Here is a 71,404-nt window from a genome sequence, read left to right on the forward strand (position 1 = left end):
CACCCAGGGCTTTGAACTTCTAATTGGGTTCTGCTTTTAAAGGGAATATGATTTGATCGGTCATCTGAGAAGACAGCTGTCTATGTTCACAAACTCAAAGCCACGAACAGCGCTCAAAGAAGTCGGGATCCAAAACACATAACCTTGTTTGTCAGTGTAATTCATTAGATTGAATCTGGACACGCGAAGAAGAGGCTAAGATGCCCACATCAGCCTAAACACGGGGGACTGGGCCAGAGGAACAAAAGGCAGTGCCATGCCTGATTTCAAATGCTGCCTGGAATCTTTCATTCCTAGAAGATTCAAAAGGCAGTCTCAGGCCTCACAGCACCACGGGACATACCCAGTTCCATCTAATGAAACGCATCGAGCAGTCACTGTTAGATCAGAGAGATCCAGCAAGTGAAAGCGCAGAGCACAAGCTTGGTGACCTGAGTTCGATCCCCAGAACTCACAGCGAGGAGGAGAGAGCTGGCTCCACAAAGCTGCCAGCTGCCATCTGGCCTCCACGTGTGCATCGTGGCACGCACACACAATACAGCACATGTGCATGCACAAATGATAAATCTCACTGCTGAAAAGCACACGTGGGGTCTGCTTGGACAAAGCACTTAGAATAGAAGGGCAAACCCAACAGTGACCCCAGGAAGCAGGAGGGGTAGGACACAATAGGATCACTAGGAACCTCATGTGAAACCCTGCAATCCAAGGCTGAAAGGGTCTCAGCTTACAGCACAGGTGGGTGAGGGCAGGTACCCAAGAGAACTAGAGAAGGAAGAGACTGTTCCACCAGGGCCTGGTGGAAATCATAAGACGTGGGCCCCAAAGGAACAGTAGCGAGTAAGCATGGAGAATTCCTCCATTAGCAGATTCTGTTAAGCAGGTAGGAAAACATCTGGCCCCAACTTGATTAACTGGGCTTTTGTTTTTAGGGTGTTTGTTTTATTTTGAGACATGGTCCCACTATATAACCTAAGCTGACCTGATACTCTTATTTTGTTTGCTTGTTTTTTTTCTGATTGTGGTTTCCATTTATTGGCTGGTGTTTTGTTTTGCTGGGGTATTTGTTCACTTGGTATTGATTTTTTTTTTTTTTTAAACAGAGTCTTCTGTAGCCCAGGAAGGCCTCCAACTTTCTATACAGCAGAGGAAGACTGGGTCCTCCTGCTTCAGCTTTCCAGGTGCTGGCCTGACAGATGTGGGCTGCCACATCTGGAGGGATGGAGAAATGCGTGATTGAACAGGAGGTTAAATGTAGCAGCCTCTCTCTCTAGACCTATCTCCAACTCCCATGCTTCAGACCAGACCTATGGTCAGTCTCCTCTCTTGCTCATTTGGGTACCATTTTAAAGTAATCTCCAAAAATGATTTTATTAATCTCTAAGAGATTGCAAGCTGTAGTCTGAAAAATGCCGAACATAATATAATTCTTACACACACGCACTCCTTCCTCGAAAGAAGGGGAAAAAAGCATAGAGATCTAAAGGTGTGGGCTGCGTTTGGGGGTAGATAGTAGCCCTCTGTGGCCAGAGAACAAGGCGTGTATAGGAATGGATAGAAGAACAGAGAAAGTCATTTAGAAAGGGCTTGCCCAGGACCACATAGACTGGGTGGATGGCTTACACCTGTGACCCCAGCACCAAGCAGGAGGGACTGGAGGATCAGTAGTGCAAGGTCACTCTCCAGTACACATCTGAGCCATCCCAGGGTACTCCAGGGTGATCCACAGCTGCTTACGACAGCATTGTTCAAGGGAGACCAGAAGCGATGAGAACCCACTGTCCAGAAGCAATGAGAACCCACTGTCCAGCCGTGGACACGTGGAGTCGTTAAGTGTAGTGGATCCATGTAGTGTGCCATCAGCATGGAGGAGGATGAAATGCTAGTTACTGCATGGACCTTAGAAACGTGCTCAGTAAAAAGTAGATTCTGTGTACCTAGAAACAGACCATAGCCCAAGGCTAGGGATGAGGCAGGAAGAACTGGGAGTTGGTGGCCTGAGGACAGTTTCTCAGGCTGTGCTGATGGCTGGCAAACTCCATGAAGTACAGAAAACTATTGAGTTGCTCAACTTCATCTGTCACCTGGTGACTCACGGTAGGTGAGTTACATCTCAATAAAGCCATAGCAGTAAAAACAAGAACAAAACAACTGCTCTCAGAGAAAAGGCGAGGACGACATACAGAGACCATCTCATCTGACTGTCCTTGTGGCCCAGAAGGAGACACTAGGGCCAGAGGCAGGGCTGATTTATGACAGAGGTCTATGCCAGTCATGGGCAGGGCAGAATTTATTCCAGGAAGACTCTGGCCTTGTCTCTGGCAGTGAAGGGGGCCCCCTGACAGCCATATCGGTGGCGCCAGGGTGGAGGTTCTCACCCAGGCACTGGAATCAGGGTGCACCAGCTTCCAGCCAAGCCTTTCACATGCCTGGGATGCTGTGTGGACCCCAGGTAGCCAGCGAGCTCCAAGTCAGCAGGTGGTGGTGGCAGGCAGTAGTGGCAGCTGTCGCAGAGGCCAGCCTCTTGGCGGACAGCCCCGGGAGAACGGGTACTCATGCTCACATGAGGCTTCTGGAATCTCTGAGGACGATCCCGAGGTCTGAAGGAAATAAATCAAGGCTCTCCTGCGAAGGTAATTCCAGCTAGGCCCAGGGCCAGGACACGATTCTGCCTGACATTCGCCCAGGGATACGCGCTGCCTGGAAGTCCCCACTGCCCAGCACCCCGCTTCTCCCCAAGCCACCAGCAGACTCCTCCACAGAAGAGGTGAGCGTGGAGGACCCCATTGTTAGTTTTTACAGACGGCTCGAAGCTGAGTGTCCTTACAGTTTTCCACATGGGAGGTTGAGTTGGGTCCTCCTCATCTCTCTCTAAGCTGCTTTCCTTCTCGGCTGTTCTTATCGAACTGGAAGGGGGAAACAGAGTTTAACTCCCAAAGGGAAATCAAGGACCACGCCCAAGCACTTCATACTTCTGAGGGAAACTGAGGCCTGAAGAGAGAGGAAGAATTGCTCGGTTTGGGAAGAGCCAAAGTGAAAACAGGAGCCAGTCCAAACCTCTTTCCAGGGGCCTCAGAAAGGCAAGAACTGGATGGGAAGATGCCAGCTCAGCTAAGAACATGGGAGAGGGAGAACACGGAGCCTAGGAGCAAGTCCCTTGACCCATACTTGCTTCATATAATGTTTCTCTAAAAACTGAAGGAACGAGACCCCGCTTTTTGAGTAACGGTATCACAGAGAGCACTCTCTGAATGCTGCCACCTTGAGCTTAGACGGGGAAGCCCAGACCCCAGAGGACAGGAGACTGATGAAGGTCACAGGGTCAAGATGAGGACAGACCAGAGTGAGCAGGAACTAGGGCCAGCACCACCCCGCACCCCAGCACTGGGTCAGACTGTCAGCAATGCCTGTCTCAGGGCTCATGGCCAGTCACAGCCTGGCTTTGTCTCAGCTTTCCCTGCAGACTCAGCTGCCCCTTCAGACCTCACGGTGCCAGGCTGAGGTGGCATTCTTCCCAAGCCAGGGTTTTACTCACTGCCTGGGCCAGTAACGGGACCTCTTCCCGCCTTCTGATGTCACCTCAGCTGCCTCATGTCTGTGCCGGGGCCCTGGAGCAGCTGGCCACGGGCTGGCAGGCAGGTTCCTCTCTGAGCCAGTCCTGGCGAGCCCATGAGGATCACCTGCCCTCCAGGAAGCTTGGGTTTTACTGCCCCCTTACCAGGTACTGCAGGAGGACACGCTGAACTCTACCAGGGCTTGGGGACACGGTCAAGCTGCCGGGGCAGATGGGAAGAGAACCTGAGAACCATCCTGGCAGCGTCCCTCTTTTGAGGGTGACTTCAGGACACAGTGAAGAGACAGGGGTCCCAGGTTCCTGCTCACGTGTGATCCAGTGAGGGTCTGAGAAACCAGACCAGCTTAGCAGGTACAAGTTCTGAGGGGCAGACTCCTCTCTCCCCCCAGCAAGAGTCAATCAATGGTACAAGAGGGTAACTCCCCCACTGAGGTGAGAGGCTGCTGGAGCCACACTTCCTTAAATTCAGACCAAATTCCCCAAGCACAGGGCAGAAAGTGAGGGCACCGAGGAGATGGAGTAAGGCCACACAGCCCTCCTAGAGCCGGGGAAGATCTGAGCCTTGCTATCCAGTCCCTTCTATTCTGCAGATGATTTGAGAGCAGGGAAGGGCAGCCGTGCCCAGCCCCAAGAAGGGTCTCGGAACAGCTCTGCCAACCACTCAGGCACCTCTCCGGGATGGGCAGTAAGAACTGATGTCTTTCCTTAGTCATCTCATAGAGCCAGAAAGCTGAACCTCATCAAGACCGCGTGGAAATAAACTCAGGAGACTCCATGAACCCTCGCCGGCCGTTTCTCACTCTCGTGTCTCTTCGTCAAGACTAACAGTGGGCAGTAGAGCCAGCTGTCTCCAGAGGACCCAAAATAGGAGAGAAGGGGGTTGCTGCCTATGCCAGACTCTGTGGGGCCTCACTGCCTGCCATCTCTGGTCAACAGCGACAGGTGCCTCAGACTCACGGGAAGGTCCTCGTGGCACAAAAGAGAGGCTCAGCCTCACCCACAAAAGAGACCGTGACCCCTGCCAAGGCAGCCACAGAAAACAGTATACTAAGAGAGTGGGTATAGAGAGAAAGGGCCCTAGCCAAAAGCCTTAGTTCAAGGACCAGCTGTGCCTTGACACTGAGAAAGACATTGAGCCCACAGGTCTCGGTGTTCCCACCCATGCTGTGGAGCTAGGGTGTTCTGAGGATCAGATGAGGGAGACGGATACTCAAGGAAGACAGACTTCTAGACAGAAAGGAGAATGGTGGTTTCCAGCTGCTGAGGAGGGATGGGGGTTGACTGGAGAGCTGAAAGACGAGACAGCATCAACTCAGATGTCAACACCGCTGAATGCCTTCCGGAGACTAAGCTTCTCTATAGACCATGGTCACTGCCCAGGCCAGGGGAGAGAATGAGAAAGCAGAGGGGGAGATGTCCAAAGAGCAATATAGCCCTAGGCCAACAAGAAATGGAAGCTGCCTCCCCCACAGGCCCAGTACCCAGCCTGCGATCACCCCTGCAGTCACCACTCAGTGCTGCAGAGAGTGTCTCAAGGCACTTGTCTCGCGGAACCGCTGCTGAAGAGAAGAGAGACCCCTGAGACTCAGCTGCTAAGAGAGAATCCAAGTGAGAATTGCACAACGCACCAGTCCCCATGTGTCCCCCACATCACACAGCAGGCGACCCGACCAGCCTCGGCCTTGGTGCAGCCATGTCTGAGGCAGGCACGCCCTGAGTTTCCATCAGCTGCAGGGAGCAAATCCTACTGCACCTGTGTGCACTTGGCACAGGTTGTCTCTGAGTCACATACACAAGGGGACCCCAGCTGTGTGACATACAAACAGGTGACCTTGGGCACCTGTCCCTGTATGGAGATTAGCTTCTATGACATGAAGGCATTAGACCTTGAAGCCCCTAGGATGGTCCCCAAACCAAGAAGGGACTAAAAATGGCGACATCCATGTACTATTTAGTCATCAGGACAAGCATCACAACACACACACACCACACACACACAGAGCATGAGGACTCACACATTCTTCTCCCCTCCCCAACCCCTCCCCTTTCCCCACCCTGCATCCCTTCAATGGAGCACAGAACCGAAGTAACAGGGACAGCACTCATCACAAGGACAAGCAATGGCCCTGTGTTTTACGGTTACAGCATGGTTACAGCGTGCTTCCACACTGCTGGCCTTCGGTGTCACAGTCCCTGGGGGATCTAATGCCAGGGGATCTGGCCTCCGTGGACACCACATAACTGGGGCACACAGACACACCTGTAGACAAAACACTTGCGGGCATAAAAAGTATATAAAATAATCATTTTTAAAAATGAAATCTAGCATTATCATAAAATAAAATCTATTCATCACTAAGTGAAGTAAGGAAGTCAGCATCAGCATCGTCTAAACACACATGCAAGATGAAGAGAACTCATTACTGTGCACGCCCTGTCTGGATAGCCAACGCGAGGGCACAGTTGCTTCGTATTCGCCTCTTTAAATTAGCCCAGGACTGCTTGGGTCACTCCAGCAGCAGGCTCAAACCCCTCACACCCAGGTACACAGGGACATTCACATTAGAAAACCTGCTTTCAACCTCAAACACGGTTTCCTTTCAACCAAGATGAAATAATCCCAGTAGGGATGCCCAGCATAGCCTGAGCATGTGACAGGAAGTCACTCGTACCAGCAGGGACTGGGAGGGTTTTATTAGACAAATCGGACACTTTATTAACCACCCCAGGCCTCCTCATAAAGGCAGTCTATGGCTGAGTGACAGGGACAGAACCCCCGGGAACTCTAGTCGCTTTATTCTGGCATTACTAAGCATGAATAAGCAGGGCTGGAAGGTGAGGTTTATGATCCTCAAAAGCCTGAGAAAAGGGAGTTTCCAGAGGCCCCGCTGGTGTCTTTGGGGCCATCTGTAAAATGTGCCTGGATTAGCCTCGCCCCTCCAGGGTCTGTACACTGTCAGCTGTGCGAGACCCCACAACCCGGGGCTTCGGGAAGCTGGAGTCTGTAGCTCTGACCTGCACATCACAAAGCTTCCTGCCCAATTATCTCCAAACTGCTACACGGTTCCCTAAGTGACCGTGGCTGCACGGGGAAGGGCTGCCTGTCACCTGCCTCCTGCCCCTGGAAAGCAGTTTGACCCAACACTTGTGCAAACAGAACTGCCACGCACACCGCCACCATCTACAGAGTGACCCAAAAAGACAAGGGTTGTCCAGGGCAGGAGCTCCTGCCACGGGGTCCAATCCAGAGGCTGGAGAGAGGGTTTGCTAAAGAGGTGAGGTGAAGAGGGAAAGGGTGCGCTAAAGGACTTGAGTTTCGGTCCCTGTGAGGCAGGGATTCAGACTAAAATAGGACCAAATGCTTGTTATTGGTATCATCACTGAAGGCCAACCCTGTGGCAGGAACTGCCACACTACAGGTGGCTGGACGCTCACAAAAGTCAGCACAATAGCCCCTCCATTTAATTGTACCAATTATCCACAAACGGGAACTGGGAACTGCGGCGCGGGTCTCTGAGGCCCAGAGCAAGGCTCAGAACCTGTGTTTTCTGCCTCTCAGGATGAGGTACCTACGCAGAGGCTGGGACGTGGCAATTAGATCTGAAAGGGAACCAGCCTGGAATTCTGTCACCAGTTTCCAAGGGGCTGTGAAAAAGACAATATAACCGGATAAAAAGCAGGGCCCAGGGGTCTCTTAAAGGTGCAGGGGCTTCAGTATAGAGAGCAAGAAGAAGGGTTTGGAACCTGTTGTAAAACTCTGGCCTTTTTGCGACACTGCTGTAGCCTTCTAGAACTCAGAGCAACTATGATTAAACTCACAGGTCCCTCATAGAACAAGAGGGGTCCACAGACTCACAGATTCAAGCCACCCCCTTTCTCCTGCCCCCAGCTAGCTGCATGTAATCCTGCCCCAGCTGCATGTATGTGGTCACGGGAGTGAGGCTACGGGAGGTGGAAGACTGGCTGAAGGGGCCACTGTCCATGCTTGGGTGGGCTTCAAGAGTGACTCATACTCTTGCCAGGCGGTGGTGGTGGCGCACGCCTTTAATCCCAGCACTCGGGAGACAGGGGCAGGCGGATCTCTGTGAGTTCGAGGCCAGTTTGGTCTACAAGAGCTAGTTCCAGGACAGGCTCCAAAGCTACAAAGAAACCCTGTCTTGAAAAACAAAACAAACAAACAAACAAAAAATAATGGCTCAGACTCTCACACATTACACAAGAAATCCATCGGTTCAGCAGGCTGGATTTAGGCGAAACTGTCTCTTTGACCTGTCTTTGGTGCCCTATAGCTGGGGTGACCAGAACATTTGTTTGTGTTACATACTAATCCAGTTTCCTAAGAGGACCATTCTGGAAAAGGGAACTTCCAGCCAGTGTCTTGTTGTTCCTTTGAGCCACAGTCTGTGCTCCTGGGGACCTTGGGTGGGCAGGCCACGAGGCTGAGCCAGCCCTGTTTTCCTCTCCACCCACACTATCCCAGCAGAGTCTGGCCTCCCACGGCTGCTGTCCTAGGCCACTCCTGGCCTGAGCAGCCCTGAGAGGCCTGGGTTTCCCAGCTCTGCCTAGAAGCTGACATTCTAGTCAGTGGGAGCTTGGCTCCCTCTCTCTCAACAGTGTTTGTCCTCAGAGAAGGTCTGGGAAGAAGGATGGCCACTCTCTTTCCTTCCAAAGATAATTGGGGAGATACAGAAAGAAAGCACCTGTGTTCAAAGGCAAAATGACCACAATTAATCTCTAAGCAAAAGGCCGGCCGCGGCGTTCTTAAGAAAACAGCTTTAGGAGTTTAACGACAACTGAGAGAAGGAAAGCGAATTAAAAGAAGTAGTAATTAAATCAGAAGAGAAGTTTTTGTAAAGGGGATGGTAAAGGAAATTAAAACCAGTAATACTGAAAAATGTGGTGGACAGGGCTGGGGGGAGGGCTGGGCCTGGTGAAGGAGAAGAGGGGGCAGGGCTGGGGGAAAGCAACTGGGCTGAGGGGCACTAAGAACAGGGTCTGGAGATAAACCCCTTGAGATCACGTAGCTAGCCTGTCCAAGCCAAAAGATGCAAACGGTGCCTGATGCATCCTAAGCGTTTTAGGAGCCTCCTGGACCACCAACTTGTTCAGTAATTCATTTATTTACTTTTATTAAAATTGGAATAATTCAAGGGACAGAGTGTAGGTTAAGGCTCCTTACAACAAAAGGATACATGAACATCATCTGAGAAGACCCAGGCAGACCCAGGTGGAAGGCAGATCCTGCTCGGATCTCCTAGAGGCTACCTCTCCTAGGTAGGACCCAGCATGCTTCTTTCTCCAGTACCGGCAGATGTGATAACGTGAGTCGTGTTTTAGCTCAAGAAGTTGGCTAGGCCCTTGTGTCCCATAGTCTTTTATGGATGCTGGTCACAGAGGCCCCTTCTACCTGGCGACTGATAAAATCCTGTTTCTAGGCTACAGAGGTGGCTCGGGGCTCAAGTGTTTTAGCCTCCTGGGCACATAGCCATGATCATTAATACTAGAACCTCAAGATGTCCCATTCCCAACTGGTTTTGACACTGTCCCTAACATGGCTTCTCCAAGGACTTAGAAGGCTTAGCCTGAATCAGTGACAGCAGTTCATTTTGCTGGCGCTGCTCCCACCAAAAGCAGTTAGAATTACAGCCCATGTCAAGGATCCTGGAAGCTTCTCTGAGCCAAGGTCATCTTAACTCAAAGATCTAATGTGTTAGGATTTCAGAAGTGCTATAAATAAAACCCAGGCATGGTGGCACATGCCTGCAATACCAGCATTTGGGAGACAGAAGGGTCAAGAGTTCCAGGCTAGCCTGGGCTACAGCGGGAGCTATGGTCTAAAATACACACACACACACACAGAGAGAGAGAGAGAAAGAGAGAGAGAGAGAGAGAGAGAGAGAGAGAGAGAGAGAGAGAGAGAGAAAATAACAATTTATTTTTAAAGAAATGTGATACACAAATATCTTTCTGCCTAGAAAGGGAATTCTGAAAAACAATGTAGCATGTGAAGGACATTATGCCAATCAAAATAAGGTCACAAACAAGACAAATGCTGTAGGATTCTACCTGTAGGAAGAACAGTCACACCATGAAGACAGTGATGCCGTCAGCTGCTGGGAGAGGGTAGTTTTGCAAAGTGATGCATTTGGGAGGTGGATGGGGTGAGCATCCTACCATACATACAAATATACTGAATGCCACTGAATAATAAGTCGAAAGTGGTTAGGATGATAAATTTTATATTATGTGTGTTTTGCCACCAAAAAAAAAAATAATTCTTTTGATAAAAAAGAAAGGAACAGCTTGAACACTGTGTTTCTCAGCAACGGTATTAACATTGCACCACAGAGCCAAGGAAGCTACGGAATGAATGCTGCACATCTTTACGTCCAACTCCCAAGTTCCCTTCCTTTCCTTCTGCCAACTGAAGCATTCCCCATCCTGCCAGTGAGAGCGAGCACCTTCTAGCTCACTGGTTCAGGGAACGCAGCAGCTTTCGGCTACCGTTGTGGACCAGGCTAGACAGGACAATGAAGCAGCATCTATCTGCTCCAGAGACAGACAGACAGACAGACAGGCACGCACGCACACACACAGATAAACAAATTTCTTTTCGCCGGGCGGTGGTGGCGCACGCCTTTAATCCCAGCACTTGGGAGGCAGAGGCAGGCGGATCTCTGTGAGTTCGAGACCAGCCTGGTCTACAAGAGCTAGTTCCAGGACAGGCTCCAAAACCACAGAGAAACCCTGTCTCGAAAAACCAAAAAAAAAAAAAAAAAAACAAATTTCTTTTCCAAATTAAAGTCCTAACTTTTAGCTGTATTTGGTTCCTCTAACTGGCTATGGCAGTGTAGGGTTAGAAAGCGGAATTCTACTGTTGATATTATTGCCATTTTTTCCAAATGAATCAGACTTTCTTTTCAGTGTTTCAAAAATAAAAACACCTATTTAATGAATTAAGAAATTCACAGAATCCAAGAAAGCCAGTTTTTCTGTCCATTTTTTTTTTTCCCAAGTAAAATGTTTCTTGCTAAGATTTAAAAGTGCAAACTCCCTGATATGTCTCCCTAAGAAATCTTCCACGGAGCTGATGAGACGGCTCCAGGGTAAGGGAGCTTGCGGCCAAGCCTCATGACCTGAGTTCCATCCCCAGAACCCACGTGGTAGAAGGAACCAACGCCGGCAAGTTATCTTTTGATCTCCACGTGTGTGCCACATCATACAATAACCTCCCCTCACACACACACAAATAAATGCAATTTCTTTTAAAGAAATCCTATAAAGAGATATGCTGTGTAGCATGTGCAAGGCTCAGGGCCCGACTGCTTGTAACATAAAAGAGGCAACACTATTTGGAAAGAGGAAGGGGGCAGCCATCAGAGAGGCAGACGGCAGAGTGATGATTAACCACATTCATAGAAACAGCAGGATGAAATCCATCAGTTTGTACAATCTCTCTAAAATGTGACCTATAGTTACAGGCAGCATTGAGCCACCTGATATGGAAGCTGAGATTTGAACCCAGGACCTCTGCAAGAGCAGCAAGTGCTCCTAATCACTGAGCCATTGTGCCAGGCCAAGATTGTATTTTTACTTTTTAATTATGTGTGTATGTACCCATGGCAGCAGTGCATTTGGAGGCCAGCAGAGGGCACTGGGGCGCTGGAGCTGGAGTTGCAAGAAGGTGTGAGCCACCTACATGAGTGCTAGGAACAGATACGGGTCCTCTGCAGGAGCAGTACACTCTTAACTGCTATCATTTCTCTGGCCTCAAGATTTTGTGTTGTTTTTTTTTTAATGTTTCTTAATGTATATTTTTATTTTATTTATAAAATAAATATGGCAGACATGGAGGTCAAAGAACAACTTGTAGGGACCAGTTCTCTCCTTCCACCATGTGGGTCCCAGTTGGGCAGCAGGCACCTTTCCCCACCTGGCCATCTGGCCAGTCCCGGGTGTTCTGTGACCTATACATCTCTTCAGCACTGCAATAGCAACGGACAGTCGGCAGCTTCTTCCTCTCTCCCCTCTGGTTCCCAGAATGCACGGCTGGGACGATTCTCGCTCATGCCCAGTGGGGCAGCACAGGTGGCACGAACTTCAAAACTTACTTTTGGGCAGAATTATTCACACTTAGTGTAAAAATGCTGTCTCACTCCTATAACAAAGTCTTTAATTTTCAATAAATCCAATTCCTCAAATTAATTCTTTCAAAGCAGGTTTAGAAGCGAGATCTGTGAGTGCTGGGTGGTGGTGTACACCTTTAATCCCAGCACCTGGGAGGCAAAGGCAAGGGGATCTATGTGAGGTCGAGGCCAGTCTGGTCTACAGAGTGAGTTCCAGAACAGCCAAGGCTACACAGAGAAACCCTGTCTCGAAAAACCAAACCAAAAAAAAAAAAAAAAAAAGAAGGAAAGAAGGAAGATCTACGGATGGAAATCCCTCAGAGAAGAAAAAAAGCAAACAATTATCTAAACTTCAGACACAAAGGACTGAAGGAGCCAGGCCTGGGGGGGGGGGGCATGCCTGTTCTCCTGCTCAAGGGGTGGAGACAGGAGGATGGCAAGTTTCAAGACAGTCTGGGCTACATAGCAAGACCCCATCTCAAAAAAGTAAAAACAAAACAAAAGAACAGAATGAGCAGATATCTCAGCCAAGATTTCTGGCTTCTGATTTCTCTGACTCTTACCCTCGGCACCAGCTGCCTCCTCACACAGAGCTGCCTGATGGAGTCCAAGGCATACTTCTTGAGAACCAAGTACCCAAAATGACAATCACCAGGACAGAAATACCTTGGGGAAAACATGCCAAGGCCAATTAGAGCATCTTGGATTTGAATGACTCCATAGCTGTATGGGAACTGTCAACCCCACACAGAATGAGCCTCTAAGAAAGGCTGTCTACCTTCTCACTAGCAAACCTGAAGGCAGACACTGAGGGCCTTGCAGTGAAGCATCAGCGACCAAGCTCAATAGAAATCAACTCCAAAGTTTATTAGACATAGAAAAAAACATTTCTCAAAGTCAATTCTCATTAAGATCTCTGTAAAATAATACACGTGAACAAAAAATTACTACACTTTTGGTCCAAGATATGTTGGGTTTTTTCCTTCTTCTTCAGATGACAGATGGATGTAGCCAAATCTATGAGCGCGTGTACTTGCCCCAAATGTGCAACATAAACACAGAAGCGATGAACAGAAGACTCATCACCAACACTGGAACGGGACCACTAGAGTGAAAAGAGAAGGCATACTTCAGGAACAAGGTATGCTTAATGTAAGATGGCCTGAGGACAAGGTGGGGACATTGTTTATGCTGTACACAGGAATTCCCAAAATTGTCACTGCTGCAAACATGAGTGGTGGAGGCACTCCTTTGAAAGAGGTGCGGCCTCCTCTCCTGTGGAAACAGCAAATCATACACAAACAAACCCATCTGATGCCCTGGAGGTCACCTCTCAGATTCTCTAATTTTGTGTACTTATTATTATTAAGTTCTATAATTTAAAAAAAATTCCAAACTTTTACATACAAATGATTCATTTACAAAAATTCTCAAATTAGCATAAATTAGTAACAACCTTTTCTAACTAACTATAGTATGAGACACACAGATGAATTAACTCATTATATAATTTACAAAATGCTTTTAAATCTGTGATCCCATTCAACCTGCACAAATGAGACAGTTTAATCCATTTTACATTAAGGAAACCTGCGGCTCATATGGATTCTTGCCCAAACACAGATTGGAAAAGAGGCCTGAACTTGGCCTCACTGACTGCACCCTGCAGGCTCATTTAACCTGCGAGTTCTCCTTTTGCCTGTTGTGTTAAGACAAGGTCTCTCTCTGTAGACCTGGCTGTCCCAGGATTAAACCGAGACCAGGCTGGCCTTGAACTCAGAGATCAGCCAGCCTCTGCCTCCCTAGTGCTGGAATTAAAGGTGTGTGCCCCACACCCAGCAAATTTCTAATCTTCACACCGCGTTCTGTGCAGTGTACACTGCTGACTTATATTCATGGGCTCAGTGTAGAAAAGGAATAGATTTCCCCATCTGCCCGCCCTTCAATCAAATGCTTTTCCTACAGAGAACTGGCTTACATGTTTCTTACTGGGAGGGCCTCTGACCGTCCACAACTGTGAGCATTGCCCACACCACGTTTGAAGAATTCAATACATCTCACTTCACCTCCCAGATACAGCTGGGGAGGAGAGAGCAGAGATCTCAGAAAAGGCACCTTTAGTCATCAAGGCACTGTCAGGACCCAGGGTGAGGGAGCGGCAGTACCAGATTGGATAACAAACAACGGAGAGATCAAGGTCTCGGCTCCATCAGTCTGAAGTTTGCACAATTGAAGAATAAACAAGTTTAAGAGGATATGGAGGAAGCACCACCACACTACGCTTGAACTTCCTCCCTTACTGCCAGGCACCACTGCTAACAGCCAGCGCACAGAGCTAAGGATCCAGCCCTCAAGGGCCAGAGCCTGGATGCCTGTCCCTCACAAGCTTGCCTGTGGCCCATTCTTATCTTTAAGTCTGTCTCCCATCTGCAAGATGGTTACTATGGCACCCATCTTAAGGGTTGCAGACACAGAGGCAGACATAGTGGGATCTCAGGAAACCCTATTACCAACCTGAAAAACCTTACTAAACTCCCAGAATGAGCCAAAATAAGCTCAACCGTATTGGCTGATGGTAGATTTATAGGTAGGAATTCTCGAGTGCATTCTTTCACCAAAGTATATTTCTCTAATATTACTGGGAAACTACTTATGAAACTTGAAGGGACAACTTCTACTAGTTCCTGAGAAGACCTAAGCAGCACCCCGAAGGACTCGCAGGGCAGGTGTGAGTCAGACTTGCCCAAACAAAGGCTTCCCGCCTTTTTGAGAGATTTAAAATGAGTTCCAGGGCCACGAGGAAGAAGATGGGAATAGAAGGCTCTTCCTCCAACACTAAGAAAATCACCTCTAACAATCATCAAAGGCTGTCAGAACGCTCCCTAAATACACATTCACAAGTCACCAATACACTTGGTGGTTGAGGGGACAGGACCAGCTCGGTGTGGTCACACCCATCTGTAATCCCAGTGCTCAGGCTGAGGCAGAAAGACGGTGGTTTCAGTTTAGCCTAGTACCCAGTAAGACCCTGTCCCAGAAAGAAAGGGAAAAAAAGAACAAAACAAAACGGTATAAGGAAAAAAATTCAATAAATGAATTAAACCAAAAATCTTCATAAACTAAATCTATAATCTAAGCCAAACTGATTAAACCAACTGCATTTTTGTCTCTTTTTACCAGATAGGCAGTAGGGGAAGGCATGGGCCTCAACAGTCCGGCCTGTTCTGCCCCCTGTCAATTGTGTCGAGTACCTCACTGCCTGAGATTCCGCATCTGCAAAATGGCGCAGCTCCTACCTCAGGGCTGCTGGTCACATCAAGACACAAAAGACACTAAGTTTTCCTCAAAACAGCAGGTGCTACACAAAGGAGATCTGCTGCTGTTACAGGAAACAGCAGGGAAGGGCACCCTGGTACTAGACACCCTGGCCTAAGAGCTGAACACAGGACAGAAATTGCCTGGATAGTCACTTCTCATCGGCTCCTGAGTCCTCCCAAGCCTAAGCTGGGAAAGGGATGCAGTCACCCTCGAAAAGGAAGCCAAGCAACTTTGGGTAATACAAAGTAATGGGAAATTTCCATTAGGCTGTAATAAAATCAGCCTCTCCCTCAGGGAAACTTTGAAAAACCACCCAATTCCCATTCAAATGGCTCCTCCCATTTCTCAGTGTGGGGCAGCAGCACCTAATGAAGAGAGATTCCCTCTGATTAAGCAGCTCCCCTCCGGTTCTCTGCAGCCATCCTTTACCCTGACACAGCCACAGGAGGCCCTTCTGTCCTCTCCATCACTCCCAGAAAGGTGTCATTCAGCGCCTAATCGGTCTAATCAGTTGATGGACAGGCAAGCCAGACCCAGCCCAGCTGGCACAGCCGCAGCTGCAGTGTACAATGTCAGGGGCAGCTCTAACACTCAGTCACCAGGACAACTTACACTTTGAGCCCTGGGGAGTCTTCTGTGTAGAATCTCCACATCCCTCCAGTTCCTGCAGAGGTGGTGCGGCCTGCACTCCGCGTCCCACAGCTGGCATTTTTTCTGAAAGGGATAAAAATACCATTAGTAGCCTTTTAATAACATATGCCTACAGTATATAGGCTTTAAAAAAATGCAACAACCTGTAAAAAGAAAAGCCTTCTTTACTAGAACAAACGCAAACCCTGCCTTAGCCAGTTGTTTTATGTTCTATGGACTGAGAACCAGCACCTGTCATGTGCCAATGTGCATAGGAACTGCCTTTGCCATCTACAAGCAAGAACAACTAGCTCAGCATGGCTAAGCTGGCATGTGCACCCAGTCCGGGCCCAGGGCCCGCCTGCTGCCTACACCATCTAGCCTTCTCAAAGTGTGCCTGTTTGTCTTCATAGTAATGTCTGTGAAACTAAGTAATAAACCCCATCTATAAATGCCCTTATTCTATAATTCCATTTTGAAATGACTACTTTAAAAATGGCTTAAAATAACTGTGTTTGCTGCAAAAATTAAGAAAAATCAATAAACTTTATGTCAAGGTCCCCAAAACGGAGAATGCACACAATAAATGATTACTTTGAAATGTACTTGAGCTATTTTATATACTGACCATAGGTCTCAGAGAGGGGCAGGGTGTGAAAAGCAGAAAATACATAATTAGAACTTTTCCTATGCAAAAGGATGGAGCTGGTGCATAGAGTCATCACGGTAGACAGAGCAAAGCAATGAGATGGACACTTAGAACCAGGGACAGGCCCACACTCTCCTGGCAACTACCCTCCTGGGGGCAGGGGGTACTGTCCAGCCCTGTGCTAGAGCGGCAAAGCAGGGCCTGGGCAGCAGGTGGCAAGAAGAGATGCCAAAAGAAACCCTTTCCAACCATTTATCGTTATGCCAAAAGTGTTCAGTGTGGGGAAAGAAAGGAGAATCCCAATATTCCCCCCTTAAAACCCCATTCCTGGAGGGGGCTGCTGATTCTTGATCAGTCCAAAAGGCTACCTCACCCCAGCATGGTCTTGGCATGACATTCTGAATGTCATGGCTATAGCCAAGGGAACTCATCCTGCCATGTGGGTGGGAGAACAGAGCCTTGGTTCCAGGCTGGCTTCAAAAATGACAAGAACTCTGAAGACAGCCAGTACCAGATTTTTTTTGGGGGGGAGGGGGGGATTGAGACAGGGTTTCTCTCCTGGATCTAGCTCTTGCAGACCAGGCTGGCCTCAAACTCACAGAGATCTCTGCCCCATCTTAATATCTCGAATTTCCATTACTTCTGCATGAACACTTCATCGTTTGTGGTCTCTAAAGTACCATCTCTCCTTTCCCTCCTTGTAGCAGCTTCCTTTTCCATTGTATTATGCGGATCAAGAACTCCAAGCCCAGCTGAAACTTAAATTCTAGACATTTCTTCTCTGAGGCGTTGTTATTATTACCGTTACTTCATTCACCAGCTGTGCAATAGTAAATTAAAGACATCATTCATATCTATATCCGTAAAAGTTGCATCCGTCACATCACCTACACACTGATTGCCTCATTTTTATTTATCATTCTTTGAAAATTTGATAAATAAGTGCCTTTCAGTTCTTTAAAAGTTCTCAGATGGGCCAGGCGGTGGTGGCTCACACCTTTAATCCCAGCACTCGGGAGGTAGAGGTAGGCGGATCTCTGTGAGTTGGAGGCCAGCCTGCTCTACTGAGTGAGTTCCGGGACTGGTTCCATAGCAACTGAGGAAACCTGTCTTGGAAAACCAAAAAATAAAATAAAATAAAAAATAATTAAATAAACGAAGTTCTCAGATAGCCAAACTTCCCTATTAATTCTTCCTGAACAAAACACAATTCCCAAGGATGGATCCACACCTACAAGACTAGCACAGTCTCTGAGACCCCAGCTAGCAACAACACAGGAGCCAGGGCCGTACAGCCTACACCGTCACTCAATACACTTCCTTTAAGTATCTTCGTGATGCAGCATTTGCAGTCTCCCAGGACCACCTTATCATTTCTGACAGTTCTATAAGAACTCCCGTCTCTGAGCTGCAATCTGTGGCACACGTGTTTAAACCACCTAGTCTAAATTCACTGCACAGACTTGGATTTTCCTACAGTACTCAACAAGAAAGGTCCCTCGTCTCTTCCTTTGTGGATGGTTTGTGTTGTGCTTTGTGTGTGGTGCTAGAGACCAAGTCCATGGCCTTACACGTGCTAGGCAAGCTCTCCACTACTGACCCTCTATATCCCCAAGGCTTCCTCTCCACCTTCTGAATGATAGTTTTAAAGTTCCCTTCGCGTTTTCATGGTCTACTCCTCTCCAGAAAAAGGCCTTTCTGGGTGTTCCAAAATCACAACAACAGGGTTGACTGATTTCTTCCGTTGACATTTATTATGGCGTTACTTAAGACAGGAACTGGGAAAGGGGACACGGCCAGATTCATTATTGAAGCGGAGGAATGAACATGTAAGCATAAAGTCTCCCACTATTAACAAAACTACAATACTAGCACCCGGGAGGTGAAGGCAAGGTGGCTATGAGTTTAAGCCTGGGCTGCGTGAGTCTAAAAAGAAACAAAGAAATAAATATAGTTGAGAAGAGGGCAGACCGAATGAGGATATGGAGCTCAGAAAATGGTAATAAATTCAAAATTGCTGGATCACAGGAGGAAGGAAAGCCCCGGGATTCCTCCACAGGCTCCCCTTTTTTAAGATGCAGCCACCAGAAACTTGCAGAGAATCTAAGTGGAAGACAAACAGCAGGCTGGAGGATGGACAGTGGTGGAAATGCAAAGCAGAAGAGGTTGAGAGCATGCAAATCAAAACAGCTCTGAGATTCCATCTTACACCTAGAAGAATGGCCAAGACCAAAAACACTGATGACAACTTATGCTGGAGAGGTTGTGGGGTAAAGGGAACACTTCTGCATTGCTGGTGGGAGTGAGAGCTGGTACAGCCCCTTTGGATATCAGTGTGGCAATTTCTCAGAAAATTAGGAAACAACCTTCCTCAAGACCCAGCAATACTATTTTTGGGTATATATACAAAGGATGCTCAATAATGCCACAAGGACATGTGCTCAACTACGTTCATAGCAGCTTTGTTTGTCATAGCCAAAACCTGGATACAACCTAAATGTTCCTTGACTAAAGAATGAATAAGGAAAAGGTGGTACATTTACACAATGGAGTACTACAAAGCAGAAAAAAATAATAACATCTTCAAATATGCAGGCAAATATTGAGTGAGGTAACCCAGACCCAGAAAGACAATTATTATATGTACTCACTCATAAATGGCTTTTAGACATAAAGCAAAGAAAGCCAGCCTACAATTCACAACCCCAGAGAACCTAGAAAACAAAGAGGACCCTAAGAGAGACATACGTGGATCTAATCTACATGGGAAGTAGAAAAAGACAAGCTCTCCTGAGTAAATTGGGAGCATGGGGACCATGGGAGAGAGCAGAAGGGAAGGGCGGGGAAGGGAGGGAAGCAGAGAAAAATATATAGCTCAATAAAAAAGGAAAGAAAGAAAAAATTTGAGGGCTAAACTGGATTGACAGAAATGGAGGAAGAGAAGTAATAAGAACGTCTTCCAGTGAAGCCTGGCATATGACTGGACAGAAAAGAAGAAGAAACTAAAAAAAGAAAGAAAGAAATGACTGGAGTTTCTGGATTTCTGTAAATAAGCATATAGCAAGGTCATTTAAAAAATAAGGAAGAGCCAGGTGGTGATGGTGCATGCCTTTAATCCCAGCACTGGGGAGGCAGAGAGACAGGAGGAATTCTGTGAGTTGAAGGCCAGCCTGGTCTACAGAAAATTCCAAGACAGGCTCCAAAGTTACACAGAGAAACCTTGTCTCGAAGAATCAAAAAAAAAAAAAAAAAAAAAAAACAACAACAAACAAAAAAAGGAGACACCGAAGCTGGAGAAATGGCTCAGAGTACTTGCCGCTCCTGTAAAGGACCCCAAATCAGTCCCCAGCACTCACACTGTAGCTCACAATCATTCCTAACTGCAGTTCCAGCTGATGTGATGTGTTCTTCTGACCTCCGTGAGCACCAGGCAGGGACATGATGCACATACACACACATGAGCACACAACACACACACTAAAACTAGATCCAAGACACACGAGCAGCTGGGGGTGGGGAACTAGGGTGCCAGACTGTTGTGTAACGCAAGTTTTGTTAAACTGAGTGTGTACTGGACCTCTCGATGAAAGTCTGAAAGATAAAGCCCCAGAGACACCAGCCTTATGCCATCGCCTTTCCCAAAGTTGTTACTGACCCTAGTCTAATTCAACTTCCCTTTAACTAAAGTGGTGCGTGCAACTGATCAAGGACAGGAAAGGCCTTTAACTACTGGATGGCCACGTCAGCTCGGGCTCACCCGGGCCCTATGAATCTTCTTCCCATCCTGGACTTCACCTCGCAGTGCGAATTCCTGCCCTTACCTCTGCCGGACTGTGGATCCCGCCGCCCGTGCGGCCACCGCTTTGCTGGGAGAGCGCCCTGAGGAGCCCACGTTGGTGCCACTGGGGGTCGGACCCGGCTGCAGAGAGAAGCAGACAGACTGTGAGCATCGCCGGCCCGCTTCAGATCCCCGACCCGCCCCCACCCGGGAAGCTGGGACAAGGAGGGAGACCAAGGCCAGGACGAGCCAGAAACGGGGAGACGCGCACCATGCTGATGCCGAAGAAAAGCGGGCACGGGGGGCGCAGGAGAGGAAAGTCGGGAAGTTGCCGAGCACTCGGAGCACCAGCGGAGACAGGCTCTGGCACCGCCCCCAGCCGGCTGGCAGGGTCCTCGCTGACTCTAGGACGTCTGAGCTGTCCTAGGATATGCCTGTATAAATTACACTGAAAACAACTGGACCGAGTGAAATACAACAAACCTTTAACGTCTTTAATTTGATCTTAGAGCCTTTCATGGGGACTAATATCACCAAATGAGCCACTTTAGTTGTATCATGCGGGCGATTTAGTCAGGCATTTTCTTAGCGCCCACAAGTTTGCCGCTGATGTGGCCTAAACCGACGCACGCGTCCCAGGGCCCGGTCGGCTTTCAGTGGCTAGCGGGGCCAGGGGCGGAGATTGCCGGAGCTCGCGCGCAGGGAGCGCGGCTGCTCGGCCATGGCTGAAAACCTGTGCCGAGCCCGGGCCCGGGTCTACCCCCCGTCCGTACTGTTCCTGCACCCGGACCTGGGCGTGGGCGGTGCCGAGCGGCTAGTGCTGGACGCGGCGCTGGCGCTGCAGGAGTACGGCTGTGACGTGAAGATATGGACCGCGCACTACAACCCGAACCACTGCTTCCTGGAGACCCGCGAGCTCCCGGTGCACTGCGCCGGGGACTGGCTGCCCCGCAGCCTGGGCTGGGGCGGCCGCGGCGCCGCCATCTGCGCCTACGTGCGCATGATCTTTCTGGCTCTCTACGTGCTGTTTCTCTCTGGCGAGGAATTTGACGTGGTCGTGTGCGACCAGGTGAGGGGGGCGGGACCCCTGGTCTGGGATTTTTGGTACTGTCCCCAGCGTGAGTCCCCAGGGAGAGGACTGTCTCCAGTTTTAGTATGGATCCTTCAAAGTGGCAGATCTCAGGAATCCCACCCCCACCCCTATTCGTTAAAGGCATTGAGATAGGGCTCACATGCCTGCATTTTAAATGCTTCGTCCTGAGACTAAAGTAGTTGGGTCGGGGTTGGGGGGTAGGGGGTCGCTCCAAGGAACACGAGCATTAAAAGTCACCTTCTGTCCTTGTGTCTCTAACTCCATTTATTCTTTTCCGTTATTCCTATTATTGTTTCTGCTTCCCATCCTCTCCAATCTTCCTAGTCCCGCCCACTCCAGGATTTATCAAGCTAAATATCATATTCCCATTAAAACTTTAGTATTGTCCCCACTGGTCTTGGAGAAAAGTCCCAATTGTATGTTTTACTAAGTGGTCCCAGACTGTCCTCCCAGTTGGACACCTCCTTGCCTCTGCCTCCCAGATACTGGGTTTACAATGTAAGCCACCTTGCTGATTTGAAGTCCCAAGTTTTTGGTAAATAGCATTCAGCCCTATCTGCCCCATAGCCATACCAGACTTGTTTCTTAGGTGTTTTTTACAGTTCAGTTTGGGGGTTGGCCAAAGATTGGTGGGTATATTTACGTCTGTACAGCTTATGGAAACCGCCAATGTCAGGTATATTTCTCCGTCAGTCGCCACCTGAACGTTTGAACCAGGATTTCTCATTGAACCAGAAACTGAAAGATTTGGCTAGACTTTTCGGCAGGTATGCACTGCCATAGCCTGGGTTTATGTGGGCAGTTGAAATCAAACTTAGATCCCCACTCTACCACCTGGAGCCAAGGCCCCAGCCCTTCATTTTTTTTTTTTTAAATTGGGAAGTAACATGTACTCTGGAGTAAAAATTCAAATAGGAAGTATAACATAAAAGTTCCCAGTTCCCTCCTTGAGAGAGCCACTGTCAGCACTTCCAGAAGTGACGTTGGCTACGGTAGCATATATGTGTCTGTTCCTGGCTACATCTTACTTGTACATAATTGGGATTCAGTTTACCAGCTGTTGGACGCTGCAGAAATTTGAGATATCCATGCTTATTGACACTCAAGGTCCACATCTGTCTTTCGGTGGCTGGAAAGTCCCCTTTATTCAAATGTACCATAAATGTTTCCATCTTCCTTAGGAACACTAACATTGCAACCAGGTGTGTGTGTGTGTGAGAGAGAGAGAGAGAGAGAGAGAGAGAGAGAGAGAGAGAGAGAGAGAGACTAGGTATGGCATTCTCGTACTGCACGAGATGGCATAGCCTCACACTAATCTCACTTCTTACACATGTCCTCTGAGGAAACTCCTTAGGGATGCTGGGAAAGTTGTGGGTAATAGAGTAGTTCATTGTAAATATCAGTAGCCATTTCCAAATTTGTCTTCCAAAGGTGTGTCTATACTACATTACCCCATGTTCTTTTCCACAGTGGACGCTACCGGCCATTGTGCTCTAACTAAACCAACAGGTACAAGTAACCACAATTGCTCTGGGGTTGCTTTATTATGATCCTGAGTTGCACTGAAGCACCCTGAGGTGGTTATCTTCATGGGTAATGTAGATGTCTGCCCAGATGAATCAGTAATACCGGGCAGCTGGACTTTGGCGGTCAGCATGGCCAGTCACTTAGCTACTGTCGGTTTTTCCTTGGTTAGGTGTCTGCCTGTATACCTGTCTTCAAACTGGCGAGACGGCGTAAGAAGGTCCTGTTTTACTGTCACTTCCCAGATCTACTGCTTACAAAGAGAAATTCTGCTCTGAAGCGGTTCTACAGGGCCCCCATTGACTGGATCGAGGAATACACCACAGGCATGGCAGATCGCATCTTGGTCAACAGCCAGTACACAGCTTCCGTCTTTAAGGAAACCTTCAAGACCCTGTCTCATGTAAACCCTGATGTCCTCTACCCGTCCCTGAACATCGGCAGCTTTGACTTGGCTGTTCCTGAGAAGATAGATGACCTAGTCCCCAAGGGGAAACAGTTCCTGTTCCTCTCTATCAACCGATTTGAAAGGAAGAAGAATCTACCTTTGGCGCTGAGCGCCCTAGTCCAGCTTCGTGGACGGTTGACTTCTCAAGACTGGGAGAGGGTTCATCTGTTCATGGGTGGTGGTTACGACGATAGGGTCCTGGAAAACGTGGAGCACTATAAGGAGTTAAAGAAAATAGTCCAGCAGTCAGACCTTGAGCGCCACGTGACCTTCCTGCCATCCTTCTCAGACAGACAGAAGATCTCGCTCCTCCACGGCTGTTTGTGTGTGCTTTACACCCCAAGCAATGAGCACTTTGGCATCGTCCCTCTGGAGGCCATGTACATGCAGTGCCCAGTCATCGCCGTCAACTCAGGGGGGCCCTTGGAGTCTGTTGTTCACAAGGTCACAGGGTTTCTGTGTGAACCTGACCCAGTGCACTTCTCAGAGGCGATGGAACAGTTCATCCACAAGCCATCCTTGAGAGCCACGATGGGCCTGGCTGGAAGAGCCAGGGTAGCAGAGAAGTTCTCCGCTGAAGTGTTTGCGGAACAGCTCTTCCAGTATGTCACCAAACTCGTGTAGCCGGGACACCTCTAGAGCTCAGGGCCAGTATGCGAGTTGCGCTGCAATCCTTATGGGTTGTGGAAGCAGCTCTGAAACCAAAAAGAAGGAGCTAGAATCTAGTGCTAGTAAGATCATTTTTTTAAGTAGACTTGAGTCTTGAATGTGAGCCACCTGTCCACCACTCCTACCTGTGATTTTCTAAAAATATCCTTAATGCTGTAATCATTCCAGATCTCGTCAGCGTTGTTGAAAGAATGGTAGAAACCTGCTGCCAGCAGGGTATTTTAATTCTGTTTTCCTGGATTATTGTTCCTTTATATATAAAGGTGTAATCGTCCACTGCCTTAATTGGCTTTAATTGTTTAGGTCTTGCCATTGTCACAGTTGATTGATTTGACTTCAGGGTGTAATGGGAACGGGCAATTGCGGGTTTCACGCTCAGTTCTGTTAAAGTGTTCTCTGTTAGCTGTTAGGAAAGTTTTGTTTGAATTTTGCCTGGATCCATAACGAGAATGCTCAGTATTATTTATTGGTGGTTTTTTTTTTTTTTGCGGGGTGGGGGGGGTGTTTGTTACTGCAACTGGACAATAAATGCTATTTGACATAGAAAGAGAATAAAACATTAGGTCTGGACCTCCATGCTCTGATTTCATCTTATTAAATAAGGAAACCCGAAGTCAGAAAACCAGGGTGAACTAGACAGTTGACTTGAAGGAATATCATCACAGACATGTCAACCTGCTGTGTCAGAGATTACACGTGTTTGACCTTATTTCTTTGAGCCTGTGGCAGACATTCATGGTAGAGGAGGCAACCAGGAAGCAAAGAGATGTAGAAAGGGGCCAGTGTCACCTCCTAGAGAATGTCCCTAATGGCCTAATCTCCTTTTACTATTCCTGCCTGCTACTAGTTCTCCCACCTCCCAGTAGCACCGTGGGCTGGGGGATGTGTTAGTCAGGGTTCTCTAGAGTAACAGTTCTCTAGAGTAACAGCACTTAGAGAATGAGTCTATATATAAAGGGGATTTATTAGAATGACTTACAGACTGCAGTCCATCTAATCTGGAAATGGCTGTCTGAAATGTGAACAGAAAGTCCAAGAAGCCAGTCCTTGCTCAGTCCTCGAGACTGGATGTCTCAGCTGGTCTTCAGTATGCACTGGAATCCCAAAGAAGTAGGCAGTGATGCCCGCGAAGAAATGGACTGGCTAGCAAGGTGAAGACAAGCGGGCAAAGCAAAAGCTCCCTTCTTTCAAGCCCTTGTATAGACTTCCAGCAGAAGGCATGGCCCAGATTAGAGGTGTGTCTCCCCATCTCAAGAAGGAGGATCTGCCTACTTCAAATTAAGTAAAAAAATCCCTCACAGGTGTGCCCTCTGCTTTTGGATTTTAGTTAAATCCAGAAGTAGACATGTTGAGAACCAAGAATGACCCTCAGAGGGACATTCGGCATCTAAACTATACCAAGCATCATATTCACAGAGATCCGCCTGCCTCTGCCTCCCGAGTGCTGGGATTAAAGGCATGTGCCACCACCGCCCAGCTCCAGATATGTTTCGTAATATCACTGAGTCTCCAGGTCTCTTAGCGTTTGTGTCTGTATTCTCCCAGGTGCAGCATGTCAGTGTTTCCTGTCTACATCTAAATGTCTTCATGTGAAGCTTGCTTGATCCTCCACTCTCATCTTCCCTATCCTCATGACACTGCCCAGTCATAATCGTTCATTGTTTACCCTTTGCTTCTAAGTGCAAATATTAAAGCAATCTTCAATTTGCCTTTAATGTTAAATTCACTTGTAAGAATATAATAAATTCCAGTACTCAAGTGGTCCGTTTTATGGTTGAGAGCACAGAGCCAAACATTCTGCCTGACTTAGCGAGAAATAGTCTCTGTACACACCTCAACTTCTTCATCTGTGAAGTGGGCTGATTGCACTGCTGGCCTGTGGAAGGGTGGTGGTGGCTGTGGCAGATTTCAGCAATAGACACAGTGCAGAAACAATACTTGGTGTGTGCTCTATAGATGTTGGCTGCAGCCACTGCCTTTTGTGGAGGCTGGAAAGGACTAGATGTTTCATGTGGGCTCAGGCCACTGTGAGAGCACTTTGTTGGGGTTCTAAGAGGTGCAGTTTTCATTTAAATCTATCTCGGGAGCATTTTCACCAGGTGGCACAGTGCCAAAAGGAGCTTCACCAAATACGGATGTCACACCTAGTTCTGTGGAATTTGGTTTCCTTAGTGTTGGGAATGACCCAGGAAAGTGGGTCTTCCCCATGTTGCAGTTTGGTTCATGTGTGTTTGAGAATAACAGCCTTTCAGGTAAACCTGGTGCCTCCGATCATTTGATTCAGGACTGGTGGAACTGGTCACATGATCTGTGGCAGCTGCTCACTCCAAGCACAAAATCTATTGCTGCTTTGAGTGTGTACCCTTCTAAAATGAACTCTGGGTTCCTGGGACTTGTCTTCATTGCCCTGAGTCTCATGGATAACAGAAGACTCCATAGGCCTGGAAGGATCGCACAACCGCTGCCTGCTCCGAATGCCTTGTCTGGGCTCCTGGATAAACAGCTGAGGGCGGAGCTTTGCCTTCAGGGTGTCCAGAACTTGCAAAATTGCATCCAGTAGGGAAATAGCATGGAGCAGTGGCCTTGCCAATAGTAATTCTACCATTAGGGAAGTGGCCCTTCTCAGCTTGCCCTCAGAGGAGCACGGTAGGTAGACATCCGTTTAATCCTTAGGAATAGGAAATCAGTGTTCCTCTGCAGAGTGAGATCCTTCCTTGAAAAAATTTTTAAAGGATCTTGCCATTAAAAAAAAGGGAGGGGATGCTTTTTAAAAAGAAACTAAAAACAGTCCTAATGTTTGCTTGTTTTTAAAGCATAGTATCAGTCATTAATGTGTCCGGCTAATGCTCTGAAATGTACATTCACTTCTCAGAATCTCAGAATCTTACTGTTGTGTGTGGAAATTGCTTCAGCTTTTTGCTCCTGTGAGCAGCTCAGTGAAAATATGACAGACTTAAATTCTAAAAGCAAATATTTAAAATTTTGAACAGCAAAATTAGAAGGCAAAGTCTTGGGGGGAAAAGAGATGTAAAAAGAAGATTGCAGGGCTGGAGAGATGGTTCAGTGGTTAAGAGCACTGACTGCTCTTCCAGAGGACCCGGGTTCAATTCCCAGCACCCACATGGCAGCTCACAACTGTCTGAAGATCCAGTTGTAGGGGATCTGACACCTTCACACCAATGCATATAAAATAAAGTTAAATGGACCACAAAAAAATTAAAAAAAAAAGATTGCAACTGCCTGGCCTCACACACACGTGCAAGAGTGCAATTTTCAAAACAGCAAAAATGATTTGCCTTCAATGATGACGTTCAAACCAAGCCACCGCGTTAACCAGCTCACATCTAGCCACATTGCAGGTTTCCTTTGCATTATGAATCCAGAAATCTGAGGACATTTCAGTCCAGTAGAGTGAAACAATGTCATGTGTGAGGTCCTCAGAGCCAGTCACACTGTGGAACGTGATCTTAATACTTGCAAATGGTTGGACTCTCAGCTCCAAGCCAAAGGGGGGATTTTAGAAAGCTACTGAATAGATCATACAGTCCAAGGGAAATTGGGTATGTGTAGATAAGATGGTTTAAATGAGAATGACCCCCATAGGCTCACAGGGAGTATCACTGTTAAGAGGTGTGGTCTTATTAAAGGGGGTGTGGCCATTAAGGTCTCAAGCACTCAAACCAGCCCCAGGGTCACTCTGTCCCTGCTCCCTGCTGGTCTGGATGTAGAACTCTGCTCCTTCTCCAGCACCGCATCTGCCTGCATGACACATGCTTCCTGCCATGATGACAAGGGAGGAATGCTCTGAAACTGCGCGCCAGCCCCAATAAAATGCTTACCTTTATAAGGGTTGCCACGATCGTGGTGTCGCTTCAAGACAGCAGGAATGTCGCTAAGCTTGAGGTTCTGAAAGACCCCCAGTGCTAGGGAGACTCTCACGCAAGTCTCGGGATAACACGACCCCTCCAGTAACTCACGAGAGACCGTCCTTGCTGCAATCACACGAGGCTTTAATGATGAGATGAGATGGGAACCAGTGCACTGGGGCCGAGACTCATAACCCACGCAGGGGAAGAGTTCGACCCCGAGTGACTGGGAGAACCGATTTTTAAGGGAAGAAACCACAGCCCAGTGATCCGGAATTGGCAGGGAGTGTGTCACAGAAAATTCTGAAAATACCAGTGAAGATCACAAGAGGGTAACTCCCTGCCTCTCAGGACCACTTCCAAGGTCATAATCAGCTAGTTCCTAAAACACAGTACAATGACAATCACAAGGGGGAAACTCCCTGTTTCAAGATTATTCTCAAGATCACAATCTAACTTTATCTTCAGCTAAATCCTAGACTTTTAATTCTTCTCTTCCTGCTTGGATTTTTGGCTATTTTCTTCCTGTTGGGGGTGTGGGGAGGGGAACCTGGATTTATCCAGGGCTTTCTTTGGGGATACCTGGAGTTATCCAGGTCTTTCAGTTCTAAGTGACCCAGGAATTTAATGTCGCTGGAGCACACTTTCTGTAATGTCCCCTAGCCTTTCATAGTAGACAGCCTTCATGGTAGGGAACGTGGTCCCCAATAGCAGACAATCTTACTGTTTCACTAAAAGGGAGGCAGCCCCTCTCAGATGTCAGTGAAGAAGTTCTGAGCCACTCTTGGTTCATGGGACTTCCCTTGCTCCAGTAAGAGAGGCCCAAAGGCAAGCAAGAGATATTCTCCAGGCTCAGCTCACCTAACCTGGAGTCTATCAGCTAAGGCCGGGACCCAAGGCCACCTAAAGACACAACTCAGCCAGCTAGGAGCTGTTCTAGGTTTCTTTAAGGGATTTATTCATTTCCTCTTTAAGGACCTCTACCATCTTCACACAACTGGTTTTGGTTTTTCTTGGGCTTCAGATTTGTTGGAATATTTCTGGGCCTACTGGTTGGCTAGCTGGGCTGTAGTGAAGACATACTGCCTTGGCTGTTAGTAGTTGTGTTTTTATGCTGGCGTCTGGGATTGGAATAACTACATGTCTTCATATGTGTTTCTGCATCTGTCTTTGTTGGGCCAGTGTTTTGGTCTTTTGCTTCCATTTTCTCTCTGGATTTCCAGAGATTGTGATGACTGTGTGTTACTTGGTAGGAAATTTTCTTTGGACTTGATGGTTATGGCCACAGGGGTTCCAGGTAAAATATGTTCCTGGGTATTGGGAGCTGACACTTAGGAATGGGGGTAGGTATCAGTCTAAAGGGGTTCACAGGAGGGAGGAGAGCAAGATCTGCTTATTTTGTCTCTGTAGAATAGGAGAGACAGCAAAGAGAGGTCACCCAGAGGTCTGCTGTAGCGCTGGGGATGAGATGTGGCCTGGAGCTGGAGGAACAGAAGGAAAGGGAAAGAGCTACAGGCAGGTTACCTGCTTCCCAGGTAGGAGTGGTCCGCAGGTTAGCAGGGAGTGGCTGCATGCTGGGGTTGGGCACTGGGATAAAGCAACCAGTGGGGGAAGGAATGTAAGGAAGGGGAGGTCTGTGGGATCCACGGGAGATGTGGGCACATGACAGGAGATGGCCACAGCAGGTGTTCTGTTGCAGAGCTAAGGTTGAGACTGGGGAACTGGGTTTGGAGGAGAGAGTGATGAGGATCTTCAGTTAGCTTATGGGTGTCACTCACTGCCTCTGTGTTCCCAGGGGATGCCTGCTGGTGCTCGAGGCTGGGATACTGGGATAAGTAGGGGAAGAAGACCTTTGTGATCGTTAGTGATGGGTTCAGAGAGGAAAGGGAAACCCCAACAGATTTTCTGCTATAGCACTGGGAATGAAACTGGGTGGTTGGATCTGGAGGAGCAGAAGGAGAGGTGTGGATCTGCCTTTAGACTACTTGTCTGGCAGGAACAGCTCTTGGGGCAGCAGGGGTACCTGCTGTGCTTAGGGGCTGGGACAAAATAGGGGGTTAGGAGGTTAAGAGGGGATGGCCTGTGGAATCCACAGGAGATGTGGGCAGGAGGAAGGAAGGCTGAAGCTAGTGTTCTGTGTTACAGAGCTGGGGATGAGACTGGGGAATTGGATCTGGGGCGGCAGAGGGAGACCTTAGTTTTGTTTTTGTTTATTTGTCTAATAAGCAGAGAAACATTGGGTTTAAAAGTCACTTGGTTTTAGGCTTTCAGTTTCAGAGGGTTTTGGCTAGTTTGGTTCCAGGTTTGCCGTCAGCCATGTTGCATTGAATGTTTTGTTAAAGACAGCTGTATTTCTCTGACTGTAACGAGATGGATACAATTGAATGTTTTGTTAAAGACAGCTGTGTTTCTCTGACTGTAACGAGATGGATACAATCCTCTCTATTTTTCTTTCGTTTTTCTTTTGAAAGACATTCGCTTCCCTCTCCTCATTTCTTTTGTCTCCGTTGATGAATGACGTTACCTCATTATTTAACAGAAACAGATGATTTCCAATGTTTTTCATGTTTTGACTACACCATATCTATGTAGTCTGTGATTCTATTCACCCTCTATGTGGTGATTTTAAATAAATATGCCCCCCATATTTATTCAAAAAAAATAAATTATTTAAAAAAAGACTCACGTGTTTGAAAGCTTGGCCCATAAGGAATGGCACTCTCAGGAGCTGTGGCCTTGTTGGAGGAAGAGTGTCACTGTAGGGGTGGCTTTGAGGTCTCTCCTCTGCTCATGCTACAGCCAGTGTGGCACACAGTCTCCTTCTGCTACCTAGGGATCAACATGTAGAACTCTCAGTTCCTTCTCCAGCACCATGTCTGCCTGTATGCACACTCTGGTCATGATGACAATGGACTAAACCTCCAAAACTGTAAGCCAGCCCCAGTTAAATGTTTTCCTTTATAAGAGTTGCTGTGGTCATGGTGTCTCTCACAGCAATAGAAACCCTCACTAAGACACTCAATTATCCTCTCTTATTCCCCTCCCTCTCACTCTGAACTCCAGATTCTTCCCAACTAGTCCCAAGGGGTTATTTCTGGAGCATAAAACATGTACCAGGCACTTTCCCGAGAGAGAGAAAAAAACAGAGACAGAGAGACAGAGACAGAGACAGAGAGACAGAGAAAGAGAAATGGTACCCTACTAACCTTAACTGCTATCTCCTTAGGAAGGAGTGAGGCAGGGCCTCTCATGGGTACCTTCCCCATCCTTGATTGAACATTCAGGGCCCCCTTCTCACACAGCCCTTGTGAAGGTTCCCAGCTGTGTCTGTCTGTCCAGGATTGTAACAGCTATGTGATCTAGTTGGCAGTTTCCAAAACACTGCTCTCACTCTCTTCGATTCTTCTCCCCCTGCTTCTGAGATGTTCCTTGGGCCTGGGGGGGGGGGGGACGACGACAATATAGATGTATTGTTTATGGCTGAGCACTCAATCTTCATTCATTCTCGGCACTTTGACCAGATATGGCTCTATATGAACTGTACCCTACTGCAAAAATGGGTTTCTTTGCTCAAGTCTGAGAGTGTAATTACTATGTGAGTTAAAAAAAAAAATACCTATCTAACCAGACAACAGCAGTAGAGTCTCCCCTCTAAGGAGGCTGGGCTGGCTAGTCTTGTGTCAATTTGACACACAAACTAGAGTTGTCTCAAAGGAGGGCACCTCACTTGAGAAAATGGCCTCCATAAGAGCCTGCTTCAAGATCTTTTCTTAATTAGTGATTGATGGGGGAGCGCCCAGCCCATTACGGGTGGTTCCATTCCTGGGCTGGTGGTCCTGGGTTCTATAAAAAAGCAGGATGAGCGAGCCATGGGAAGCAAGCCAGCCAGTAAGCAGCACCCTCCATGGCCTTGGCATCAGCTCCCGCCTGCAGGTTCCTGTCTTGCTTGAATTTCTGTCCTGACTTCCTCTGATGGTCAACTGCGATTCAGAAGTGTGAGCCAAATGAACCCGCCCTCCCCAAGCTGCATTGGCCACAGGGTTTCATTACAGCAATGGAGACCCTAACAGAGGCCTAGGAGCCTCTTTAGCTGTGTGCTTTTGACCCAGCTTAGAGAAACAAGCATTTGTTTCCTCTTACGGAGGAGCTTCAGATCTAACCAGAAAGCAGTTGGTTACCTCCAAAACAGTTCTGGCGCTGTGTATCAGTGAAGATGCCTTGCTGGGGCAGGTGGGGTTTGTAGCATTCAGGGCAACTCAGTAAACCACTGGTGAGCGGTCTCCTAGCAGCAGCCCCCACATCCCATCATGATGAAGGCGAGCCAGCAAAGAGGAGGACTCGAGTCATTTGGGACTTGTTTCAGTGTGGTCACTTGACGTCCTGATCCTTGCTAGCTCTCACCAGGTCCGACTTCGGCTCCATTACGCCCTCTTCACTGAACACTTCCGTAAACTGGCTTTCCCACAAGAGAATGTATACTACGAGTATGCCCAGTGCCCATTGTTTTGACATTGTACATATAATTCTTGAACCACATTCTTTCAAAGCTCTGTAAGTGCCGTGTTATCATCTAAGTCAGGTTTTCCTGTAAAATACTGGGGAACTAAGCTGTAAAAGAATGTTTCTGGGAAAAGGGTCTCTATGGTCATAGAAGTTTTAGAAAGAGTTCATCCTTGCCCGGCGGTGGTGGTGCACGCCTTTAATCCCAGCACTCAGGAGGCAGAGGCAGGCGGATCTCTGTGAGTTCGAGACCAGCCTGGTCTACAAGAGCTAGTTCCAGGACAGGCTCCAAAACCACAGAGAAACCCTGTCTCGAAAAACCAAAAAAAAAAAAAAAAAGAAAGAGTTCATCCTATTGGAAATAGACAAAGTATCTTAGGAGAAGCCCGGAGAACACTGAAGCCTCCATGGTTGGACTCTATTTCTAGTGTATTCACAGCCATTTGACTGTTAAGGGACTTCTGACTCCTTTTTCTTCTTAGTTGAACAGTGTTAGACTTTGAGAGGTCAGCTTTTCTGACTGGCTCTTCCTCGATAATCTTATAAGTTACACATTGCAAGTTGTTTCTATTGTTCTGAGAACTGACTGACCATAAGATGTTTCATGGTCTGTTAACTGTCTGCTCATAGACCCTTAACGTGTTCCTTCCCCATAATCAGAAAAAGAACTGCAAAATTTCACTTTTAATCACTTGCTCACTCTGTATAGAGCAATGACTCTGCCTTTAATCCGAGCTGTTTATTCATTCTCCTACTATAAAAGAATGAAAATATGGCCCAGCTGTTATTAAATTTTAATTTGCAACATTTCGATGTTAGCTCCTGGTTTTTGACACCATAACATAGCTATAGAAATACTGAAAGAAAACAAGCCATAGAGTACAGTAGTGGAGCACTGGGCTGCGCTCCCAAACTCCAGCTGAAGAGTGGGAGAAGTGGGAATATGAGCAAAAAGGTCATGATGGGGACACCCACTGAAACAGCTACCTGAGCTAATGGGAGCTCACCAACTCTGGCTGGACAGGGAAGGAACCAGCATAGGACCAAGCTAGACCCTCTGAATGTGACTGACAGTTGTATGGCTGGGGCAGACTGCAGGGCCACTGGCAGTGGCAAAAGGATTTGTCCCTGCTACTTGTACTGGCTTTTTGGAATCCATTCTCTTTGGATAGATACCTTGCTCAACCTGGATATAGCGGGGAGGGCCTTAATCCTTCCTCAGAGCAATGTGCCTTGCCCTCTTTGGGGAGTGGATTGGGGGGCGGGGAGATGTGGGAAGGAAGGTGGAAGGAATGGGAGGAGGGGAGAGATTGGGAATTGGGATTGGTATGTAAAATGAAAAAAGTTTGTTTCCATTTTTTAAAAAATAAAATAAATTCAAAAAAAAAAAAGAAAGAAAGAAAAGAAAACATGCCGGTGTGGTAGTGGATTCCTTTAATATCAGCACTCAGGAGCCAGAGACCAGTGGACTTCTGTGGGGTTGAGGCCAGCCTGGTCTACAAAACAAGTTCTAGGATAGTCTAGGCTGTTACATAGAGGAAGCCTATCTCAAGACAAAAGAAAACAAAAACAAACAAACAAACAAAAAAGAAAGAAAGAAAAGAGAAATAAAAAGAGAAGATATAAAAGAAACCAAATAGCCAATAACATGAGGCTAGTAACACATGTTGAGGTCTTACTATGTTAGATGCCTATGCCGTCAAATGCTCTACCACTGAGCTATACCCAGGCTTGGCCTATGTACAGTACCTGGCTCTGCCCTCACATCAGCCCTATGGGAGAGGTAAATCAATCAGCAGAAGAGGAAGTTGAGGTACAGGAACCTTAAAAATAAGCTAGGAAATCATGGGGCCAAGTTCAAACCCAAGCAGTTGGCTCCCACGCCATTTTATTTATTTATGTATTTATTTATTTGTGGTAGTCATAAAGAATGTCACATAAGGGAAAACAAGGCAACCTCTGTCCCTTTCCCCAAGTCAGAAAAAAATTCTAATTGTACCAGAATAGAAGGGGAACTTCCCACCACCGGAACTGGACCCGGCTAGGCAGTCACAGACCGCGGCTGCTTAGTGGCAAAGGCACTTTTAGAGTGACCTGATTATCACCCATGTGGGGGCTCAGACTCTGTCGTTGGCCAGTGTCCAGGACCCATCTCAGAATGCTCATCACCTCATCAATTCATCCTCCTCAACTGACGGGCCAAACAACATCCAAATATTTATTGCACATCTGTGTGGGCAGATTATACATTAGCAATTCAAATCCGGCCGATGCGCAGGCCATTCCTGAAAATGCATCTGTTTGAGTGAGATGCCTTGTTGTCTAGGACGGATAATAAGGCAACTCATGCTAATCTTGAAGAACAATCAGCCCATCTTGCGAAGGTGACTGGCTGTGTGTGTTCCTGCCCTGGCAGCATTCGAACAATGGCCCCAGGATGCACTTGCCTCAGCTGGCAATGAAGTCCCATCCTGATTAGTAGCCATGGCTGGTGTCAATCACCACAGGATGCACCATTGTCCTCTGGTCCCCAACACAGTTTATTTACAGGAAAACAAAGGCTTTGGAGGGCTATAGTGGCTTCCCAGAGATTGCAAAATAGATTGAGCTGTCAAGAGCACAAAGTAGATGAAGATTAATGAGTTGTGTGAACAATAAATATGAAGAGATGACTATGAATATGCTAATGGACATTATCCATATACACCGTAATTGCTACCAAAATTAAAGGGTGGCATGAAGAAGATGGGTCACCAGGTGACAGGGACATAATCTTGGATGCTTGAGACCTCACCCCAGATAAGCCCCTCTACAGGTTTCCCCTACCGAGCACCATTGTCCACCAGCTGCCTCTAGGAGCATCCTTCCAAAGGAACCAAGGGCTGGGTGTGGAGGGAAGCCGGGCACAAAGTTAAGTTAGGGAAAGGTGCCATTAGAATAAGAAAGGTGCTTATCAAAGGCTAGGAGCTGTCAGGCTAGCTCTGAATCCCCAGGGACTAGGTTGATGAGAGGGGTCACTGAAGACCTCAGACCCCTCACCCAGAGCCACTGAGATAATTATACCAACAGGAGTGTTATTTAGATCACCTTTCAAGGGGCAGTGGGCGATTTCTCAAAGCATTTTAATGCTCTATTTTGAGTTGTTCTTCAGTAAATATAATTTGAAGAACACATCTCAAAGCAACTAAAATTTTGCTGCCATGGAGAACTTGGTTTGGGGACATGTAAATTCTACGCTTGTGTGGTGTGGCTGGGCTCAGGTTTGCAGGACACCCTTTTGTTTTTCTCTGTTCTTTTAGCCATGTCTGTGTTCCCTATCCTCATTCAGAACTTGGATTTTCTGTTAGAAATAAAGTCTCCCTAGCTGGCCTCAAACTTATGGTAATTCTCCTGTTTCAGATTGCCCAGGACTAGAATTTCAAGCATTCACTGTTGCACCTGGCTGAACTGTTATCATTCTTCAATAACAGGTACCAGCTTCCTTAGAGGAAGGGCTGATCCTAGGCTGACACAAGAGAAATGTGGAGCATCACAAAGCTAGAGAGGAAGGAAGGGCTCTGAAAAACCAAGCCCACATGGGTTGGGGGGCAGTCCTCAAAGAGACACAGGACCGACAAAGACAAAAACAGGAGCATGTGTACCACAATGAATAAGATAAATATCCATGAGCCCACACGGATACACAGTAAATGATGGAATAAATAGGTAAACAAATAGTGCAGAATAAAATAATAAGTTAGGTAAGGCAAAGGAAGTAGAGAGTAGGTCTCTAGTCTCTGACTTGGAGCTTCCAGTTAACTTCCTTGTAAAACATACCAGAAGGAAATGAGGAGAAAAATAACTAGTAATAAGGAAGAGAGAGTCTCCTCAGCCAGGTGACTAAGGTCAAAATTACTGATGAGAAGTTATGCCAGCAGGATAAATTGTAAGATATGGCTGGCCGGGCAGGAGAAACCTGGGTGTGTCTCATGGTGGGTGAGGAATGCAGGCGAGAAAGGCGAGAAACAAAACTCCATGAAAAGAAAGCTTAGGTATAGAGTTTATTTAGAGGGGAAGAGACGAAAGGGGGAGGGGAGAGAGAGAGAGAGAGAGAGAGAGAGAGAGAGAGAGAGAGAGAGGCCAAAACAACCTTGCCTTGGTGGAAAAGAGAGGATTGGGAGTGGGAGGTGGGCATGGCTTCTCTTAAAGGGGCCTTTGCACCTACAAGGAAGCAGTCATAGACCTCTGGGCTGGCTAGGATACTGCCTGGGTTCATCCTGCCAAGTGACAGGGCAGGCCAACATAATCCTAACATATACCCTTCAGGACATGATATGATGTAGCATAATGTGACATGGGAAATGCACTCTGCCTGTGGGGCTTCTTCCCCACAAAGCAAAACCCCATGAGAGAAACTTGAGATACATTCTAGCAGACTGGCATCCCATAAAACAGTCTCCAAACAGCCAAAGATCAAAAACAAGGAAAGTTCAAGAACTGTCTCTTTTATGATTTTTGTTGTCGGCGGGTCCCGAGCAGCTGTCGGGGCTGCGGTGGGTTGGGCTAGTCCTGGCAACAGTGAGGTATACCACAGTTAAGGAAACATTTCTGTCTATTATCATTACTAAATATCAAGTATGTTCAGATTTCCTCAATGTTTGTCCATTTCCCTCACTGTCCTTTTATGTTCCAGCATCTGTCTTGTGATTGAACATTCATTCCACATGGTTACCGTGCCTCCGGAGGCTCCTTGTGTCTGAGACTGTTATAATTTTCGTCTCTTTAAGAGACAAGCCACACCCACTCCCTCCCCCATCCGCTGAGGCAGGCTGATCTTCAGCTTCCAGCCTGAGCTCGCTCTCTTTTTTGTCTTCCTCTCAGAGAGGCAGCTTCACTTTGGCCTCTCCCCACTTTTCCGCGCCCCCTTTCTCTCTCTCTGTCCTCTTCTCCTTCTTCCCCCCTCCTCTAAGTAATAAATATCCAGTTCTATTCTATACAATGTGTCTGTCTACGTGTCTCCCACCTGCTAGCCTGCCCAGCCACTTGCCGCTGCTGGGAACCTGCGCCTTCTGGGGACTCACTGTCACCTGCCCAGCCACTCGCAGCATGGCTGGGTCTGCACTGCTCTCCCGGTCAGGGAACCTCACTGTTGCCAGGAATAGCCCACCCCATGGCAAAGGAAGTCAGGATAGAAATTCAAGCAGGGCAGGAATCTAGAGGCAGGAGGTGTACAGAGGCCATGGAGGAGTCCTGCTTACTGGCCTGCTTCCCATGGCTCCTCCAGCCTGTTTTTTTATAAGGCCTCTAGTTCAGGGATGGTATAGTGGTTTGAATAGCAATGGTCCCCAGAGACTCGTGTGTTTGAATGCTTGGCCTATAGGAGATGCGAACTTGTTGGAGGAGGTAAGTGTGTCACTGTGGACCTGGGCTTTAAGGTCTCATATACGCTGAACCCATGTCCACTATACTAGTTCACTTCCTGCTGACTGAGGATCAAGATGTAGAACTCTAAGCTCCTCCCCCAGCACCATGTCTGCCTGCATGCCACCATGCTTCTGGCCATGGTGATAATGGATTCAACCTCTGAACCTGTAAGCCAGCCCCAGTTAAATGTTTTCCTCTATAATGTTTTCTGTGGCCATGGTGTTTTCTTCACAGCAATAGAAACCCTAAGACAGCACCGACAATGGGTGGGGCCCTCCACATTGATCTTTAAGAAAATGCTCTATAGGCTTGCCTACAGTCCAATCTTAGGGTTTTGTTTGTTTGTTTGTTTGTTTGTTTGTTTTTTCCAGTTTGGGTTCCCTTCTCTCAGATGATTCTAGCCTGTGTCAAGTTGACATAAAATTAGCTAGCACACTATCTTTGTAAGTCTTTGTATGTTGAGATGATTGCTAAAATTACCGGTTTATTTAGAAAATAGAGCCAGTCATGTCTTTTATGTTCAGCAGAAGCTGGTGGTTGCCTGCTTTTTTTTGAAAGAATAGAATTTGCCTCCATGACTCTCTCAAGGTTGGTAGGTTTTCGCCAAAATTCCCACATGTAAGCAGGAGACATCTACTCTTTACTTATTTGTGCAGAATATTGGATATTGGATATTCATATTGCAGAATATGTAATATTGACTTATTGTAGACATTGGTCCACACACAATCTATAAAGGAACCTAAAACCAGTCATGGTAGCTGTGCAGCGGGGGAAATGCTGGTGCCCTGCAGACTCCACAACTGGCACTGCTGGCCCCCGACGTCAGATTCAACTGCCATCGCTAGACCTCCCACCGAAGGAGATGCCTGGGACTCCCATAGCTGCCAACATCCCTGCCAGGATCCTTTGGGAGGCTTCTAATCAGGGCAATGAGTCTGCTGGTCCAAGAGAGAGGGAGATGGGAGCAACTGCCATCCACAGCTGTATGGAAGATGGGAGCCAGCCGGGGCTGAGTTGGCTGGATGCTCCTCCAAGTTGTGAGAAGCCAAGCTTCCTTTCACTTGCAGCCCATGGGCACAGCCCAGGCAGGCGGGGAGCAGTGTTAAGAGGAACAGCTGTGCAACTAGAGAAGACATAGCATCTTCAGAGAGCAGTGATTTTTTGGTAAATAAAGTTTGTAACTTTTAACAATAACAACATACTTATACACAATATACTGTGTTCACGTTCATTACCTTCTCACTCCCTTCTCGCTAACCTCCCTCTTCCCAAGTACTCCTCCTATCCTTGATGCCTTCTTTCCTTTCCTCTCCCCCAACACCTCTCTCTTAGCCCTAGGTGGGCAGCCACAGCCACCATGCATTCATCGTGCAATGGCTGTGCTACATCCAGAAGACAGTGACCTACCACACTCCTCCCCATATTTTGGCTCCCACGGTCCTTCCATCCCCTGCTCTTACATGACGTTGGCTCCCTGGACCTCAAAAGGGTGACATATATGTGCCATATTTTAACCAGAGATTGTTCAGTCATTTCCTGGCCTCTCAGACCTGAAATCACGTGGAAACTCTATTCATTACAACACTGTTTGGCCAATAGTTTAGGCCTATTCCTAGTTAGCTCTTACAGCTTAAATTACCCCATTTCTATTATTTTCATTTTACCACGAGGCTTGTGGTTTGTTACCTTCATCTTGCTTCTTAGGCAGCTACAAGGCATCTCTTTAACTCCACCTACTCTCTCTGTATCTCTTCCAGCTTGGCTATATTCTGCCCTGCCATAGGCCAAAACAGCTTTATTCTTTAACTAATAAGAGCAATGCATATACAGAAGAACATCCCACATCACCATATGAGACTGAACACCCAGAAAACACTTATTCTTAACACTCTGATCAGTTGGGAACCTCTGCTTCAACTGATGGCCACAGCAAAGAGAGGCTTCTCTGGCCAAAGCTGAGAGCTGTGGTCTAAACACACAGATTGAGAAGACATTTTAACTACACATCCATTTGGCCAAATACCCATCATGGATTCTCCCACAGGACCTGTGACCTTTCTGGTCATACAATTCTGACACATGTATAGTGATAGCGTATGTTCTTCCTATGATAGGTCTCAGATGCAATTGAGGAGCAATTGGTTAGCCCTAGACAATTCGTGTCACTATTTAAATGGATGTCCATACCCTAATGAGCCCACCTTAGTGATCAAGTGCTCATGGCAGCTACTATGGAGACCACAGTACCTGTGTTTTCTTTGGCTGGTAGTATGCCATCTGAGGTGTTACTAGAAAGGAAGCCACCAATCACCTCACACTGAGCTGGGACCACTCCCTGCTCAGGTGTCAGAGCTGCTTGCCCCATTCTATGTGCCTATTGTGTGACTTTTTCTGGAGAGATATTAAAAAAAAAAATGTGTTCGCTCCAGATTGAGAGGGTACTAGCAGAACCAAAACAGGATTCCATCGGAGATGGTGAATCTTGATTATTAACTGATGGGATCTAGAGGCGCCCAGGAGACAGGTCTCTGGGTGTGTCTGTGAGGGAGTTTCTATGCTAGTTTAACTTGGTATGGGAAGTCCTTCTGTATATGTGTTGCTTTTATAGTTAATGAATTAAGAAGCTTGCTTGACCTGTGATAGGGCAGAGTAGAGCTAAGTGGGGAAAACTAAACTGAATGCTGGGAGAAAGAAGGTGGAGTAGCGAGACACCATGTAGCCCAACAAGAGACAGATTGCAGGGCTGGAGAGATGGCTCAGTGGTTAAGAGCACTGGCTGCTCTTCCAGAGATCCTGAGTTCGATTCCCAGCAACCACATGGTGGCTGACAACCATCTGTAATGAGATCTGGCGCCCTCTTCTGGCGTGCGGGCATACATGGAGGCAGACTGTTGTATACATAATAAATAAATAAATAAATAAATAAATACATACATACATAAATAAAAGAGACAGACTGCAGAGACAAAGGCTGGACGAACCTTGTCAGTAGGCCATGAGCCTCGTGGTAAAATATAAAATAATGGAAATGGGTTAATTTAAGAGATAAGAGTGAGCTAGAAATATGCATAAGCTAATAGGCCAAGCAGTGATTTAATTAATACAGTCTCTGTGTAGTTATTTAGGGGCTGAGCAGCCAGGAACAAACAAGCGGCCTCCTACAACATTAACTGACATGGGAAGACCCCACTCTAAATGTGAGCTTCTACTGGTCAGGTCCCCAGACCAAATGAAAAGGAGAAAGAGAGGCAAAGGTTCTGCTGCTGTGACAAACACCACAAGCAAAAACAAGCTGAGGAAGAAAGAGCTCATTTTGGCTTACATTTCCACACTGCTGTTTATCATTGAAGGAGCTCAAACAGGGCAGGAACCTGGGGTGGGAGGAGCTGATGAGTCCCTGGAGGGTGCTACTTACTAACTTGCTCCTCCTGGCTTGCTCAGCCAGGGATGGCTCCACCCACTGTGGGCGAGGCCCTCCCCATCAATCATTAATTAAGAAAATGCCTTGTAGCTGGATCTTATTGAGGGATTTTACTACTGACTGGCAGGCCAGCCTCCAATAGCACAGGGCTTTGAGAGGAATCCAAGGGGGTCGATGTAAGCTAAAGTTTTTCTATCTGAGGGGGTTAGAAAAGAACAATTCTCACACCTATCCTGATAGCTTTCTCCTTTAGTCTCTTAGTGTTGCTCTCGTGATGTCTCTTTGTTTTTTTTTTTTAAATATATTTTATTTATTATGCATACAATATTCTGTCTGTGTGTATGCCTGCAGGCCAGAAGAGGGCACCAGATCTCATTACAGATGGTTGTGAGCCACCATGTGGTTGCTGGGAATTGAACTCAGGACCTTTGGAAGAGCAGGCAATGCTCTTAATCGCTGAGCCATCTCTCCAGCCCCGTGATGTCTCTTTGTTACAGCCTCAGCTTCCCCTACTCCATCTCTCTCTCTAGCTGTATCTTCATTCATGATGTCTCCCTCTTAATTCTCTCATACGTGATGCTGTCTGTCTCTCGTGATACATCTCTTGTGATACTCCCCACGTTCCTGCCAGGCCTTTGTTCTTCACAGCCAATGAAGACCCACACAGTCTTTCAGGCATTACACCTGTAGGTCACATATATTTCTTGAGTAAATGATAAGAAACAGAGTCCTCTCCACAGTTCTTCAGGCTGTCCAGATAATAAATAAATAAATAAATAAATAAATAAATAAATAAATAAATAAATAATAAATGAATAACAAATCCAAATCAATTGTCACAATAGCAAGGAAGAGGTCCTTCCTTTCAGGTAACTCCCTAATTAGTGGGCTACAAACAGAGAAGTCTTTCTGTCATCTTATGTGTAGAGGTGGCCTTATAAAAGTAAACTACTAAGGCGAGTAAGAGAAATAAGGAAATTGTGTGCTATATCCTATACTACTAAGTGTATAAACATTTTGTGGTTAGCGGTCCTAAAGGCCACACTTTTGTAGACTTGGAGACTGTTTGCAAAAGCAATGGGTTCTTAGAGAGAGTGCCGTGCTAAGCTGAGCAGCCCCTTGCAGTGGGAGCTGAGGGCAGCAGGAGCTGAGGGCAGCAGGAGCTGAGGGCAGCAGGAGCTGAGGGCAGCAGGAGCTGAGGGCAGCAGGAGCTGAGGGCAGCAGGCAGAGGCACCACAGACAAGTTTATTTGACATTCTCCAAGGCACAGTGACATTAAAAGCATTTTAAATCGTAAAATATATTTTTCTGTCCTGCATGTAACCCTTGACTATAAAAAGGGATACTTTTAACTCTTTCTCAGGGCTATGAAGTTAGTTTATACTGTGTAGTCCTGGCCAGTTAGGGAATCTTTTCCAGTGACATCTGAACAAAGGCCGTAAAACTGAAGTTAGAATTTGTTATCAGCTAGACCTGGAATTTGTTATCACATCACTGGTCCTGTGTTCTTGTAAATAAGATAGTAATTTTTTGTGTGACTAGCATATCTTAAAACCTATTAGCAAGGCACCTGTTCTGATCTAAAGTTATTTTGAAGTATATGGCTATCTCGGCAGCTGGTGAAAAACAGCTGTTTTCTTAAGCTGTGCTCTAAGACAGCTCTCTTTTTTTGGTTTTTCGAGACAGGGTTTCTCTGTAGCTTTGGAGCCTGTCCTAAAACGAGCTCTTGTAGACCAGGCTGGCCTCGAACTCCCAGAGATCCGCCTGCCTCTGCCTCCCAAGTGCTGGAATTAAAGGTATGTGCCACCAACGCCCGGTCTCTAAGACAGCTTTTAATGGAAACTCATAACTCCTGAGTAGAACAGCATCTTTTTATATTTATCTTATTCATCAAAACTCTGTATAGGCTAGCATTATTAATATCACTTAGCCAGTACAGATAAAAAGGAACCACCTTTTTGACAGCCCATAGATAAAAATGCCTAGTAGATCAGGATTGTATGTATGTATGTAGATCAGATACATGTATTCATGGCCTATGTAGTGAGTTCCAGACAGTCAGGACTGTGCAGACAGACCAGACCATGTCTCAAAACACACACACACACACACACACACACACACACACACAAAAAAAAAAAAAGGAAAAAGAAGAGAAAAAGAAAGAAGGGAAGGAAGGAGGGAAATGCCTTTATGAACTTGAAGTCAAAGCCATGTGGGTTCAAGTTCTTTGTCTACAGTTATTAGCAGTGTGACATTGGGGCAAATAACACCACATTCAGGTCTTCAGTTTTTGTTTTTTAAAAAAAAGTGTGTCAGTGTGGGGCAAAGCACACAACAGAGCTGCACATGGAAATTCCCAATACCCTCTCCTCTCATCACTGCTGCAAACCCCGGTTTCTCCTCTTCAAACTGCCATGAACCCATTTTAAACCCATGACTTGAGAGCTCAGGGAAAAACACCTTCCTCTAAAGAGCTAAGCTCAAGAGACCAAAGTTCTCCCACCAGCCCCTCTGCTCTGCTTCTGGTTTTTGAAAGCACATGGGGGTCCCCATAGCTGTTCTGCAGCTGAGAAGGGGTAAGGCTAAAGAAAGATGGCCAGGCAGAAGGCTGGAGTCCTTGCTTTCACCACCGGATAGTGGACTGAGGCAGCAACATAGCCCTGCTGGCTCACAGGCTGTGGTTTTGGGCTTCATTACTTACATCCTAGAGCCTTATAATCAATAAAATTTTCTTTAGGTTGTTTTGGAGACTAATGAGAGTGTGGCAGTGCCCACCTGTAATGCTGGCACTCGGGAAGCAGAGGCAGGAGGATCCTGATTCTAAGGCCATTGCATACAGTAGCGGTAAACACATTTCCATAGACCAGAGCTCCATACTCCAAAAGAAGAACATGAGAGGGAGGGAAGAGCAGAGCAGATTCAGGGGTCAGAAAATATGAAGAGGGAAATAGAGAAGGGCAGGGAGCATAGGGAATGGAGGGGAGTAGACAAATCCAGTTCCCCTGGAAGAGCAGCCAGTGCCCCTAGCTGTTGAGCCATCTCTCCAGCCCAGTGTTTACCATTTTTTTAACGTCTACTTCAGTGTCAAGCTGGGGGTAAGTGGTCCTGGTTATGTTTCCCTTACTCCAGGTTTTCCGTACTAACTGCAAATAAGTGTTTCACGGTGTCAGCTCCCTTCCATAGACCGCCAAGCTTACGACACACGTGTCTCCCATCAAATTGTTTATCCAGGAGGTCTGCTCCAAGGCAGAGGCTCACAGCGTAAGCAGCAGGCAGCAAGACTGGGAAAGGATGTGGAAGGTGCAAGGCCCCAGGCCTTCCAGAGCAAAAAAGACAGGCCAGGGCCTCTCAGAACAGAGAGCATCCAGCTCCTGCTGGGTACCTGACTCTGAGAAGTCGAGACTAACTTGCAATGGTAAGCAGAATGCATTTCCTTAGAACGCTGTTAGTTGCAGAGATTCTCTGCAGGTGACTCGGAATTGTGTCCTTCCTTCCTTATGCAGATGTTCGCAGGTGGAGAGAACTGACTTTATCTTTACCCTCAGTTTGGCAATGGTGGTACTGTGTCTCCAGCTGTGCCAGACAGATTAAAGAAAGGATGTATGTGGAGGGGCATGATGGGACTGAAGAGAAACACAAGCATGAGCCGCACTTGCCAGGCTTTTGGTTGTTGTTTGTTTTGTGTTTTCAAGGCAGGGTTTTTCTGTATAACAGCCCCAGCTACCCTGGAACCAGCTCTTGTAGACCTGGCTGGCCTTGAACTCACAGAGATCTGCCTGTCTCTGCCCCCTGAGTACTGGGGTTAAAGGTGTGCACCACCACTGCACTTGCCAGTTTTAATGCATCTATTCTCCATTCTCATATTTCTCCACATTCGGTTTTTTTGTTTTTGTTTTGAGACGGGGTCTCCGTGTAGGCTGACCTTGAACTCGGTCCTCCACCCCAGCCTCCCAAGTGCTGTGATTACAAGCACCCTCAAGTCCAGCTAGGGCTGCAATCTTGATCATTCTAGAAGTTATGGATATTCTGTGATGGGCTCTCCTCAGGGAGAGCCTGGCTAGTTCTGGTTAGAGCTGGAAGGCTGGCAAGCAGAAGACAGAAGGAAGTTTTCATACAAGAAGCTGGCTCCTTCCATGAAGCCTCCCCACCTTGGATCCAGACTGGTAAGAGTCTATGAGGCTCAGAGGGCCAGTGTGTCCTCCGTGTCCCAAGGCCACTGTTTCTTTATTTTAGTGGTGAAAGAAGTGTGAGGCCGGGCGGTGGTGGCACACGCCTTTAATCCCAGCACTTGGGAGGCAGAGGCAGGCGGATCTCTGGGAGTTCGAGGCCAGCCTGGTCTACAAGAGCTAGTTCCGGGACGGGCACCAAAGCTACAGAGAAACCCTGTCTCGAAAAACAAAAAAAACAAAAAAAACAAAACCAAAAAAGAGTGTGAGGGGCCCGCTCCTCAAAAAGAATACCCCTCCTACTCAATCTAGTCATAAAGCTTGCCTGACTATGGACTGCTCATGTAAATTCCTGCCCTCTATCATCTTTATTTCGGTGGGTGACTACAGATGTGTGAACAGAATCCCAATGGCCGGTCAGGAAAGATGAGCTTCTAAACACTGCCACCCAGCCCCCCAATCACTTCTTTAAATTCAGACTGTTTCCCGTTCCATCATTTGCCCTCAGAATTTTCGTCATAGGCAGATTTTTACAGGTCAGCCCTAGACCTGGGATTTATTTTCGCCCATAAACAAAATCCCAATATTAATCGCCAACTATTTCTGATTCTCAGTTAACGTCTTTAAACATCTTGAGTCCCCAGGGACTCTTTGCCCTGTCATATGAAGATGACGTTTTGAGATTTATATTCCCCCAAAGAAGCTCGGAGATCATAAAACCTAATGTATTCCGTGGTTTGGAATGATAATTTCACCAAGAGGTGAAGGATATTTCACTCTGGATCATTACAACATCGAGGAAGTTGTTGCTATGCTTCTTCTTTCTGAATATGTATCGGCCTCTGCTTGGGCAGCAGCTCCTAGCCATACTTCGGGGCTGTAGGTGGACCATGCCTTGGGGGCAGGTGGTGAGGACAAAGCAAGGACAGCTCCCTGCCTGGGGTAAGAAGGTTGGAGATAGAGGCAGGTCAGAGGCTGTTGTAAGCAAAACGACTAGCCAGGCCAGCACACCGACAGGGGCCCAGGATGGACAGTGGCTGTGTCCACAAAGATGCCCGTCTTGGGAGATTTAGCTTGAATTGGTGTCACTTGCAGACCCAGAGGCTGTCAACTCTCCAGCTGTGACCAACAACCTGACACAGTCACCTGGAGTTTGGCTCACAGCTTGGAGGGACTAGTCCATTCCTTTGGGCCTATGACAGGGTAGCCTGTCACTGCGGGAGCACATGGTGGAACAAAACCACCTCCTCGTGGTCAGGAAGCAAAGAGAAAGGTGGCAGGGCTTGATGACCTGTAGATCTCTCCTTGGGTACCAGCTCCTGAAGGTTCCACCATCTCCCGAGAGCACCATACTAGGAACCAAGCTTTCAACACATGGGACTTTGGGGTACATTGCAAATTCAAACCACCCAGCTGTAGAGGCTGATGGTGGGTATGGGAAGGGAGGGGGAAGGCATGGAGTTGTGGGGAGAGGGGAGGGGAAGGCATGGAGTTGTGGGGAGAGGGGAGGGGAAGGCATGGAGTTGTGGGGAGAGGGGAGGGGAAGGCATGGAGTTGTGGGGAGAGAGGAGGGGAAGGTATGGAGTTGTGGGGAGAGGGGACGGGAAGGTATGGAGTTGTGGGGAGAGGGGACGGGAAGGTATGGAGTTGTGGGGAGAGGGGAGGGGAAGGTATGATACAGTAAAGCCTGTAGAATAGAGAAAGATTTGATTTAGTCAATTTTGTTTTTCCGAGGGCTCCTGCCCCTGTTCTGTGCTTGAATCCACCCTGTTCTAGTAACAGAGGCAAAGAGACCCCTGGTAAAGCGTCTCACACATGACCACTTGGGAGGCAGCTCAGAATGTCCATCTGTGTGACACTATCCACGTCATTACACTGTCCTGTGAACCGGGCAGTCTCTGAAAGCAGGACTCAGGCTGCTGTCTCTTCAGTCCCTCACTAGGTTACACAGAGCCTAGAACGCTTCTCAGAGCCCAGTTCTATCTGTGAAGTGTGGATAATAATAGGACCCCATGTCTCAAGATGGTTACACAGGCGATTACAGACTAGTGAGGGTATAGCACTTAGTCAAGAGCCTGGCACAGCTTTAAAGCCAGTACATTGCTTCTCTAAGGGTCTTGATGCCTGCCAAGCTTCGTCCACAGGCAAAGAGTAGCCAGATACCTCTGGAAAGGCATGGTGGGAACTTGCTTTGCTTTAGAAAGGCTTCTGGGACTGGTTGCTCACGTCAGAACTGTCGGGGTGAGGAGGACGGGGGCAGCTGCAGCTTGATGTAAGTGCAGCAGCAAAGGAGGCGGCTTATGTGGGCCTGAGAAGGTCTGTGCAGTGGGGAGTCGGGGTGGGGGGCAGGGGGTAATAATCCTGGGCAGAGTAGGGAGGGGATCTCAGGTACCTGAGGGAGAGAATGGGGGAGAGCCACAGACACAACAGAATTCAGTCTCCAACCCTGGCACTGTTTCTCGGCTTCCACACTTAACAATGGAGATAATAGGCAGAATTGTTGATTTATAAACATGGATTGTGTGTGTGTGTGTGTGTGTGTGTGTGTGTGAGAGAGAGAGAGAGAGAGAGAGAGAGAGAGAGAGAGAGAGAGGAGGAGGAGGAGCAGGAGGAGGAGGAGCAGGAGGAGGAGGAGGAAGGAAGGGAGGGTGGGAGGGAGGGAGGAGGGGGGAAGGTTCTAAATAGGATTCTATTTATTCTTATATAAAAGGAGTTTTAAATGTGTGGCCAGGGAGTGATCTCACAGATGTCACAGACACAGTAAGAGAAAGCAGACACGAGAGTATGCCTGCTCTCCATGTTCCTAGACTACTCCTGCCAGAACATGCAAGAAATCAGGACGTGGTGTCTGCATTTGTGGACAGAGGTGAACGATGCACTGTCTTCCTACATCGCCTTTGGTCCTCCTCCGTCTAAACTTACCCTGAAAAGCCAAGCAGGGGGCTGGAGAGATGGCTCAGCCCTTAAGAGTGCTAGCGGCTCTCAAAGAACCCAAGTTTGCTTCTCGCACCTACACTGGGTGGCTCACAAGTGCCTGTAACTACAGAGGAATTGATGCTCCTTCAGAGGTGGTCAGAATACCTTGTCCTCATTTGTCACGAAGCTTAGGTGCTCCTCATGTCTGCCTCACTTTAGCCTCAGGATCACCGGGTGGGGTTCCCAGGCAAGCTTACTCCATTTCCTACATGAAGGCCCTAAGGCTGAGAGCATCCGAACAAGCATTTGAATCCAGTTCCCCTGTCCTCATAAACAAACATCCTTGCATCAAACGAGCTATTCTTACATGTCACAGTAAAGGCTTGAAAAACTCTGGAGGTAGAAGAAGGTTTTGGCATCCCTCGTACTTGGATGTCTTCCCAGTTTGCAAGCTCTTTCGCCAAGGTATGCTTGCGCGGAGGTCTGGAAACCAACGATGCGTGTGCAGCTTTCGCCCTCTTGTGGCTGATATGCGAAGTGCTCTACAGCGGAAGAACAAAGGCTTGCTGGCCTCTTTCCCTCCTCCCTGGCCCAGGAATGGGGGCTGGGAACCTGGACTTGGCTCTAGCGGCCCGACTGACTAATGAGCAGTACATCTGCGCTGGAAGCAGCTGTTGAGTGCCTGACGGAAGGGCCGAGCCTGAAGGAATGAAATGAAAATTTGATTGATGTCACTTGCATTGGCAAGCTTTTGGGAAATGACCAGCCGCGCACTACCCCAGCACTCACGAGGGCATAGGGTGAGAGTTTGTCTCCCCGTCGCCCCACCTCACCCTTCAGCTGTCAATGAAGTCATCAGCGGAGAACTGGCTCTTCGGATCCCTCCTCCAGGCAGCTGGCTTGTCCCACCTCTGCTGGAGATGGAGGCCTCTGGTCCACCTCTGCTATACCAAATAAGTTGGGACGGCAACTTCCGCCTACTGATTTGAATGTCCAAGGAAATGTCCTTCTCAGCTCTGAGACCAGCCAGCTCCAGGTAGCTCAGATAGCAAGCAAAGGAGTCAAAGGTGTGTCGACGGACAGAGGATGGCCACGCTCTCTGCGTTTCCGAAACTGCATCATGTAGCATGAATTCTAATTGGTATTAATAACAATAATAAAAAAAAACCCAGAGTCAGCTATGGGGGTTAATGCTGAAGATCAGGGAAGCAGAGCCACTAGAGAGTTCTTACCTCCGCCGATGCTCAAACTGAAGGGGCGATCCTGTCTTTCCGAATCTTCAAACTGTCTCCTCAGACTCCATGCTCAGACTGCAATTTAGCTCCTGTCTCCTCCTGCCTTAAATCCCTCTCCCCACCCAGCCATATCCCTTCCTGTCTCCACCTCCCTAGTACTGGAATTAAGGGCATGTGACTCCCAAGTACTGGGACCAAAGGTATGAGCCACCACTGCCCGGCTCTGTTTCTCTTTTAGACTGGATCAATTTCGAGTAACCCAGGGTGGCCTTGAACTCACCGAGATCTGTCTGCCTCTGTCTCCCGAATGCTGGGATTAAAGATGTGTGCCACCACTGCCCGGCCTCTATGACTAACTAGTGGCTTAATCTGTACTCTTCCAGACACAGGAACAGCAATACAGAACAGCAGTCCCCAGCCTGTGACAGCGCCAGGCTGCCCGAGTGGGAATGCTCTCTGCCATCCTTACTAGCGCGGGCCCTTTGAGCATCTGCCGTGCTTTCTCCCCACGTCATGCTGCCCTCTAGTAAGCGCAGGAAGGACCCCTCCGACCTGTAGGATGGAGTGAGCGGCACTCTTTGTCTCTGGCCTAGGTGGAGGGAACCCGGGGAAGTCAGTTTGGGTCGTCACGTACATCTAAAAAGCCACGCTGCATTCTGTGTAAAACATCTAGAGGGTGGGGAGCTTGAGGCAGAGTTTCACACTGTGGCCTAGACTGACTTGGAACTCACAGCAGTCCTCCTGCCTCAGTCTCCCAATTGCTGGAATTATAGGTGTGAGTCACCACACCTGGGACATATCCTTCCATAAACTTCCTCTTCCCGAGGTCAACGAGCCGTTTATAGAAGGAAAAATGACATGTCTCCAGGTTGATTTTTTTTGAGTATTTATTGAATGAATGAACTAATGAATAAGTAGGATTTCTGCATAGATTTGTACTACTGAAGCGACAACCCACCACTGAAATGTAGGTGTTCTCCACCGCCCAGGCAGAGCTAGTGACGGGCGAGGGAGTCATACATCCGCTGAGACCCTGAAGACTTGCATGCCAAACCAGGGCCATTTAATGCTCCCATTAATGGCTTGAAGGATGGAATGGAGACCGGCTAATCACATTTCTGCAAGCACCGAGGCTGGAAGGGATCTTTGCCACTTCGAAGGCCCAGATTAAAATGGGATCTAAGCTTGACGAATTGCAGAGATGGCCCTAAATCAATAAACAGAGCGGCAATAAAGATAAATGTCAGCTGTGTGAACGCGGCTGGGGAAATGACCAGGGAGCAAGTGGCGGGAGAGAAATGAGTTTTGAGGGGGCCCGGAGGAAGAGCCTGGGTGGAAATTGATAGAGCCATCATGGTATTGGTAAGGCAGGGGCTGGCTCTGCCACCCAGTGGACCCCAGACTTTAGAGAGAGACAGAGAGTGGCTCAGGGAGCTTGGCAAATGTGAAATGTGAAAGTCAGGGCTTGGCTAGAGATGATGACTCGGCCACTAGGGATCCGGGAAGAGATTCTGGTGTGGGTGGTCCCATGGATGACTGTTGTGATATTGTTTGTGTTGTTGCTCCAGGACTGCCAATGGAGTCTGGCCTTGATTTGGAGGGCGGAGTCCACATTCAGCTAGCTGGAATGAACCATAGAGTTTTCTGGCCGACTCAAAGGAAGATAGAGGGACGACACACAGGAGGAATAAGGAGGTGTCTAAAGAGATGTGTGGCCTTTTCCAGTTCTCCCTTGCTCTGTGGATCTCTCAGGTTTACTCCTGAGTTTTATTTCTTAATAAAGCAATAAAAGAAGTTCCAGTATCTGGTGTCCAATATGTGGCCTTAGTTCACACTGTTGTGGAATAGTATTTTAACTTGGCAAAGATGTGTTATAGTTGTTTATGCTGTAGCATATTCCTTTAGCTCTGTAAAGGTTAGTTTGTGCTGCATTTGCTTAATTGTGTAAAGACGTGTTGCATCTGTTTCCCCTTGCCTGCCTAAGGCACCTGATTGGTCTAATAAAAATCTGAATGACCGCCGGGCAGTGGTGGCACACGCCTTTAATCCCAGCACTCGGGAGGCAGAGGCAGGCGGATCTCTGGGAGTTCGAGGCCAGCCTGGTCTACAAGAGCTAGTTCCAGGACAGGCACCAAAAACTTCAGAGAAACCCTGTCTCGAAAAATCCAAAAAAAAAAAAAAAAAAAAAAAATCTGAATGACCAACAGGTAGGCAGGAGAGGGACAGGCAGGACTGGTCGGCAGAGAGACTAAGGAGGAGAGATCCAGGCTCGAGAGAGAAGAGAAAGAGAAGAAGGAGAGAATGAGGAAGAAAGAGACAGACATGGCCCAGGCCCAGAAGCCAGGCAGCTGCCACTCAGACATGGAGACAGCAGGAAAGCAAAATATACAGAAAAAAAAAGGAAGATAAAAAAACCCAAGGCAAAATGTAAATAAAGAGAAACAGATTAAAATAAGAGCTATGATACAGTCGAACATTCATAACTAATTATAAATCTCGTGTCATGATTTGGGAGATGGTTGGTGGCCCAAAAGAAAAAATTTGTTGTATCCTGTCAAAGCAGCACAGAGCTGCTATTGCGGCAGAGTCATCTAGCGGTGATTTCTTTGCACGCCCAGGGCAGCCACTCTCTGCCACTACCTGCAGGTGGGTCAGTCCTCTCCCATGCTGCGTTCCAGCTGTGTGGTTTCTCCTACCCCACTCCCCGCCCCACCCCTGCACAGCATGTGAACAGCCACAGTGGTCTACAGCCCAGACATATGGTTAACATGGTAGGGGCACCCTGCCCCCACCCTCCATAACAGCACACTCAAATATCATCACTGTAGATCTGAATACACATACAGTTCCACCTACATATATTATGGTATAGAAAGTTAGGGCTCTGTATAGTTCCACAATGGATGCTTTGAAAATGGAAAATTTGAATGAAGGGATAACCAACTTAGCTGTGATTGACAGAATGTCAATCATAAATGTTATGTTTGGTGATTCATATTTTATCCTTAAAAATGTGGTTTGAAAACTGTGAAATATGAAAATTTGACTGATATGAAACAAACCTTAGAAAGACTTACTAAAGAAAATAATGAAAATTTGACTGATAAGATACAGCCCTTAGAAAGACCTACTAATGAAAAGAAGAAAAATATTCAGACACAGAGGAATTTAGAGCAGAACCTACCATACCTCTGCATTGTGAAATTGAAGAGGAGTGGCCCAAAGAAACCAACCTGTTTATCTAGTTACCATACAAGAATGACCACCAGACAATAGGCATCCCCAAAGCTATGGAGCTGTTGACTGGAATCCAGCAGGAGTTTTAGATTTGAAGAGATTTTAAAGAAGCAGTCATTTCATATGGTATGCATTCACCCTATGTGAAGCAGATGTTAAATTCAATGGCAGCTCAGACCAGAATTATCCCACAAGACCCAAAAGATTTAACTCCAGCAATATTAGAAGTCGGTCCTCAGTTACAATGGAAAATATGGTGGAAAGAGGAAGCTAGGGTTATAGAACAATGAGATAGGCAAAGGTGGAGGTATGGAAGTTTTCCAAGATCAGCTTCTTGGTGAAGGCCAGTATGCTGATTTGCAAAGATAGTTTAGATTTGATGATCACACTTTAGCATTACATCATATAGCAACTTTGAATGCTTTTGAAAGGGTTGAAGAATTTGAAAAGAGGACTGAGTTATTTACTAAAATTATACACAGTCCAAAAGAAGCCTTTATGATATTTTACAAAGACTGACCTTCAACTGTAAATAGAAGGATATCAGATTCAGAAGTTAGACAACTATTAATTGAATCTTGGTTTTTTAAAAATATTCATTCAGAATACAAAAAGATGATTAGGACTTAAAAGGCAAGATTGGCACCAATAGATGAATAGATTAGAAATGCAGCTGATATTGGATCTACTGCTTATGATACCGCTAGGATAGGAGAAGTAATTTCTAAAAATTTTAAGAAAAATCAAATTGTCAGCTGTTCTAATTGTGGTAAACATGATCATTTGAAAAAAGGGATTGTAGTCAGAAATGTTCCTAGAACAATGATTTTTCTAGAGATAATCCAAAATGAAAGCCCTAGCCTTCTGGTGTATGCAGGAGCTGTGGCAAAGGCCAGCGTTGGACTAATGAGTGAAGATCAAGAAGGGACAGGCAAGGTAACCCTTTGCCATGACAAATGCCTTAGGGGGCCTCTCACAGACCCCAGTGTCAAATTTAGTGTCAGCATTGGAAAAACTCTCTCCATGGTACAATTAAAAGACCTAATGCCTGTTGTTAAAAAAAACAAACAACAACAACAACAAAAAACCTATATGATTCTGGATGACAAAAGCGTCAATAAACAAAACAATTGTTTGGGAGAGAACATAAAACAAATATTTTGACAAATTTCTATAAATGATCAAAGATGAAAGCTAAAGACATGGATAAATGGCATTGTAGTTGAGGATTTGATAGACACAGGGGCAGATGTAACAATAATTGCACCAAAATCTTGACATCCAGATTGGCCTATTCATGAAGTAAATGTTCAGCTTCTTGGGATTGGAACTTTACCTCAGGAAAAAAAAAAAAAAAGAAAAAAGAAAAAAGTGCAAGATGGGTCAAGAGTAGAGGGACAGAAGGACAGACTGGAAGATTTAAAACCATATATGGCTAACAGAGCAATGAATTTGTAGCGGTGTGATTTGTTGTAGCAATGGAAAACACAGACTAAACAATCTCAGAAACAAACCATAAAATAAAGAATGCTTCTGAGAGAACTATTAAAAGGTATTATCAAGAACAGTCACAGACTGCTCAAGTTGTAATAAACAGGATAAAACAGCTATTGGTTTTTCAAGGGTACCAAGAGTCCTACCTTTAAAATAGTTAACTGACAAACCTATCTGGGTAGAATAATAACCTTTGACATCAGAAAAAAAATAGGCACTAGAACAGCTGGTACAGGAGCAGCTAGATGCTCAACATATTGAAGAATCAACCAGTCCCTGAAATTATCCTATATTTGTCATTTAAAAGAAATCTGGAAAATGGAGAATGTTAACAGATTTAAGAGCTATAAAGTGATTCAGGCAATGGGCTCTTTACAGCCAGAAATTCCCTTGCCTTCTTTATTATCTAAAGGACAGTCTATGATAGTGATTGATTTAAAAGACTTCTTCTTTAGTATACATTTACAAGAACAAGGTAGAGAAAAATTTGTGTTCACAGTGCCTACTTATAATAATTCTTAGCCTGTTAAAGGTATAAGTGGAAAATTCTTCCATAAGGGATGTTAAACAACCCCATCTTGTGTCAATATTTAGTACAACACCCATTAGAAATAATTCATAAACTGTTCTCTCAATATATAATTTACCATTTTATGGATGCTATCTTACTAGCTGATCCAGATGCAGATACTTTAGAAACAAATGTTTGAAGAAGTAAAGAAAATTTTGCCTTGTTGGAGTCGCAAATTGCTCCTAAAAAATACAAAGAGGAGATTTTAATAATTACCTGGGATATAAAAACAAAGGTTTACAAAGAAATTCAGACACAGAAAGTACAAATCAGAAGAGATCAATTAAAAATTGTTAATGATTTTCAAAACTTGCTGGGAGATGTTAACTGGCTACGGCCCACAATTGGATTAACAACTCAAGAACTAAGTAATTTATTTCAAACCTTACAAGAACTTAAATAGTCCAGGAAAATTGTCAGTTGAGGCTGAGAGACAATTGGCTTTGGTAGAAGAGAAATTGCAGGACACACACGTGAATCTCTTGGATCCAAAGCTTGATTTAATTCTGGTCATACTACCTTCTGTACATCCTCCTAATGGAATTATTATGCAGAGAGAAGACAATATCTTAGAATGGATAAGTGTATCACAAAAACAGAGTAAAAAATTAAAGGCCTATGTAGAAAAGGTTTCTGAAAGAAAAATTGAGACTTTTCAGTTAGCAGGAATAGACCCAAAAGAAATTGTGTTACTTTTTACCAATGCTGAAATTGCCTCATTATAGACAGAAAATGAACACTAGCAAAGAGCTTGCAGTAATTTTTTGGAAGAGATTAGCAACAAGTATCCCAAAAGCAAAGAGACTCCAGTTTATAAATTGAACTAATTGGATTCTTCCTCACATTGTATGGGGAGCATCAATTTCTGGAGCCCTACATTCTATATTAATGCAAATAAATCAGAAAAGGCAGGTTATAGGTCAGGAAAAATAAGTGAAGTAGCTCAAAGACCTTATGATTCTGTTCAAAAGTCAGAATTATATGGTTTTCTCATGGTATTATTATTTTCAGAACCTCTTAATATAGTCACTAACTCTCAATATACAGAAGGAATTGTTTTATGCCTTGAAACCACTGAACTTATTCCAAATGATTCAGAATTAACTTTGTTATTTATTCAATTACAAGAAATAATCAGAAATCGAAATCATTCCTTGTATATAACACATTTCAGATCCCATATGGGCCTACCAGGCCCTCTACAACAAGGTAATAATGAAATTGATCAGCAATTGATAGAAAATGTGATAAAGTCTCAGAATTTTATAAGAAACACAAAATCAATAGCAAAGATTTGAAGAAAGATTTTTCATTTTCTTGCAACAAGGCAAGGAAATGTCCTACTTGTTCTCTGTATAACCAAACTCTACTGCCTGCAGGAAGTAACCCAAAAGGTGCTCAAAGAAATTAAATTGAGCAAATGAATGTGTTGTATTTTGCAGAGTTTGGAAAATTAAAACATGTGCACCATACCATAGATACTTATTCAGGATTTCAATGGGCAACTGCTTTGAGTTCTGAAAATGCTGATTCTGTAATTGCACATTTATTAGACGTTATGGTCATGATGGGGATACCTGTACAAATTAAAACTGGCAATGCTCCAGCATATGTCTCTAGTAAAATGAAACAAATTTTTGTATATTATGTAATAAAGCATATTACAGGTTTACCATATAATCCTACAGGACAAGTGGTTATAGAAAGATCTAATTGCACTTTAAAAGAGATGCTTAATATACAGAAAGGGGTAATAAAGACCCCAAGAGATAGAATGCATAATGCTTTATTAACTTTAAATTATTTTTAATGATGATAATAAAGAAACAATAGCTACAAAGAAATATTGGATAATAGAAAAAAAACTGCTGAATTAATTAGCCTGTATACTTTGAAGATATACTGACCTCAGAATGGAAACCAGGACATGTGTTATGTAGGGGAAGAAATTTTGCTTTTGTTTCCACAGGTGGAGAAAAGCTATGGATACCATCAAGATTGACAAAGATTAGATTTGAACAAGAGAAAGCTCGTGATTAGAAGAGGCAGTAGTTCACCAACTGCATGATTATTACATCTAAATTAACTTATAAGACTAACAAATGTCTTTCATTAATCACATAACCTTCCAAAAAGGGAGAGTCCCCAAAGTTAGGTTGGGGCCTTGGTTTTGTTTTTGTCTTTCCAGGAAAATAAATGTATCAAACTAAAGAATCTGAAACCACTGCACAAGTAAGATCTGAAGAAGTACAAATCATCCAGAGAAAATATACCAAGAAAAAGAATAAACTGGCTTAATGGTAGTATAAGACATTTCTAGCAGGAAAAACATTTAATAAATCTTCCCAAATGTTTGTCTCTAATATTCTCTACAGACATATAAGGCAGATGATCTTTTTGTAGTCCCAACCCAATTAAAGTTTTAAAGCTATCTTTGGAGTTAGAGCATGGCTTTCTTCTTCTCTAAACCCAAGCATGTTTCTTAAAGGAAAATCAAAAATCTCTGCCTCATATCAGAAAAGCCAGCTCATATGAGACAGAAGGAAAACCAAAATTAAGGGACTATTCTATTGTCACTAATCTCATAATCCCTTGGATTTATTTTGACTCTTTAAAACTTTTCTTAAAGTAAAATATTATCTCAAAATTTATAAGATTAATATATATTTAAACTCTCTGTCTTGATACTAATGGTCATATAGAGTACTAATTAATTCTAGAAATAGGCTTCATCTAGCTTCCTGTACATGATTTCAGGCTTGGGTCTGAAGCAAGTTATTAGGAGTTAAACTTTTGTATCTGGGGTATATTTAATAGTGGTCCTTTAACCTCTCTGAGATCATATATTTAAAATGTTTAAGTTTTCTCCAGTGAACTGTAGCCATTCCTAACAGTGATCGTTGAAATCTCCAAAAGGAGGGTGGGGCCCCACAATGATGATTCCACCTGGTAATGCCACTAAGCTGACAAACACCTTCCAAAGATCAGCTTTGAACTACAAACTGCTCAGGACAATTTTAAGGAGGTTAGCTCAGATGGTCCAGCATCATAGACTATTCCAGTCAGAACTCCACATAAGCCTTCCACTTTTCTATCACACCGAGACTGGATAATAGCTCCCAGAACTTGATCTTTATCTCGATTATTCAGGGTCCCTTAAAGATGCATTGCTCCCCTACAGCAAGAAGCAATTTTAAGAACTCAATGCTCACATTCTCAAGGGGTGGGGTGGGTGGTTTTGTTCATTCAGTGGTTGTTTCTTGTCATTTACAGGGGTTAGTTACAAGTTGTTATTGGTCATAATCAAGGAGGGAACTAAGCAAAGAAGATTAGACTCAGGGAACTTGAAGATTAGACTCAGGGAACTTATTCTGAAAAGAAAAAAAAAGAGGGATATAGAAATGATAGGATAAAAGGGTAGATTATTGAATCTACTTCCAAACTAAAAAGCAACTACTAGTCTCAAAAAGATTACACTGGTATGGATATTTGTATATTAATACAAATTTAAGATTATTTTTATTATACTGTATTATATTTCTATTCTTGTTTAAGTATTATACCTATATAACTCATTTTTTAAAATGTAATGTAAAGTTCTAGTCCTTGAAAACTATTAAGAATAATAAAAAAGACAGGCTAATAGTCATCTGTAATAATCAAACTTGTAGTCATGTTAAGTATGTTTTCAAGGTCAAACAAAAATATATTTTAAATATGTAAGTGGTTTTCATAAACTTCAGAGACCTACAGAATGTGGCATTTAAAATATTTTAATAACTTAGGACTTTTTATGATAGTAAGACACGTCTACACCTGCTCCTGGCAGCACCAATTTACTTGAAAACAAACAAAGAAGGGATGGTGGACATTGAGGAACTTCCTTATGGAGTTTGCTTTCATTTGTGGCCAGTGGGCAAAAAAAAAACTTCCCATGTCTTGACTGCTGGCAGTATGCTATCCAAATTAGATAAGCAGGGGCTGGAGGGATGGCTCAGAGGTTAAGAGCACTGGCTGCTCTTCCAGAGGTTCTGAGTTCAATTCCCAGCAACCACATGGTGGCTCACAGCCATCTGTAATGAGATTTGGTGCCCTCTTCTGGCCAGCAAGCATACAGACAGATAGAACACTGTATACATAATAAATAAATAAATAAACAAACAAACAAATAAATCTTTTTTAGAAAAATTGGATAAGCAGGACAAAAAAGAAGGCAACTGCCAAACTTTACCAAGACAAAGTAGAAAAGTCCTTCTAAATCCTGCTTCACAGAAAAGTCTGTCAGATATTCTAGGCCTTTAGGCTGAAGATTGATGCCCTAACATTGCAGGGGAACCTTGGGTGGCTGTTCAGGCAGCCACCTGTCTCTGTCATTTCTGTAGTTTTAGAAGTCGTTTGCTCTGAACTTCCTGTTTACTTAGGCAGTATTATATCCCTCTTGGGTCTCTGATGGGGTTGAAGACTAGATAGTTATAGTTACAATTTTCCTTATTATAGAAAGTAAATTAGGTACAAAACTTTTGACTCATCAAGAGAGGATAGATAATGGAGCATTTTCTCTGAATTTGCCAAATACAAATGGACTGGACATTGTGAATGAAATTCTTAATTTGATAATTTTTCTTATTCTATATAGTTTCATTTTGTTAAAGTTAATACCTTTTCTTTTAGTTAGACAATACCTGATAACTGTTCTTATTGTATATAGTTTTACTTTGTTAGAGCTAAAATGTTTTCTTTTTATTTAGACAAAAGGGGGAAATGTTGTAGGAGATTTGTTTGTGTTGTTGCTCCAAGACTACCAATGGAGTCAGACCTTGGTTCAAAGGACAGAGTCTACATTCGGCTGGTCAGAGTGGACCACAGAGTTTTCTGGCTGACTCAGAGGAAAATAGAGGGATACACAGGTGATCATTTCTCTGTTGCCCTGTGGATCTCTCAAGTTTATTCCCTAATAGTTAACTCCTGAGTTTTATTTTTTTTATAAAACAAAAAAGAAGTCGCAATAGGTGATGCTATTGGGAAAGTGATGTGGGATTCTCCTCTGTATGCTGTGAATACCATTGAACTGTCTTGGGCCTGCGCAGGAAATAGAGGTAGGCAGGGAAAACTAAACTGAATGCTGGGAGAAAGAAGGAGGAGTCAGAGAGAAGCCGTGTAGCCCTATTGGAGACAGATGCCAGAACTTTACCTGGTAAACCACAGCCATGTGTTGATACACAGATTAATAGAAATGACTTAATTTAAGGTATAAAAGTTAGCCAATAAGAAGCTAGAACTAATGGGCCAGGTAGTGATTTAATTAATACAGTTTCTTTGTGATTATTTCAGGGCCGAGCAGCAGGGAACCAAGTGGCTTTCTCCTCCCTCCAACAGGAAAGCAAGGTGGCAGACAACTCCTAACTGTATCACTGTCTCTGCCATACCTGTCCCTGGGGATTCCCTGAGTTCTAGCCTCAGATAAGCTTGGAGATGATCCCTTTAGTGGAAAATTAATTCACAAAGCGAGCAAGCATAATAATGAAATCAGACTTTGCTGTGATAAATTCAACTTCATGAGTTTGATCCTAACCAGAGTATCCCAATTATTTTGAGTTGGAAGCCGTGTGTGTGTGTGTGTGTGTGTGTGTGTGTGTGTATTCCATGATGTGTGGGACACCTCAGAGCCTGCTGAGTCCCCTCCAACCCTGATACCCATCAGTGCCCTTGGTCCTGAATCCTTTCAATTCTGCACTGAACTTCACTTAAGGTACCCACTCTTGTTTCCCCCACTCCCTTGAGACTGAACTGCCCTCTAACATTCTCAAGAGCGGAGAGAAACACATTAACCACAGTGCTGGGTTTTAACTTCAAGTATCTATTAATAAGGGCCCACGACCCTGGCCTGGAGGGAAGAGTCCTTTCCTTTTATCCATTGTCTTCCTAGCTCTGTGTCAAGGGCTGCTGGCAGCCTCCCACTGCCTCTTCAAACAGAACCCCGTGCTGTTTAGCATGATCACGTGCCCCACTAAGAACCCATGCTTCCAAACCTCTTTTGCAGGGCAACTGACAACCCATTTCCCTTTTCCCTTTGACTTCCAGTAGGCTTTCAAAGCATTGACGTTTACGCTGGTAATAGCCCCTCAGCCCAGGCTTTCCTATTGATATCTCTCCCCTCAGTTTCGCTTCTTCCCTTTATTTGGTTTCTAATGTAGGTGTCTTGGAGTCTGTTTTATAGATGGTCCTATTAAGTAGAATGTCCAGCGCTCAGCAGAAGTATGTCTGGGCACATTGGGTGGCCTATGAACCCAGTGTACCGAATGTCACTTTGTTTTGCCAAAGAGATGCTCGATATTTGTTTTTTTTTTTATTATTATTTGTTTGTTTGCTTGCTTGTTTTTGAGACAGGGTTTTTCTGTGTTAACAGCCCTGGCTGTCCTGGAACTAGCTCTTGTAGACCAAGCTGGCCTCAAACTCACAGAGATCCACCTGTCTCTGCCTCCCAAATGCTGGGATTAAAGGCGTGCGCCGCCACAGTCCGAATCCAGCCAAGATTTTTAAGACAGGAATGTAGCTCCAATCAATCCCCCACCAAATCTGGATTTCTGACATTTCTTGGAAAACTGGAACTTAGGGAGGCTCCTCACTTCTGCAGTTCTCCTTACTCCCTGTTCTTCCTTCCCTGACCCCACCCACCGGTTCCCTAACTCAGCTTCTTTTAGTCCCAGGAGTCTCTCAGGTGGGGCTGGGTTTCCACTCAGTTCCTGGACAGGCTGGAATCCCAGTCTTTGCCTTGCCTTCTACCTGGTGTTGGCGGCATTTGCCTGCTGAAGGTTGAAGGAATGATTGATGAATGAATGAATGAATGAATGAACATAAAAACAGGTGAATGTGTACTGAACAAGTATTGAACAAATTCGCATCTATAAACACGGGCAAATTGTGCTGCTCTTGTAAGGAGTTCAAAGCGAAGGTGAAGCTGGGGGTCCTCTCAAGGCTTAGAGGACTCTCACTCCCTGATACTGTTCTTTTCCAAACAGCTCCCAGATGCCTTTTCCCTTCACAAGAGCCCACTCCCCTAAAAACATCAGCAGCTACTTTCCAACACACTCACCGGAGGCCTTGGGCCTTTCCTTCCCATCCTGTGGCCAAATAAACCAGCTGCTGCTCAATTCTGCAATTGACTGCATGGCTCAGGGACCAGGCCCTTAAATCTGATTATAGCAAAATTCATTACACTAAGACCTCCCTCGAGGGGCAGGCTCATAAAGGTAAGCTCGGGAGGCCCCAACTTGGGGGAAGTGGCTCCTGAGCTACCCCATCTACCGATAATGCTAATAATTAACCTGAACTAATTATCAGCAGGTCCCAGGTCAGGATCTCCCTCCTGCAACTGTTCTCAAGGCTGGAACGTTTGCCTCAGACCAGCACAAAATGCTAGCAGCAGCTCGGCTCTGTCTAACGTAAAAGAGCGTAAGGAGTCAGGAACCCGTAGGAGGTAAGTGAGGGCTTCCTGGAGGAGGCAGCTGTGCCTAGATGATTCTCTTCAGCAGAAACTCCAGCAGGATTTTAAAACTGAGGCCACAGGACTCAGCTTGTAAAGATATCAGCAAAAAAACAAAGGCAGATACATGTTAAATACCAATTAAAAGGTACCATGATTCCAGACCAGTGCTACACAGTGAGACCCTGTCTCAAAAACAAACAAAAACTGACATGAAAAACAGAGAAAAAAAAAAATACTCCCAGAGAAAAGTCTCAAAGTGTGAGCATACCACATCAAAAACACAACCAAGCACATTTGTGTCTTTGCATAATGTCAGGATTGATTGAATAACGATACATTTATAAGGTACAGCGGTCTCCATGGCAGCAGTTCGCCAGGTTTTTCCATTTTCCTGGAGAGCCATGGCTGAGCACAGATTCCTTTATTCTGATTGTAATTACTAATCCTAACTCTCAGATGACACTTCACAGTATGTGTGTGTGTGTGTGTGTGTGTAGGGTGCAGCATAGCCAAAAGGGGTTAGGAGGTCACAGCAGAGTTCAAGAGGCTTTAGAAGGCCCGAGCCTGAGAAACCAATATTAGAACACGGTTTCCAGTGATGACATTCGAACAACAACAAATGCTCCTGCTGATCATGGCGCCCCCTGCAGCCTCAGAGGGGATCTGAGGGGGAAGTCGGGGGGACTTACAGACCAGGGCTGGGTGAAGGGATGGGCAGGTGGATGAACAGTGGCGGGTCCAGGTGGGTGAGTTGGTAGGCAGGCAACAAGTAGGTCATGTCCACAGTGGCACAATCAAGCTGAAGCCCCCAGGACAGGCAGGGTTGTATGTCTACTGGTCCTCCTTACTCATATAAACATACACACAAATGTGCACACACCCTGAGTGACCAGATGACAGTCCTGTGGTGGCTGCTGCCATCGCAATGCTAGGTGTCTACCTCATTATAGGGTACAGGTAAGGTAGTTGCACCTTTTTCTTGATCTGGTGTGACTAACAAGTTCTTGGGTTGGGCTTGATTTTCCTGATGTGATTTTAATATCTATGGTCCTTACTCTATGGATATTGATATCAATAATCTCCTGTGGTGGCACCCTTCCTGCTCCCAGGAATAGGTCATTTATCAGTCTGTGCTATGTGATTGGTCCAAGACAGATGGTACCAGCCATGTGTTCAGGTTCAGTCATCCCCTAACCTCAAAATGGTGACAAAAGCTGCTTGGGCAGAGGAGCCTCTCAGGACAAGGTTCAGTCTGAAAAATCAGTGCTGTACATAGCATGTCGTATAAAAACCAGTGCTGTACACAGCATGTCGTATAAAAACCACCAATGCTGTACATAGCATGTCGTATAAAAACCAGTGCTGTACATAGCATGTCGTATAAAATACAGTGCTGTATATAGCATGTCGTATAAAATACAGTGCTGTATATAGCATGTCATATAAAATACAGTGCTGTATATAGCATATTGTATAAAAACCAGTGCTGTACACAGCATGTCGTATAAAAACCACCAGTGCTGTACACAGCATGTCGTATAAAAACCACCAATGCTGTACATAGCATGTCGTATAAAAATCAATGCTGTACATAGCATGTAGTGACTTAGGGCAGGGCACAGCCTGATCTCAATAAAGAAAAGCAGCTTATCAAATAGGCAATGGCCAACAAATGCAACCAATGCTTTGTTATCAGTGTAAAGTTTTTTCAGCCTGATAAGCCTCTCCACCAACGCAATAATCCAAATCGGACCAAATCAAACCGAATTAGAAAAAAACCCAGGTTTAATAGATGTCGACACTCCTGGGTGGCCCTCTGAGAGGAGGAAGAAAAACTGGAAAGACCATGTGTTCATTCTCTGGGGGACAGTTTAAATACAGTTTAAATATTCTGTGGGAGTGGTCTGGACCCTCTCTGGGGAGGGGTCACCCTTTGGCGGGCTTTCCCGGAGGTGGAGTCTGGACTGAGGCACCTCCCAGGGGAGGGTACTTGAAATGGAACTTTCCACCCAACATTCCAAAGTGGATGCCAAGGGCTGGGGTGAAGCTCCACCCAAACATTCCAGACTCTTTTGATAGAGGGGTATCAGACGCTGGGGTGACACTTCCAACCAATAAATCAGCACCCCAGACATGGTGGTGCACACCTTTTGTCCTAGTACAGGAAGCAGAAGCAGGTGGGTCTTCGTAAGTTGAGGCTAGCCTGATCTACATAGCAAATTCCAGGCCAGTTAGACCTCTGCCGTGAGACCTCATCTTGTTCATATTTACAAATATATCAGCCTCACTCTAGTATTTAAAAAAACACATCAATGAGATAATGTATTGTCTAACAGATTACCAGACTGTCTTTGTTGTTTTTAGTTTGACATTTATGCTGTTATTTTTGGCTTTTTTTCTCTACAAGTAATTTGTCAAACAAACACCCAAACTTAAAATTTGCATATTCATTAATCTTGTGTCTTGAGCTCCTTATTCTCAAGACGGAGATTCTGGGTGCAGGGGTCAGGGGTCATTATGTCACCTGGAGGAAGTCTGGAGACATTGATGGCCACCACGTTAGAGGGAGGTTTGCTACTGGCATCTACTGGGTAGAGGTCCCAGGTGCCACTAACCAGCCTACCGGGCACTGCACAGCCCTGCAGAATAAGAGTCACTGCTGCTCCTGCCGAGACGTCCTACCTTCCAGAAAAGCCTCCTCTAAGCTCACAGGACTATGTGTGCTTACTGCCTCATCAGGCAGCATTGTCTGGAGAGAGAATGTTAATCCTGCCTGGTAAAAATAAGACCACTACCACAATTCTCTGGCCACATTTTAAAGCAAGCTTAATAAAATACTGGCCAGGATGATAGACACCGACCTGGTCCATATCAGGGATTCCCAGACAAAGTCTGGCAGCGAATTACATTAGTCAGGAGCTTAAAAAGGCAAACCCCACAAGGCAATACACTACTCTCCTTCATCCCGTTAGGGGCAAGCATGCATCCTGACATGCTTCCTGCCTATGTGTGATCAAGCGCGTCCTACGCAGTTGAGGCAAGCAAGCTTGTCTGCAGAAGTGGGAATTCATAGCTTGTTTGTTATCTTTCATGAACAACAGCCCCTCCCCATTCCAGGAGGTCATCTGTCCTTGGGCCAGTGGGGCTTATAGGTGAGATGCACGTTTGTTTTATACATCTCTTAAGCACAGGACTTTAACTTACAGCACAACTGAAGCCATCACAAGCACTCATCCGTCAGGGCTTCAGATTGTGAGCTGCTGATGCTGCTGTGAGCACTGGACAGCAACGATTGGAGCGTGGCTCTGTGAGAATAACTGATTGCAGAAGCGTGCGTCTTTTTCAACCATCTTTGTTTGTGTCCACGTACTGTATACAGCTTGAAGAAGCCCCCAAAGCTTTGAACAGCACACCTTTTCACGACCGCATGACTTGACTCTCTCATTCTCCCGGTATGTTACTCGGCTTCCATCTGCTTGGCTGGTGGAGCATTAGGGTCTGACCTGGAGAAGTCCACTGGGCAATTTCCCAGGAATGTGGAGCCGAGAGAACAGTGTCAGGGAGCCAGCACACATGCCTGGCAGCTACCAGCTGCAGCTGCTCCCCCTTTGGGTTCACCCCAATTCCTGAGAAGACACCGCACAGTAGAATGCTAGGCTTTCCCCTTTCCCTCCCAGAACTCATCCAGAGTCAACCATGTCCATATGGAAACAGAGCGGCCACCTCCCCATGGGTGATCTGGGAAGCCCCAGAGAAGAGTTCTCTTGCACCACAGAGACAAATGCCATTCCTTCAACCACAAACACTGGCTTCTTGTCTCCCCTGGCATGGGAACAATGAAGAAGAGATAAACGCATGTACATAATGCACAGTACTACAAAACAATAAACACCGTGCTGGAGTGTATTTGTTGCGTTTCCGTTGCTGACAGACGAGCCAATAGGTGAAAAAATTATTTTCCAGAGGAAAGTTTACATTGATTGGCTCAGGGCTTCCGAGAGTTTGCATCCATCATGGAGGAAAGGTAAGACAGAGTCCATGGCTGTGTCCAGCAGGTGACAGAGAGTAGACTGGGAAGCAATGAGAGCAGCTGGATGGATCGGCTATGACTTCCAAAGACTCATCCTCAGTGAGCTATCCCTGTCACTCAGCTGCTGCCTTTAAAGATGTCTAAGGAGTGCCAGGGGCATAGGACCTAGAGTTAAATCATAAACTCGGCTTAGGGTTGCAGGCAGTTCAGATTCACACTGTAACATGGGGCCCCACCTTTTAATCCAGCAGGAGGTGCCAGATGTTAGTTAAATCATTTTATGAACTGCAAATGTTGGTGGGGGTGGATGCTAATCTTGGATCTGAAATGGCCCCAAAGACCTGTGAGATAGACTTGCTCCTCAGCCAGCTATGGCGGCACGAGCAGTCCCAACACTGTGAGGCCAAAGCACGTTTATTACAAATCCAGCGCCAGCTGGGCTACATAGTGAGACCTTGTGTCAAGACACGAACCAGGGAGGAGAGGGGGCGAGAGGGGATCAAGATGGCTCAGCAGGTAAAGGCACTTAGTGCCCAGCTTGACATCCTAAGGTGGCTCCCGGGAATAGACGGGGCAGAAGGAAAGGACCGACTCCTGCAGGCTGTCCTCTGGCTGTCACACATTTACCCTCACTTACACTTTAAATAAATAAACATTTCCAATGACTTGGCCCCGGCTTGGCCATATTGTAGAGTGAGACAGCCCCCTGAGGAGGTAGAGGCTAGTGAGGAAGTTAGCTATCGGGGACGCGCTCACCGAAGGGCTCTTGACCTCCTCCTCCCCTGTCTGTTTCCCAGCCGCTGAGAAGTGAGGAGCCTCCTCCACCACACACCATGACATTTTGACTAACAACAGGCTAAACGAGGGAGGACAGATGTCACTCAAACTGTGAGCAGGAGTAACTTTGCCAGCTTAGTCCCCGGTTACCTCAGTTACCTCGGGTAGTTTGTCATAGTGTGGGAAAGTCAGGTAGCAAAGTGGCTAAGAAGCTGGGCTCTGAGGTGAGATAAGCTCAGCCCCTACCCCCCATTCTGCTCGTCTGCCAAATGGAGACGCCTGAGGTCATCCACCCATTGGAGTAATGCATACAGGATCCTTATCCCTGAGCCGCAGGGCAAGACGCAGGAGTGCTTGGTTGGCATTGGCTATTGTGATTATTCGTGGAGCGGGTGTTGCCAGTAGAGGAGGCCCCTGATGTGCCAATAGGATGAGAACAAACAGTTATGAGAACTGACCACGGGACCGTGAGCCGTGAGCGTGCGGGCCGTGAACACAGCGAGGGCAAACAAGAACGTGTCTCTGGAAGCTACCAAGATCTGGGGACAGGCTGCACTTCTCCACAACAGAGGTGCTCTAGCTAAGGTTGTCCGACTTCCAGGGAACCCAAAGACCCCTGCTGACATGGGAGCTACTCCGTAAAGCATGGGACCCCTCCCCCGCCTCAAGCACTCTCACACCAGCAGGTGCAGCAGCTCACCGGAGATAATGAAATGTTTACTGTAAAGATTAGCTTGTCAAGGGGAAGCCCAGGCAGATGGCTATTGATCCTGTGCCTGGCTGCCATCCCTGTCCCTTACATCTGAGGTGAGGTGTTGGAGAGGAGCTGTCTCTGACCCAGAACGTAGGTGGGGGTTCGGGTCCCAGATACACAGCAGTACATAGAAGACTTTCGAGAGGTAAGAAGGCCTCTTGAGTCTGCAGCCTGCTCCCCAGAGTGGCCTCCACATCTGCCTCCTTGGGGAGTTATGAAAAAGACACAGGGAACGTGAGACTTGAGTTCGTATCCCACTTCAACCACACCGTCTACTGCTGAAGGATGAGGATTCATTCTGAGAAACGCTCCCTTAGGCGACGTCATCATTGCACAAATACGACAGACTGCACATCCACAAACGAAGGCCCAAATGTCACCGGACCCTACAGTCTTAAGGGAACGCTGTCATATGTGTGATCTGTCGTTGATGGAAATGTCATTCTGGGGTCCCTGTCTGTGAGCTGGATCCTGTAACACTCAAGTTTTTTCTCATCTGTTGGATAAGCCCACAGTAAGACCTGTCTTACAGATGTTATGAGACCTAAATTAGAAAACAGATGGTGGAGGTGGGGCAGGCCTTTAATCCCAGCACTCAGGAGGCAGAGGCAGGTAGACTTCTGAGTTCGAGGCCAGTTGGGTCTATAGATCAAGTTCTAGTAAAGATAAGGCTGCAACCCTGTCTCAAAAAACAAAACCAAACAAACAAGGAAAGAGAGGAAGAAAGAAAGAAAGAAAGAAAGAAAGAGAGAGAGAGAGAGAGAGAGAGAGAGAGAGGGAGGGAGGGAGGGAGGGAGGAAAGAAGGAAGGAAGGAAGGAAGGAAGGAAGGAAGGAAGGAAGGAAGGAAGGAAGGAAGGAAGGAAGGGAAAAAGCATGTCAAAATTCTGAGAACCAACATCATTGGTTGAATGTTTGTTTTATTTGATTTTTTTTTATCTTTAAGATTATACATATGTAAAATTATGCATATGTCCATGTGGGAACATTGCAATGCTCACAGAGCCCAGAAGATGATGCCAGAGCCCCTGAAGCTAGAGTTACAGAAGGTTGCGAGGCACCCAAGGTGGATGCTGGGAACTGAACTCAGATTCTCTGCAAGAGTAGTGTGCTCTCTCAACCACCTCAGAGCCATCTCCCCAGGACCCATTTAATTATGTTTTCAGTGAGAAAATCAAGATGGAGATTAGGACCCTCATACTATGCAGTAATTTCTCCAGTGCATCATGCTGGTTGGTGTTATCAGGAGCCTGCAGAACGCAGCTAAATGCAAGCTGGTGTGTGAAGGTCTCAGGCTTGGCCTTGTCCCTGTGAGCATGCTGTGCCAACCAGCGGCGAGTGTTCAGAAAATGTAGGTGTGTCCAGATGACCACCTGGACAGAAGTGAGCCTGGAACTATTCCCCGATGGTTAGAGTTCGTGCGTAGAACTTGAAGTTAACTGATTCATCGGACCGAGAGGTGATGGACAGGAAAGATGGAGGCAGAGCTGAGTTCCCTCAGTCACACTCCAGTTCCTCTCAAAAAGATATGTCTGGCGGGGAGGAGTCCCCAAGAGAAGGCAAGGAGCTTATAGCAGAGATGGTGGGAGGTGTTTATAAAGGTCCACAGATGCCTCCAGTTGGCTGGAAATGCACCCAACAGCAGGGATTGGAGAGATCTGGATTCTTCACAGTCATTGCCAACATCTTGGTGAATTTTCTCGGTCTCCTCCAGTCGTCCATGGCTTCCCCAGAGCAGGAGAGACTCCTATGGAGACCGTGATGAGGAAGAGCTTGGCACGGAGATGGGGGCGGGTGGGGGGCCGGCAGAATGACATGTAGAATGGTTCCTGAAGCTGAGGGAAGAGGTAGAGGGAGGAAGAAGGAACCGAGAAGCCAGGAAATGCCACAAGACACTATTAGTTAAAACCCCACTGGAGCCTGGAATGACTGTCCTTGGGTTCTGTGACAACGATGCTACTTTGAACTTGAGCAGGATTGCATCTGAGAGGTGGCTCTGGTAAAAGCTCAGCAACTGGGGTTTGAGGATGGGTGAGGGGTGAGAATGCACAAGGAGCTCCACACCTGCCTGGAAAAGCTCAGCACACAGGGAGGAAAGAGGGCAGGTGGGGGCTGTGGGCCTAGGGAAAGCAGGGATGTTTTGTCTTTGGGGAGCTTGTCTTGTTTTGATTGAATTGAGTTCTTTTTTGTTTGCTTGTTTGTTTTTGTTTTTTGAGACAAGGTTTCTCTGTAGCTTTGGTGCCTGTCTTGGAACTAGCTCTTGTAGACCAGGTTGGCCTCGAACTAATAGGAGTTGAGTTCTTATATTGCCCAGGCTGGCCTCAAACTCCTGAATTCAAGAAAGCCCCCCAGTTCAGCCTCCCAAATCATTGACAACAGGGGCCCTGCCAGACCTGGCTACCTGGGTTGACCTAAATGAATCACACAGGTGCTGTCGGAGGCAAAGGAAGAAGAAGCTGGACCCCCAGGAGGCTTGGTCCAGGTGGGGAACTCGGGGTACTCTAGTTACTGACTGCAGGGCTGGCCTTGGACAGCAGAAGCTCAGAGAGGAGCCTTGTGTGAGGGCCGAGGAGGACAGGTGTTTGCAGATGGAAAAATTAAGTCCTGACGCTATAAACAACCTGCAGTGAATGTTCCAGAGAATTGACTGGAGGCAACCTGGGGAAACAGTCTTTTTAAAATTTCAATTCAGGGCACACGGACCATAGACCAAGGGCACACGGGCTGGGAACCAGAGAAAGTCCTGCTGCGCCTCGGTTGCAAATTTGCAAAGAAAAGAAAGCGATTCAAGGGATGCCAGTATGACGCGGGCAGGACGCAGGGTAAAGGAGAAAAGCTGTGTATCGGAACCTTCCAGGTATCGTGCTGGGGATGAAGGTGCCAGCGAATCCACTTGCACAAGGCAGGGTCGGATGGAAGACCTTCTAGAATATTCCTTTTGAGCAAGGGTGTCCCTTCCCCCCACTTCTTCTTGTCCTCTCTAAAAGGCCTCCTGTACTTCCTTCTAGTGTCCCGAAAGCTGGCAAACCTGACAGGTCTGGCAGAGACGAGAGTGGACGCAGCCTGTCAAGCAAAGATGGGCATGCCGGCCCTTGACTCTGGGCCCTTCTCGTCCTTTTCCTGGCCTCAGTTCCCCCTCCGAGGCAATAAGCTTGCCTTGGGGCCATGTTCTTCAAAGGGGAGTTTCACTAATGAGTGACAGTTGTTGTTTTCATCATCTGAGCGGCTAACATGGAGGTCGGTGGGGAGGGCAGGGTGCAGAGCCGAGCTCCAAAGCTCAGACAAAGTTAACTGCAGGCCCTTTAAGGAAGATCCAAACAGAAACATTTCCCTCTTAATTAATGGCTGCCTTTGAGGTTATTAAGTTAGACTGGGTAGGTGTGTGGCCTTTCTTTCTACTGCCCTTCCAATTAACAGGCACTTTGCTTGGTAAATGTTAATTTAGAGTAATTGGGTGTGCAGATGAGGGGCGGGAGTGAACGCCTGACTGCAGGTTAATTGCTGGTAAGTGTCGTTCCTGCAGCCTTGGGCCTGGATGATTAATGGCCTCAGAGTACAGGAGAAACCCCTGAGGCCAGCAGAGGCTGCCTAGTTTTAACCCTTCGGTTACCAGAATGAGAAAAATGGCAGAGCAGGGACCCTGTAGGGGTGCTACACCACAGGGGTGCCCTGTGCGTCACTTCCGGCCATACAACTCCAAAGCTGGATATTGCCCAAGATAAGCCCTAACCACAT

At 46.3% G+C, this 71,404-nt stretch overlaps 2 protein-coding genes across 2 annotated transcripts; one reads left to right on the forward strand and one right to left on the reverse strand.

Annotated features, from left to right (window-relative positions):
- Nucleotides 1–12,546: 12,546 nt before the first annotated feature.
- Nucleotides 12,547–20,992, reverse strand: Sec61b (SEC61 translocon subunit beta). Its single transcript, XM_057790401.1, has 5 exons — nucleotides 20,866–20,992; nucleotides 20,347–20,498; nucleotides 20,119–20,216; nucleotides 15,631–15,732; nucleotides 12,547–12,805 (listed from the first exon to the last, which is right to left on the reverse strand). The coding sequence occupies exons 2-5, from the start codon at nucleotides 20,347–20,349 to the stop codon at nucleotides 12,718–12,720; spliced, it is 291 nt and encodes a 96-aa protein (XP_057646384.1). The 5' UTR covers nucleotides 20,350–20,498; nucleotides 20,866–20,992; the 3' UTR covers nucleotides 12,547–12,717.
- On the forward strand, nucleotides 20,754–24,276 carry Alg2 (ALG2 alpha-1,3/1,6-mannosyltransferase). The gene is made up of 2 exons (XM_057790400.1): nucleotides 20,754–21,144; nucleotides 22,865–24,276. Exons 1-2 carry the CDS (start codon nucleotides 20,797–20,799, stop codon nucleotides 23,762–23,764), a joined length of 1,248 nt encoding a protein of 415 aa, XP_057646383.1. The 5' UTR covers nucleotides 20,754–20,796; the 3' UTR covers nucleotides 23,765–24,276.
- The last annotated feature ends 47,128 nt before the right edge of the window (nucleotides 24,277–71,404 follow it).

Source organism: Chionomys nivalis, chromosome 16, assembly GCF_950005125.1.
Source record: "Chionomys nivalis chromosome 16, mChiNiv1.1, whole genome shotgun sequence".
In the NCBI taxonomy this organism is placed as follows: domain Eukaryota; kingdom Metazoa; phylum Chordata; class Mammalia; order Rodentia; family Cricetidae; genus Chionomys; species Chionomys nivalis.

What these genes read in the sequence shown, in the direction of transcription:
- Sec61b (XM_057790401.1), bottom strand. An exon ending in GGATCCACAGTCCGGCAGAG is followed by an intron (nt 15,733 to 20,118) that starts GTAAGGGCAGGA and finishes TATCCCTTTCAG; the next exon opens with AAAAAATGCCAGCTGTGGGA. An exon ending in GACTCCCCAGGGCTCAAAGT is followed by an intron (nt 12,806 to 15,630) that starts GTAAGTTGTCCT and finishes TTTTCACTCTAG; the next exon opens with TGGTCCCGTTCCAGTGTTGG.
- Alg2 (XM_057790400.1), top strand. Translation starts at nt 20,797, where the DNA reads ATGGCTGAAAACCTGTGCCGAGCCCGGGCCCGGGTCTACCCCCCGTCC. An exon ending in ACGTGGTCGTGTGCGACCAG is followed by an intron (nt 21,145 to 22,864) that starts GTGAGGGGGGCG and finishes TTCCTTGGTTAG; the next exon opens with GTGTCTGCCTGTATACCTGT.